Source organism: Chenopodium album, chromosome 7 (assembly GCF_948465745.1).
Source record: "Chenopodium album chromosome 7, dcCheAlbu1.1, whole genome shotgun sequence".
Classification (NCBI taxonomy): Eukaryota; Viridiplantae; Streptophyta; class Magnoliopsida; order Caryophyllales; family Amaranthaceae; genus Chenopodium; species Chenopodium album.
The window spans coordinates 12,715,531-12,787,619 of record NC_137840.1 but is presented as its reverse complement, the minus strand read 5'-3'; the positions used below and the strand labels follow the sequence as shown (position 1 = coordinate 12,787,619).

The window sequence follows — 72,089 nt, the reverse complement described above, 5'->3', positions numbered from 1 at the left end:
AAATATCTCTTCTTTTTGTTTTTGAAAACATTTCATTTCTTACCCTATTTTTTTAAAACATGCATTCCATTTTTTTTGGTCCATGATATGGGTCCAATAATGGTGTATTTGTATGGGGCTTGAAAAGACCTTTCCAACGATATATTATAAGCCCAATTCCGATGAATAATGAGGAAGTTATGGCCAAAATATTAAACTGGGCTCGAACCGGATTTTACCTACGACCCAATGATCATGTGGAGGGTCCAAAGGTTTAATCCTATTCCTAAAATAATTAGGATTAATTAGAAGCTTCTATAAGTTTCTAAAAGATCTTAATTATCCTTTTTGAAAAGATAAGATTAAAGAATTTGAGTTAAATAAAAACTTTCCTTTTTTTAAAACTTTCCTTTTTTTTAATCCTAATTCTATTCGAATTTAAAGATGTTCAAAGACAGTCAGATTTTATTTTCGTGCCTCATAATCTTTATCAAAATTTTATATGGTTGGATAGATATTGAAATTATCTTTCCAATGATATATTATAATATTAAATCCGAGTTATAACGAAAATATATGAATGAGATACAAAACTCTATCCAAAACTGACACCGTCCTACTATTTCGGCCATATCTTTTTATCTACAAAATATTTTAATCTTACTCTAATTGTCTTGGAAATTATACTTCAAGAGCTTTCCAACGACATATTATATGCCTTATTTGGACTTCTAGATCAAAAGATATGATAAAAACAAAATCCGCAAAAACTGTTGTCCATCGAGTTCTATTTCGATTCGAATTCGGATTCTCTTCTTATTCTTTGACCCTCTTTTTTCTCTATAAATAGAGGTCATATCTCCCCTTTTTCAATCATCAACTCTCATCAAGAATTTCTTGATTCTCTCTCCCTTTTTCTAGCCTAGCCTTTTATAAACAAAATTCATCATACATTAGCACTAGACACACCTAGCCAAGTTCGAAGTTGCCTTCGCCCTAGACGTGAAAGGTTTGATATTTCTGAGAGTTTGGTCCCAAATCTCTCTTTCAATTATATAATTTAATTATTGTTTGATTATTATTTTCCTTGAAGTTACTAACGCGTGTATTTTGTTATTAGAAAGAGGTACGAGGCATCCAAGTAAGTGCTTTAATTGTTTACATTGTTATTATGATATAGAAATCATGTCTAGGTTGTTATTATGGTTCCTAGTATCATGTTAGGATGCTTGATGTTTTGAATGACAACAATGATTCCTAGTATCATGTTTAGGGTAACAACTATAATTTCTATTATCAAATATGACAATTGTGTTTCCTGCGATGTTTCCTATTCTCTTCCTAATATTCTTGTTAGTATCATGTTAGGGTTAAATATTTGATCTTTGATGATTAGTGACATGCTAGGGTTTGTTATTAATCTTGTTAGTATCATGCTTAGGATCTTGCTAAAATTATGCTTTAACATGATTATTTTAATTATGATTATCATGATTGTTATTATAATTATGATTATTGTTTTGATTATTATTATGTTGCTTGATATTTATTGTTATTGCTTGATCACACTTTTTATGCATGTTTAAAGAGAATTTGTACTTGTAATCATGCTTAATAAGATACTCCCTCCGTCCCAAAAAGAACGGCCCATTTGGGAGGTTTACGCGGGTATTAAGAAACTTATTTGGAAGTACAAATGCATTGGAAAACATAAGTAGGCAATAATTTGCAATAAATACATAAGAGGGAGAAAAAATGAAGAGAGAGAAAGAGGGTAAAAAATATTAATTGTGGGAGGAGAGAGGAAAAAAGTGAAGAAATTTAGAAATGAGATGGCACAAATATCTCAAAAAATAGAAGGGTAGAATTGGAAGAAGGAGCTAGATGACAAAAATATTTGAGGCTATATTGGTAATTTTGTGAATTTAATAGATGTTGGAAAAAACAAATAGGTCATTCTTTTTGGGACAAAGATTTGGCCAAATGGGTCGTTCTTTTTTGGACGGATGGAGTAATTAGTAATCTTGTTTAGTGTTAATTTGATTATAATTCAAGTGATCGCCAATAATAGATTTGTTTGTGCATTAATATTCAACCAACATAGATAATATGGTTAAACCTATTGATTGCATGTTAGTCAGAAAGCGCACATGAATACGATCAGAATAAAGTAGAGGCCTATTATTAGGGCAGGTTCAATCTCTTTTAGGTTGGATTTGTACCTTCATCCCCGAACTACCAGTCATGGTTCCAGACCTATTGGAGTTGACGATCTCCTGGATCGTTAAGGGGTGTAACCTTCACCTTGTGAACGGTTTACAAGTTCCTAAAACTTGTTGGCGACTCTTTTGCTCTATCTTCTTTCCCTTTGGACGCCACCGTACTTTAGTGTATGATCACAGTGGGGTTCAAGTTTGGGGTAATGCTTGAAATATTCCCTACACCATATAATAAATCAACATACTTGTCTAAACTACTACATCGAATGTGCATAATAAAGTCAACGCATTTCCTAAAATATCTTATATATTTAATCATAATTAGTTATATCACATATCATTCATGACGATTTATAAAATATCATATATTTAATTTAGTCATGAGATAGAATCAAATCATATTTTATTCTACAAAGATAAATCAAATTTAATATTCTATGATTATCCTAATAACTTTAGGAGATTCCATCCTAATTATTAGCCAATCAAATAATTTTAAAATCAATTATATCCTAATCTAATTATAGGATAATCACATTATTTAAATCAATTATTATCCTTTTGGAATATGCTCAGAATATCCTAATCAATCTTATCCAAAATTAACCACTTTAATTATGGATAATTATCAATTTAGCAACTTTAAATATGGATAATATCAAATATAACAACTTTTGAATATTTGATTTTATCCTAAAATAAAAGATTTTATCCAAATAAAACCGATTTTATCTTTCAACATAATAGATCATATTTTCAAAATATTTTGTTTTATCCAAAATAAATAATATTTATCTTGAAATATTTTTAAAATAAAATAATAATAAATTTTTTTTTTGAAATTCGTGCACCACCACACCGGCCACCGTGGTTGGCTAGCCGAAGCTAGCCACGGTGGCTGGCTGCCAATAGCAGCCACTGCCGCAAGGGCAGCAGCACTGGCAGTCGTGGCAGCAGACGTGCAACGCTTGCGCGTTGCTGCCCACAGCCAACTTGGACCGCCGCCCTTCCCTCCTCTCCCTCTTGGACTGCCAACATGTCGGCAGTGCCATGGCTGCGCCAGCAGCCGCGGCTGCCAGCCTCAAAACTTTTTTTTTAATTTAATTAAAATAACATTTATTAAAATTAAATCAAATCAGTGCAAAAAGTAAAATTAAATCAACATTCAATCTTAAAATTAGGGTTCATCATAAAATTAATCCCAATTTAATTTTAACTCTTAACATTTAATCGATTCCAAGAGTTTAATAACATTTAATATAATAATTGAATCATAATTAAATTAATTTATCCCTCTTAATTGATTATAAAATTAACGTGGACATCAAATAATCGTATTATTATGATCAAGCACGTTCATGCAAGAGGCTAACTGATACCACTGTAGGAGTTTATAGGTACTACGCAGCGGAAATAATATGAATCATATTCAATTAAGCACTTAATCCCAAGAATCACATGCATAACACACAAGACACATAATCATACCTTTGAAGCGTGAATTCCACGTAGCTATTCGACAGGCAAATCAAGGAGAGAATAGAGCCTTAAATGTTGCTCCTCTACTTAGTCCGCGAGATTCGAACGAGCCGTCCACCAATACTAGATTGGTCGAGTGATTGAGGAAAACCGCGATCACCGCCTTTATGGACAACCGACCACCGCACGAACCACCACCATCACGAGACACCACCGGCGCCAAGGAGGAGGAGAGAGTCGTGAGAGAGAGAGGAATATGAGAGGGTTAGGTTTCGTGTTTGCTAATTAGGGTTTGATCAAATGATCAGTCAATTTGCCTATATCAAACCCTAGGCACCTAGTCTATTTATAATCCCATTATAATTAGACTAGGGCACGAGGCCCAAAACCCTCTTAATTCCCCACATAGCCGGCCACCTAGAGAGATGAGGCCCATGACGGGCCTCGTCCTCTAATGCTCGATCTAGCCCCTTTGTGTGACCTTATAAGATCCGTCCAATTGGGCTTTGGGCTATTTTACTAGCCCAAAGATCGTTAGTTCCTCTAGCTATGATAAAACGACGGCTCAAATGTACGAACTTAATTATCTCCATAATTTGATCCAATTATATATTTAGTAATTGCACACGACGAAGACATAAATCCTTTAGATATTTCACTAAATACAATAAAGACAAGCCATTATTAGCGAATAACTTCTTTCAGACATCACAATCATATAGAACTTTCTATATAAAAAAAATAAAAAATAAAATAACTCTGTATCTAGTGAGGAAGTAGTAATGGAGGAATGTTATGCATATAAAAATGCATAACAAAAAGCATTCATGTAATTACATATATGTACGAGAGTTGTATCATTGGATGATCAAATAATATCACTGAACATGCGATGATATTATACATACATATAGTGGTATTATGTATGCACTCTATTGTACCAAATTTATGCATAAATAGTATCACTGAAAATTCAATGGTACTATATAAGCTTAATGTGAAACACTTAGCATGTAATCCCTCATCACGTGAGACAATCTAACCAAAAGATAGATGGGGTCCACCTACAAAACTCCCTTTTCCTATCTCTCTCTTATTTTCTCTCTCTACCATGTGTTTTTAGAATATTTTATTATGTATTTATAAATACCCCCTCCGTCCCTAAATTACATTCCTCCTTTCTATTTTAGGTACTCCAAAATTACATTCCACCTTTTTATTTTTAGTAATTTTTTTTTTTTTCTAAATATCCCAAATATACTCTCTTTTTCAGTTTTTCAGTTGTACTTTTAATGTATAATTAATGTATTTACATTCCACTTTTAATGTTTGGTTGGCTAATGTACTTTTTCAACTTCTAATTTTTAAGAATCCTTGTGCCAAATTACAATGAATATGATCGGTTAAAGATTTTCAATTAGGATCATATGATTGGTCCTTTTTTTTTGCAAAGGTTTGATGACATGCATGAATAATCACTAATCTATCTTTGTTTTACTCAAAAGCATTATTTAATATTTTGTACTTCCCATTACATTATCTAATTATTGTTATTTATCTTATTTTTTTCTCCTTAATTCCCGTGAAAATTTTCAAACAAGAATGTAATTTAGGGACGAAGGGACAACATAACATTCCTCCCTTTAAAAATGCCTCATAATCTTACCTTGTTTATTCTTGCATTTACAAGAAGAGTTAGAAAGTGACATATTCCAAATGATTAGTTAATGTAAAAAATCACCAACCTCGTTAACCTTTTTTTTCTTTTTCTTTTTCTGTTTTTTTTTTTTTTTTTTTGAGGGAACATTAACCTTACATTTGTTTTCTTATAAAACACATTTTTAAGACAACCACCCGACAAAAAAAATAAAATAAAATAAAATAAAATAAAATAAATAATAATTAAAATTATAAAAAGGAAAAAAAAAAAAAAAAAAAAAAAAAGTTTAACTCTTATGACAATACTACGTGTCATTCTGCCATTGGTCCACCACTGCGTGTATCTCTCTTTTTTCTTTTCCTACCTGGCATAGTAAATGACTAAATGCACTCTTCCCCGCTCCAACAAAAAAAAAAAAAAAGACAGTAAAAAAAATAAAAACACAAATTTGTTTTTGGTTTCTCTAATCTCTCTCATTCTCTCTTCATCAGTCTCTAATTTTGTTGATTTCAATCCAAAATTCTTGAATTAGGTTTGAATTTCTATATTTGTTGGCTGAATTGCTGTCGAATTTTGCATTGAGTTGTAACTGATGATTTGAAAACTAGGGCAAAATTGGATACCAATTATGTGATCGGAGGTGTAAATTTCAAGCTTTTTTGCATTGATTTTAATGGCGTCGATTCGACGAACACTTTCACCGGCGAATCAAGATCGGAGTTATCAGAACGGATCAACTTCAACTCCATTTTCGTCGAATTCGTCATCTCACAAAGTGTCGAATTCGAGCATTTTCGTTAAACTTCGGCGAATTTTCGCCGGAATATTCCTGCTTCGGAGTTCCCGGCGAAATCAACAGCATTCATGGAGGAGACAATTTTATCGTTGTTTGCTTTGCTTCTTAATCGGAATTTTGTTAGGTATTTTTCCATTTGGTCACATTGAAGTAGAAGATGATGTTAGAATTCACGATTTCTCATTTGAGATCAAATCTCAAAGTGAAAATAATGTTCAGGAAAAGGAGATGTTGAGAAATGAAGATTCCGAAATTACGGCGAAAGTGAGTGAGATTGATGTTAAGCTTGATGTGGTGTTAGCAGAGAAATTTGATTATCAACCTAGGAAATTATTGATTGTTGTTACACCAACTTATAATAGGGCACTTCAAGCTTACTATATGAATAGAATGAGTCAAGTTTTGAAGCTTGTTAATCCTCCTGTGTTGTGGATTGTGGTGGAAATGAGTGCTCAGTCCCCGGAAACCGCCTCGATTTTAAGGAATACCGGAGTGATGTACCGCCATTTAGTGTGCCATAAGAATTTGACTGATATAAAAGATAGAGGTGTTGAACAAAGGAATGCTGCACTTGAGCATATTGAGAAACATAAACTTGATGGCATTGTTTACTTTGCTGATGATGATAATATCTATTCTTTGGAGCTTTTTGAAAGTATTAGAAAAGTCAGGTAGATTGTTCATTCTTCTAACCACTCATTTGAATTTAATTTATGTTGTTTTTTTTGCTTGTTTCGCGCTCTTATACACTGTTTCTGTTAGTGACTCTGAATGTGTTTGATACAGTCTGAGTTTTGACAACTTATTGTTGCATTTGCTTTGTTAGTTTGCTTGTTATGGACCATTTGGTTTAATGCTGTTTGAAATATGATGGATGTGGTTGTTTGTGCTCATTATTACATATTAGTTGATGCTAGTTAAAGAGATCAGGGTTGAGGAATTGGCTGTTTTATCATAAATGTTTTATCTGTTAAATTTGGCCAAGCTCTAAGGAGTTGGGTGTTGTATCATAAGAATTGTCCAGTTTCGAGGATTTGGGTATTTTGAAAATTGGGCGTTCTATATTGAGTACTTTGAATTAATTAGAGAAAATCCCAACTCTAAGGAATGTTATCATCTTAATGGTTGATTACTGCATAGTAATTACATAAATGGTTACCTTTTCAGAATGTTGTTCTCAGTAGTCATTGTTATTATTTACTGAAATTGAGACTGTGTCATGGATTCCTTGTCTTTTGATTGTTTCTTATCATTGGAGGCTTAGTTTTTGTCACAACATTATTGTGATTGGAATTATCTGCATGTTTATCTGTTCTTGTGACAATGAAATTCGTTATCAGGATAGCTTCATTCTTACCAGCTTAACTACTACACGTGTTTTTTCTCGGAATTCCAGGGTTGACTAGGAGAAAAAAGATGCTGGCCGGTTTTTGTCGCTAGCCTCATAATGTGCATCCCTTGGAAAATTTCCGTTAGTGTCCATAATTGGTGGCACTTTTGAGTGTATGTTTTCTTTGAGGATAAAGAGCCTTTTTTTACACCTTTGTCAGCATTCTGCTTCTATGTTAAGAATTGTGAAATTCTTTATTTCAAGTGTAGATTCTTCTGATGGAGTTTCTCCATTTAAAAAAATGTTTCCTAATGTATTTGAAGCTGTCGTGTTTTATACACTTATAATTGAGATGGGCTTGGCAGCGTGGATTATTTTTTTTCAGTCAGGTGCTGTAGTCTCCAATTCACCTGGGGCGTTGGAAGATATAAGTTCATTACATGTTCTTACATCAATCTACTTATTTTCTAAATAAAAACTAATAAGTAGTCAGCAGAGAGGGAAGAGACTGACTTCTTTTGTGAAATAAAGCTAGAGTATCAGTATGTAAATTTTGCCATCCCGATGTTGTGGTTCTTTCTATATTACTATCTTGCTTTATACTGATCAGTGATAACGATCATTTTTCCCCCAAAAAAAGGAAAAAAAAATTTGATGGTTAACCTTTTGCACTCTTACAGCCGTTTTGGCACGTGGCCTGTTGCAATGCTGGCACAAAGCAAAAATAAGGCTATACTTGAAGGTCCAGTATGCAGTGGAAGTAAAGTGATTGGGTGGCACACAAATGAGAAAAGCAAGGCACTCCGTAGATTTCATGTTGATATGTCTGGTTTTGCATTTAATAGTACTATCTTGTGGGATCCAAAGAGGTGGAGACGTCCCTTTTTGAATCCAGTACGGCAGCTGGATACCGTGAAGGAGGGTTTCCAGGTATTTACCTCACGAATATGACAGTCACAACTCTACATTCTTTCACCTTTATCATGTTGCAATATCTCGTTGTTGCTATGAGGGTATAAAAAGGAAAATTGAAATCAAATGCAGTTGCTATGTATATATTATTTTTCTCTTTGTTTATTATAGGAGACAACATTTATCGAGCAAGTGGTCGCAGATGAAAGTCAAATGGAAGGTATGCCTAATGACTGTGGAAAGATTCTGAACTGGCATCTTCACTTGGATGCTCGTGGGGTTGCATATCCAAGAGGCTGGCTTCTTCAGAATAACTTGGATGCTGTTCTGTCCATCGATTAAATTGACAGCTCTCTTATTGATCTCAAGCTAATTAAGGTCTGACATCAGATTTCTGTTCTTCAAGCATTTGAAATTCTATCCTATGTTTAGATATATTGTGTACTCCCTTATAGTGAAAAATGTGGGTGGTTTGGAAAAGAATATACTGTCTAAATGGTGGTTTAGAAAAAGAATGTAGTCATAAATTTTATCTATGATGGAAATAGAAATTTAATACTACGTATTATGAGCATGTGAGGATTCTATTTTGTGTTGACTCAAACTTGGAGATGAAAGACACACTGCAAGTTTCTTAAGATTCATTAGATCTCTCTGATTGAGTAACATCTGAAAATATAGCCCCTTCCTATTCGCTTTTCTCAAACTCTTTTTTTTTTTTTTTTTTTTTTTTTTATTTATAATTATTGTTTCTGTCACGAATTTGCAAACAATATTGACATAAATAATAGAAATGCTTTATTTTGCTTATTTGGTTCGATACCATTTTCCTTGCCACGGGATTGCTACATGCGGTCAAGAGTGCAAGAAACAAACTTCCTCCTTATTTCTCCCCTCTTATGTATGCTTGGTGGTACTGTGGATCTGGATGATTATTTAAGTTGGTGCATATTTGCTAATTCCACTGCAGTTTAATTTGCATCATTTACTGTGTTGATATTTGTTTGACGGCTGACATGTTCTAAATTTAACAGTCTTATGGTATGGACTTTGGAGTTGCAGCTTGCAGTGGTTGCTTCATCCTGCATGCTAATCATCAATTCCGTTTGTCTCCAGAAGCGCATGCAGCAGCATACAAATTAAAGTTGGGGCTGAGTGAGGATTGATGTTCATTGACTATGCTATTCAGCTTTCTCAAAGGGGAAAATTGGATGTCATTTGGAAAAAGAAGGGAGAATATAGTTTAGCCATAGAAATTCAATTAAATTCTTGGGCACTGGTAGCCCTCCATTTTTTCTTTAAACTTGGTGGTTTTGTTATGCCTTGCGAATCAGGTTTTGAAGTGTATACAGTGTGACTTGTGTACAAAAAGTTGTGCCTCAATATTTTCATTGTGAGTAAAAATTACAGAATATATTGTCGAATTAAAAGACAGTGAAGTATTATGACAAAAGATAGCAATGTTATTAGCCTTCTGAACTTGACAATAGTCTTGCCATTATGATACACCACTCAAAGTTGCTTAGTTATGAACTTGACAACGGTCCCCCTTTGGTATGTAAATATCACCACTCGATGTTACTTATAAGCTTTGGATATTTTCCATCATCCATCGTAGTCGAATATCTGCATTCATTTTGCTGAAGACCAACCTGATAAGATTGTCACTATTATCTTGAATACCAGTGTATCATTCATGCAGGCCGCCCGTTAATGACTCTGCAACTCTGCAAGCAAGCTATAGCCTCTCCTGTAATGCAGTGTAAGCAAGATTTGGAGATTTGTCTATATACTACCTCCGTTACAGGTTATGTGCAACGATTAGACATTTTCCCTCTCTGCTTTATGTGAAATCGTTGCACATAACCTGTAACAGAGGTAGTAAATTCAGAATCATAATTAGTGCACCCTTTATCCTGGAGCCATCAATTAGTAATGTGATTGGTTATATCTTTTTAAAGAATTTGAATTCCTCCATTAATATAAAAGTCATTGCTTTTCAAATGTTCAAAATTTAATTATGCAATAAGGCCAATAACGCACGAAATCGTAACGGGATCATTCATAATTGTACAAAATTGGAATAGAATTTTTTAGGTTTTACAATCCTACTTTCACCTAATAAAGAGTCCCAAGTCTGCTAGTCTGCTACAAACCCTTCTCCAAAGCCCGCGAACAACCACCCCCCCACCAAAGAAAAAAAAAAAAAAAAAAAAAAAAAACTATAGATGTGTAAAAATTCATCTAAACCATTTAAAGTTTGTTATTACACTTTTTTTTTTTTTTGGCATAGTTTCCTATGCAATATGTAGCCCTTAAGACTTTAGGGGATGTTTGGTTCAAGCATATTAGGTATAAGGTATGAGTTTGGAATGACCAAAACCCATACCTTGTGTTTGTTTCTAGAAATTTCATTTTTCAAACCCATACCTCAAACCCCCAAGGTATGGGTTTTTGAAACCCAAGGGGGGAGGTGGGTGTGACTCATACCCATACCTTTAGTTTAAAATTAAAAGGAAAACTATCATTCCTAGATAAAAACCAAACACATGAAATCAAGTATCAAGTTCCAATCTTATACCACCCAGGTTTCATTCCTCATTCCAAACCTATACCATTGTTTGAACCAAACGCCCCCGGTTCACCTTGTTTTTGCTTATCTGATCTTATCTGATACGAATGTCATATTTGACTAAACTTTGACATTATATATACGATAATATATACAAAAAAATATACCAAGTGAGGTCTTGTTAGATTCGTAATAATATGTGATTTTCATAAAAAAATTTCATTACGAAATTAAAGATAATCAGCGATAAAAAAAACTGCACATAAAACGATGATCTGATCTGAACTTATTTCTTCTGATGCAGATCGGTGTAATTAATGTTGAATTTATTCTTAATATTTCCTTTTTTAGCTTCTTATACATAGCCATTAGGACTTTGTTCAGTGGCGCATCTTGAAACTTTATCTATTAGGGGCCAAATTTTTGTAATATAAATTTAACTATGTAAATCCATAAGAAGAGTGAAACAAATAACAAAATTACACTAATTGACTCAAAATATGACTTAACTTAAACTATTGACACAAAATTGTCGTATTTTTAAATTGACTAGTTGTGGACCTGCGCGTGCATCGCGCGCGGTTCCCCAAGTTATCAATGTATATTCTTGACTGACTTTGTTATCGGTATTGTTTCTCGAGTGATTTTTTTACTTTTTATCATCCATTAAGATTTGTGGTTCGCCAAGTTATCAATGTATTTTCTCGACTGAATTTAAGTACCTTGATTATAGTTAGACAAGTTTAAGACTAATTTTTAATAACAACATATGTATGTGTTACAATATTTTCTCGTGACTGCCACTTGCTAGTGACATTGAATTTTCATAAAAGAAACTGCACTCTAATAATCGCTATGACTCTGTTTTTATGATTTTGCTAATATTATGAAGTAAATTTATGATAACTCCCCCCTCATCCTTTTATCACTTGTCTTAAAGTTTATTCATCTCTTTTTCCTTAATCATTATTGTATACACTCTCTTTTATATTGCTCCTTCTCCCTATCTCACTTGCCTTTTCTATCCATCCCTTACTTTCTCCCACCTTATTGTTCCTTCTTCTCCATCTCATCCATTCGAAGGAATTGTAATTGTTGCTGTCTTTCTTAACGTATTAGTAACATACTAACATTGCATTCCTTGATGAAATAATTAAAATAGTGGTATCTCACGCAGCCAAAGGTCGAGGCTTCTTGCGTATAAGGGGAATTTACAACTTGTTGACTTGTCAAAAAATGATTTAGAAGAATTAACAAAATGTAACCTCTTCTCATGACTCACTTTTCTCATAAGATTGTCAACAAAGGACAAAGGGCAATCTAGTATTCTGGTAAGATAAACAAAAGGCGCCCATATATAAGATGTTCTCCTCACATCCATCAGCTACAATAGATACAAATCATTAAAAAAAATTAAAAAAGAAGGTATTTACAAAGCTTGTAGGATTATTCTCCTCAGCCTTCCCAGTGTGGCCATGAGATTCCCCCCTCCCTCCCCCTGTCAATATTACTTTTGCTAGTTGTCTCTTCATGGCAACCTCTTCATTTTCCTATACCACCTTGGTAACTGCCAAAATAAACAATGCAAAATATCAACTACATAACAAAAGAGTGAATTAAGAATAATCTTTGAAATTTAAAACCACAAATATGTCCTGAGTATGTATTATGAAACATTACAACAAGAATTCCCTATTCAAACTAAACCAATATAAGCAACCGACAATAAACAACTAAATAGCTAAATAAATGCACAAGATACAATTGCAATACACAAAAATGACAAAAAAAAGTAGTACCTTTGCTCTGACGTCCACCAATGTGTCCTCAATAAATTTCTTTTTTTAATTGAGCTTAGAACAACCTCACTGATTTTTATTTTTATTTTTCTTTTCTGAAAGCTTGTTTTTTAGTTTATTGGAAGCAATTAAGCTAATGTTGTGTATACTTAATATGCTACATACTGTTAATGAATATGAATAATAAAGTGGTTAGTGTTTCGAAAAATTGAATGTAATATCTAATGTAACAATAAACCAAGCTCATGCATAAAACTATAAAAGAATATGTAACAGTTTAAATCATCATTAATCATGTAAATAATTAGACCAATTAGAATTACAGGACTTGAATAAAACCATATTACCCAAATTTTATGCCCTTGGAAAAAATACCAGTCATATACTTTGAGTCTCTTATTAGATATATGTCATTCTTGCATATACATATCATTATAATTGAATGAATCGATGAACTCTAAACTAAACAAACCACTCCTCCTAAGATACCCATTGCATCATCTCCTGGCCTCACGATCAGCAGCATTAAGTAATATTGTTGAGGACAGAAACTCCCAGAAAGTGTTGACATTTTAAGTGTCTTTAGAGGTTTGAAATAACTTTACAAAGACGAAAACAACTGAAACAATATTTAAAGACTAATTTATATTTCAAAGACCAGAAGTGCTTCCCATTCAAATTGTTTTGCACTTAAATCTAAAACTCCATTTGCAGGTGTTCAATTCATAACTACAAGCCTACAATATAAACAAAGCCTACAAGCCTACAATATAAACAAAGCCTAGTGATTCAGCACTCATTTTTCAGGTGTTCAATTCTTAGCTACAATCCTACAATATAAACAAAGCCTAGCAATTCATTACTCAAACTCAAGCTTCCCCACATGAACCTTTACTCATTTCACCGTCCCATACAAAAACTCTGGTATTCCCAACTTCACTGCCATGTCAAGTAACACATAAATCACTGGATTAAAAGTGTAACCCAAACTAACAAAGGGAAATCTCTAATAGGTTTTGCACCAAATCCAATTGCATTTCAACAATTACGCGTTATGGCGGTACATTTCATTTGAGATTTGGATAAAGCCAAAACCAATTTGAATTGGGTTGATAACTTGACAATTGGGTTGAAATGCATTTCATCATAACAGGTTGGATTACAATTCTTCTAACCAATATTAGCTTGATATTACCTTAGCTTGATATTGAAATACCTGGTATAAATTATGTTGCATAACAGTTTGAATAAGTCATTATTCATTACTCCACTAACCTATATTATAAAATCCGAGTAAGAAAAGGAAGGCAATTGACACATAACTACTATTGCACCCTAACACCAAAGATTACCATCATCGAGGAGTTGTTCTAAGTTCTCTTCTTTTAGATGTGTTGGTAAGCCTTCTGCAAAAGCTAGCTCAAAAGACTCCAACCCTCTGATCCATATATGAGGTTAGGTGCTCATATTCTGGGAGCCTATTTGCCGCCTAACTCCACCAATTCTGACCATCAACCTATTCCCAGACCAAAAACTAAGTATGATGTGTGCTAAGACCCACATTTGTAACAATCATTCTCACATAAAACAATTGAGAGAATAATTGTAGCAAATACTATTTAGTATAAGGTCCTGATTAATAATTAACACGATTCAACATTAACCTTTGGGATACAGAAAGTATGGAACACAGAGCAATTCAGATATATATGTCAGTCTTACAATAGCAACCAACTTTCATATATGTTGGAAGAACATGAGTGACTTGTCATGGTCACAAGATTTACAGTGATGATTTTGCTAATTGTTACTTTAATCCTTTTTTTTAAGATCACATGGAGGATAGTTTATTTGACATGTCAAACCAGGAAGGAACCTAATCAGTTTTCATCTCATTCATAATACACCTAATCAGTATATTCATATGAAAACTTAGCTACTGTTAAATAATCCCTGACCTAGAAAAAAAAAAAAAAAAAAGACACCCACCCATTTGAACAATAACAAAAGCAAAAATTCTATACAAAATGCTGAGTTTAACATCACACCCACAAAAAAATTGCAACGAGCTACTAATCAAAAAAAAAATTAAAATAAATAAATGAATGAAAGAGGATCAAAGTCATCAATAAACCAATGAAAAGCAACCTATCAAAACAATAATTAAAATAAATAAGAGAAAGGAAAGGGGAAAAAAAAAAAAAGCTAACCTGGAATTTATCAGTTCAAATTAATTGAACACCAAACCTTGGAAAAAAAAAAAAACAAAATTTTAAATTTAATTGTTCAATCAGAACCCTAACAGAATCAAAAAGGAAAAAAAAAAATTGAATTACCTTTGGAAGACTAAAGGCTACTCGTAAGGTCGAGTCTAAGACCAACAATAGAACAAAGATTTGGCAGCAAATATAGCTAAATTTACAAGTAGCTTTGTCTCCGACAACAACGATTCCGATTTCATTTTTGCTACCAGTTGAAGATTTGTTATATACTCAAAATCTGTAACAAAGCCCAGAAAAAATTAAAACCTAGAAGGTTTTTTTCGACTGTTTCCCAATATTTTTATTAAAAACTAATAACAAATTTATCGTAGGATACAAAATACTGGGAAAGGGGACTCAATCTAATCATATAATAATAATAACTAATATATAAAGCTAAACTTTTAGCCAGGTCACGAGGTAGCGACAATTGGCGTTTTAACTTTTCGCCAACTGTCGTGCCACGTTGGATAGATTTAAATAGACTTCACAACATTAAAAAAAAAAGTTAGTTTAGAAATCTATTTGGATATAACTTTAGGATAAAATTGTTGGTTTAGAATTTTATTTTCGATAAAATACCAATCTTTCAAATGTAGCAATTGAATTATAATTCTATTCAAAAAAATTATTAGATTATAATTCTACAAAATTATCATATAAATATATCTTTTATATCATAATATATTTTGGAGCTAAGGGAGTAGTTCAAAGTGTAAAAGTCTATAATCTAATATAATTTTATTACTATGTAGACCTGTCAATTAGGGTCAGGTCATGAGTCATCTCAGATTGGGTCACTTCGAGTTACGAGTGAAGAAATGTTCAACCCTTGCCCAAAGTTTTGGATTCGTGTCAACCCAACGGGTTTTAAACATTTATTTAATTTATTTTATTTTTGCTATTTTTTTTTACTTTCTAATGTAATTAAATCTAATATTTCCACCAACATTATTATTAGTCATTATATGCCTACTAGATAACAAATCGTCACAAAAGCACGTCAATTACTAACTAATTTTGTATCAATGATCATTTTTAAAATTAGACATCTTTAAATTCAATAAAAAAAAACCCGGGCATCGCACGGGCACAAAACTATCTATTTGGATATAACTTTCAGATAAAATTGTTGGTTTAGAATTTTATTTTCAATAAAATACCAATCTTTCAAATGTAGAAATTGAATTATAATTCTATTCAAAAAAATTATTAGATTATAATTCTACAAAATTATCATATAAATATATCTTTTATATCATAATATAATTTGGAGCTAAGGGAGTAGTTCAAAGTGTAAAAGTCTATAATCTAATAGAATTTTATTACTATGTAGACCTGTCAATTAGGGTCAGGTCATGAGTCATCTCAGATTGGGTCACTTCAAGTTACGAGTGAAGAAATATTCAACCCTTACCCAAAGTTTTGGATTCGTGTCAACCCAACGGGTTTTAAACATTTATTTAATTTAATTTATTTTTACTATTTTTTTTATTTTTTAATGTAATTAAATCGAATATTTCCACCAACATTATTATTAGTCATTATATGCCTACTAGATAACAAATCGTCACAAAAGCACGTCAATTACTAACTAATTTTGTATCAATGATCATTTTTAAAATTAGACATTTTAAATTCAATAAAAAAAACCCGGGCATCGCACGGGCACAAAACTAGTATATATATATAAAGGGGAGTTTTTTCCCGAGATTTTAGAGCGCCATGTAGGATTTTTATTTTTAAAAAATTATTAGAGCGCCACATATGATTAATATTTTTAAAACGCTACAATAGGATTATGCCACCTAAAATTAGTTAACGTGCCACGTAAGATTATAAATTATAGTTATATCCAATAAATAATTCAAGTGCCACATAAGCATAATTGACCAATGAGATTTTAATGGTTACATTAATTAAATACAAAGGGGAGTTTTTTCCCGAGATTTTAGAGCGCCATGTAGGATTTTTATTTTTAAAAAATTATTAGAGCACCACATATGATTAATATTTTTAAAACGCTACAATAGGATTATGCCACCTAAAATTAGTTAACGTGCCACGTAAGATTATAAATTATAGTTATATCCAATAAATAATTCAAGTGCCACATAAGCATAATTGACCAATGAGATTTTAATGGTTACATTAATTAAATACGAAATATTATCTTTTGATATTAGGAATTTTATCTAATATTTTAAAACAAATACGGAGAAAATGATATATTACGTACAACTAATAAAATTACAAATGTAATCACATAAATATAAAAAATATTTTTTAGAAAAAAATAGATCGACCCGTGCATCGCACGGGCTTCATCTAGTTTATTTTATAGAGGAAAAGAGGATTGGGGTTAAATTTCCGATTAAAGGGGGTGTTTTCAGGTGACTAAACTCACCTTTAACTCAAGAAGAATTAAGTCCCTTGTAAAGAATTAAGTCCCCTCATTATTGCCTTGATTAAACCAAATGAATTTAATCCCTTCATTAATCATTCTTGCTGATTGTCTCAAAAGTATAATTGTTTGAAATTAAGAGAGTGCAACAACAAAACAACAAAAGCTTTGTTTGTTTGTTTGTTTGTTTGTTTTTTTTTTTTTTAATATTTGTTATCCAAAAAAATAATTCTTTCAATAATAATTAAAAAAAAAAAAAAAAAGCAAAGCATGTTCTTCATCTTCATGGTCTGTAGCTTATTTGTCTTTCATTTGTAGCAGAAGCACACATCAGTACTATCAATGAAGGCTTGCAGAGCCCTGAAATTATATATAAAAAAAAATTAAAAAAAAAAAAGTTATGAACTGTAATCTTATAGCTTATATATTTTTATCTTAAGATTTCTAATTGTGTTTAAGTGATGTACCTGAGTAGAGGTTTCCGTTGTGTTGTGATGAAGCTAATGATTGATTTCCTCTTGTGTTAATTTGCTAAGAAATATTATGAATAAAAGGGAGTTAGTTTAATATTATATAAATGTAGTACTCGATCTAATTGTATAAATGTACATACCACTGCCTGTCTTTGATAGCCATTAGGATAAGTATAGACCCCGAATCCTCGGTTGTGCATGGGTATCGATGTCTGAGATTGTTGAGTGGCAACTTCAGGTTGATTTTGCTGGGTAGGAAGCATGGGGCAGGTAGTCTTTTTATGGCCTACTTGTTTACAATTGCTGCACTTATGTTGCATCCCCTTCTTTGACATCTTGATCCCCCCTGTGAGCTCGCTAGCAGAAGCCTTCCTCTTATAAGTTCTCCTGTGCTTGACAATTTTACAGGAGGGGCAAATATTTGTAGGTTATGGGAGCATTCTGGCCATTCATTAGGGCCATTTAACGACTCTAATGGAAATTGATATGCTTGTAAGTACTTATCCTTGGTGAGCCACTCATGAACATAGTGTTCGGGGTGTTCCATAGCCTTCCATATTGCTGTCACTGCATGTCTACATGGATAACCCCTCAATTGCCACACATTGCAGCTACATGTCCTATCTAGTAGGCTCACAACATACCTGACTTGTGTTCCCCCTTCCCTTACACCATACTTGAAGGTCCCATCCCAATATGCAATCCATCCCCGGGCAGCAACCTTTGAATATTCAAGTCCCTTTTGTATTCTAGGACATAGTAAGACCTCTTGTTTAGCAATGTAGTCTATTTTCTTCTGCATTTTCACCATCAATCCTTCCCTTATATCCTCAAGTGTTTATGCCTTGATGAAAGGATGTAGGCATTGAAAACCTCATTCATATTATTGTCAATGCAATCACATTTTGACTGAGGGCTTTGGAATACCCTCACCCATTTCTTGTAATTCCTATTTAGCAAATCAGCAGCAGCTTCATCATTAATGGAAGAGAAGAGCTCCATGTTGGCATTAAACTCATTCTCTGTGGAATTCTTTGCCACTTTCCAGAATGCCCTTCTATACTGTAGTCCACCCCCAAACTTGGTCCTGAAATTACAGTACACATGTCTTGCACAAACTCTAGTTTCCGCTTGTGGTAATACATTAGATATTGCCTTTAATAGGCCCTTTTGTTGATCAGACATCACTGTATAACCATACCCATCCATTGTCCCTAGGTCCACTACAAGAAGCTCTAAAAACCACTCCCACGTGTCTGTGTCCTCAACCTCCACACATGCCCAAGCTAGGGGAAACATTTGGTTGTTTCCATCCCTTCCTACGGCTACAAGAAGTTGACCACCAAATGGTTCTTTTAGAAAGCACCCATCCACACCAACGAAAGGTCTACAACCAGCAAGAAAGCCTTTTTTTATAGAGTCAAAACAGATGTACATCCTTTTGAATTGTCCTTGATTCAGCCCAAACTTGACAGTGTTGTTTGGGTTAGATTTCATTATTTCAGCAGCATACCTATATAACATGGAGTACTGATGTTTTTACTCACCAATAATAAGTTCTTTGGCTATGTTTCTAGCTCTCATGGCAATGTAAAGACTAATCTGAATTCCATACTCAGACCATATCGTGTCTACTATCTCCTGACATTTTACATATGGGTTGATTCTAAACTTCTTATGGTAGTGTTCTGCAATCCATTTAGACCTCAGTTTGCGTACATTAGGCACTCTCCCACAAGTGTGCTTTGGTATTAATGTCTTGAAAATCATCTTGCCCTTGCCTTTGCAAACAGATGCCCAAATATACCAAGGACATGCTCTATCAAAAGCTTTGCATTTGGCCCCAATCCTCTGCTTAGAGTTTTTTGTGAAAATCAAATCCCTTCCCTGAGTTACACAGTAATGAGTAAGTCCTTTTCTGAACTCTACTGCATCCTCAAACTGCTGTCCAATAAAGAAATGTTTTCCATCATCAATCCTAAGGGTTTGCATGTGAGATGAGTGTGTCAAAGGCTTCTTACTTTTTTTTTGGAGGGGTGTCTGCTATTAAATTCCAAAATCCGCCTCATCTTCAGACTTTGTTGGACTGTCCGGGCAGTCATCACTTTCACCAGATGTGTCTTCAAATGGATTTGCATCATCTCCTGTCATGCCCTAAGAGTTTCTTATACTTTCTAGCTCAATCTGAACCTCTCTCTCTTTTTTATTATGCTTTCTGAGTTCCTCCCTTGCCTCCCTAAACTCTTCATCATCGGCATCACTACCCTCTTCATCATAGTCAGCTTCATCTTCACTACTAACATGCACTGTAGCCTCGGCCCCCGCACTACAATTAGTACCATCAACCTGTCCAGAACCCTCACCCTCATCGGTCTCACTATTGTCTTCATGCTCTGTGTACACGTCCATTATCCTATAATGTATCAACAAACTAACAAACTTTGTGAAGTTTGCATCATCATAACTCATAAATCTCACTCCTGTGCTCATTGGTTTACTTGGATCACTGTAATGCACCTTAATTATGTCATCATAACCTAAGCTATCTATTATTTTTCTCATTTCATTTGCATTGAAACCAATAGGTATTTCATCAAATATTCTAAATTTTCCCCCAACATATTCCAATCCTTGATTATGCTTCCAATCACCACCATAGTGAACTACAATTGTCATAGGGATGACTTCCATTATCTATAAGATCAGACAAGAAAAATACAATCAATAATAAAACACATCCAACTCAAAACAAATTTCCAATGAATATCATTAAGTCATTCCATTAATAATCAATAAATAATTACATTATATTGGCATGTCAAAGCAATGGCAGAGTGTTACAAATACTTCAAAACCACTTTGTCATTATAAACATTGACATTATAAGTACAAAATAAGTTGATATATACAGCAGCAAACATTAGCATATTAGCCCATTATAGCAAAAAAAAAAAAAAAAAAAAAATAATCATGAGCATCCTACTTGCATCCATTTCCATCCCCAAACATTATCACTCAATGATTCTGCTTATTTTTTTTTTCGGAAAGATACCCAATATTTCTGATAACAATGATAAAAAAATAAAATTAAAAAATTTAAAACCCCAAAACAAGCAAAAGATACATCACCAAATCGTACATAACAAGAATTACAAAACAAAAACCATAAATCATCCCCATTTAAGGCATAATCAAAGTTTTAAAGAGTACTAATGCATGAATTTCACTAAGTACATAAACCCTACCAATTATGCTGGCAAACGAACAACCTAAAAATATACCTCAATTATGTAAATCCAAACAAATAAAACAATTAATTAGAAGAAATACGTACCTTTTGATGCTCTTTGCCGTAATTTCGTTGCAAAATTTCCAAATTTGGCTTTCATCCAAACCATTAAGGACAAAAGGAGAGCAATGAAAGTGGCGATGCTCTGCTTGTTCCCAAAAAGAGGCAGGGACTCAATTCTTTGCAAAGTAAAATATTATAAAAATAAATAAAAATATACTTTTTTTATTATTGGTTAACTAAGGGGACTCAATTATTTAACCAAGGGGACTCAATTCTTTCCCTTAATTAATTAAAACCCACCGATAACCCAAGCCCGTTCTAGCCCAGTCCTCTTTTCCTTTATAAAATAAATTGAGTCCCCTTTCCCCATATTTTGCAACAATTGAGTCCCCTGTTTTATACTTAACTCAAAATATATTAGATAAGATCAATTTCCGCCAAAGTCAATAAACTTTGAGGAAAAGGACCCAAGGATACAAATTCGTCACAATCACTAGTCTCCCATCTAGCGACATTATGAGCTAGAGTACTAAGTAACCTAACAACAGTAACTTTGTTGCTAATATTTATTGAAAGGGGTCAATATTTGAGAATGGACACTAAGTACACCCGGTGACATGAATTTAATAAAAAAAAATGAAATTAATATCGTCATTAGAAATATCAATGAGTATAAGTAATGTTTTTAATTACCTACTAAATTAATGTCAATCTATTTATGATCAAATTTCATGTTAACAGTTATAGTTGGATCTTAGTTCATATTAATAAGTGTTATTAACCAATTTCATATCAAAAATGAAAACACAAATTTAAATATACATATTCATATTGATTTATAAAAAAAAAATACTTCTCCGTTTCAATATGATAGTCCTATATAGAATCAATCACATAAAATAAGAAAAGAATAATACTTGGAATCTAACATTAAAGTACAAAAACTGTTCATAATTAATTGGAAAAATTAGAAATAATAATCCCAACTTTCATCAATTTTGCTACAATAATCCCAACTTTCATCAATTTTGCTACAATAATCCCAACTTTGGTTTATTCTGAAATAATCCGAACTTTGCGGGTTGTTCTTTTTCTTCAATCCCAAAAACCGGTGACCGGTTTAATGGGTTAATATTTTTTTAAAGTGACACGTGTCACAAGTGAATTGGCTTAAACAAAAAAAAAAAAAAACCCAGAATCCCGACCACCAGTCAAATCCCAAAAACCCACCAGCCTAACACCAAAGGGCGGTGGTTGTTGCCCTTACCCCTCCCCTTGCGCCGCTTGTTCTCCTCCCCCTACGCAAGTTTCCCCCCTCCCCACTCGTCGGTCCTCCTTTCCCGTTTTCGGACTACCCTTAATCGAAACCCCCCCATCTCCCTCCACTCGAAAATCGCTTAAAACCACTTGCCCTACTGCCAAAAACCACCCAAAACTCCTCGCCACCGTCGAAAACCCCAACCGCTTAGGGTTTCGAGGTGGTGGGAGGAACTATTTGGGGATTTTGGCAGTGGGAAGGGTTTTCATTGGTGGATTCGGGGGTTTGACGTGGTGGTTTTCGTGGTTTTGGAGTGGTGGTTTTGTGGGGAATGGGGGGTGTTACGGGGATGGAGGAAGATGGAAACGCGGTGGGTTGTTTCATGCGGCTGGCTAGTGAGAAAGTGGCGGCATGCTGGCAATGGGGTGGTGGTTAGGGTGGTGGGGGAAGGGGAGGTGACTAGTGGTTTGGTGATTTTTGTGTTTTTTTTTTTAATTTTTTGGACCAATCAGGGCTTGACACGTGTCAAGTGACCTGATATAATAGATCATTGACTTTTGTTGACCGGTTAGGGATTGAAGAAAAAGAGGAACCCCTAAAGTTCGGATTATTCCAGAATAAACCAAAGTTGTGAATATTATAGCAAAATTGATGAAAGTTGAGATTATTATTTCTAATTTTTCCTAATTAATTTTATCTTTTTAAAATTTTTTGATTTTTTTACTTGGCAAACAGGTCAGGTCATGTTCGGGTTAGCAAATGTTCGGGTCGGGTTCGGGTCAAGTTGGGTTGATTCGGGTTTCGGGTTAAAATCGGGTCAGCACTTCGGGTCAAGTTCGGGTCGGGTCAAGTTAGGGTCAGGTCAAGTTCGGGTCGGGTCAATTTTTAAGATCAATTTTCGGGTCAATTTCGGGTCGGGTCAAATTCGGATCGAGTTAATTCGGGCCGGGTCTATTCGGGTCAAGTTTGTGTCGGTTCACCAAAATAAATTCACTTAAAAAAAATAGTTGGAAAAATAAAGTAAAATCGTTAAAAAAAAAATCATGAGTACCTATTACGTAGGAAATAAAGAAGCCCTAAACTAAGTAATTCACTATTTCACCCTATTCACTTAGGATTCGGGTCAATTTGGGTCGGGTCACTATGGGTTGGGTCGATTCGGGTCAATCAATTTAGGTTAAAATTGGGTCGGGTCATTTTGGGTCGGGTCAAGTTCGGGTTTCGGGTCAATTTCGGGTCATCGGATCATGTTCGGATCAACTCTATTTCGAGTCGGGTTCGAGTCATTTTCGGGTCAATGATTTCGGGTCAATGATTTCTGGTTAACTTTCGGGTTACGGGTCGGGTCAATTAGTTCGGGTCAAGATTGCTAGGTCTTGCATAAGTCAAGGGTGGGATTTCTTTACTTAGAGTCATGACATCAATCAGCAATTAAATAATTTAACCAATTATAATTTAATAGGCATAAAATAGGAAATAAAAACTAAGTTTAATATGAAATATATTCAATATGGGTAGATTTTTTTGAAACGCCTAAAATAGTATATGGGACTAACATAATGAAACGGAGGGAATATATATACTATTAAAAATTATTTCTTCATTAGAGCATTAAAGTTTTGTCACATATCCTCTTATCTCCTCTTTATTGGGCTTAGTTAAAGTTTAACAAGTATTTTACAATATTATAGACTTATAGTTTAACAAATTTTTTACACAAAAGTTTTGGGGAGCCAAGCCTCTGTGAGCCTAACAAAAGATCCGTATCTGACCATGTTTATCATTTTCCTTATAATTAAAATATGAGAGTTTTTCTAAGTTATGCCCTCAAATTTCTTCAGTTTCTAAGCTGTGTCTATGCCTTTTCAAACGTCTAAGCTGTGCCCTCAAACTCACTAATTTTTATTAACAATAACCTTTGACGTTAACAATAACCTTTTTTATATATTATTTTCTGATTTTTAAATTTTTGTAAAGTGTTAAACCAATTAGAATGGGATATGTGTCAAATTAATAACGCCACGATATCATTGTTGATAAAATAACTTAACTTTCGTTAACGGATATGACTGTCAAAGGGTATTGTTTATAAAATATCGTGAGGTGGAGGGCGCAGCTTATAACTCTGAAAATGCATGGGTACAACTTAGAAATTCAATAACTTGGGGGCATAGCTTAGAAAAACCCAAAATATTTGAAGTTACGTACTACCAAAAAAAAATCTATAATTTTGTAAACTAAAAATCAAGATAATTTTAACAAGATCCTACGGAGTACATAGCTATGATTTGAAACAAATAAAGAGTGGAAAAACCATTAAAGTTTAATTGGAATTTATCAAGGTTCCAAGTTGGACAAGTAAAAGAAAACGAATGAAGTTTTATATCCATTGTTTTAGACTAACTTCCTCTGTTATCGTGCTTGTTTGGTTAGCTTTCAAAAGCGTAGAAAATAAAACTTCATGGGAGTTAGAATGCCCACAAACATGGGAAATAAATCACCATATCACTCTTAGACAATTTAAAAAAATATAAATTTCAATTTTCTTTGAATTAAACTATACAAGCTTTCCTTAATAATAAATAAATAAATAAATAAAATTAAAAAATAATTCAAACAAGCTCACAAAATTTCTAGGAATTGTAAGTAGGAAGTATGCAATGTAATCTCCCAAGAAATTTACACAAGTACACATTCAACTTTTGCACACTTAATTGTGCACCACTTTGGCCATTGATTTACTTCCTCTATTTTTTCAGTTGCATCATTTTGTTTTTTGTTTTTTGTTTTTTTTTTTTTTTTACAGACTCTTAGACAATTTTTGGAGTAGAGATAGGTAAAGATGGCTCTAGATTGTGCCTCATGTCAAGCCCACGTGCTTTGGGGTTAGTTAGTCCAGGCCTATACCTTGACCCACAAATTTCGTGTCGTGTCATGCAAGGCCAAAGTTTTCAAAATGTTGGCCCGTGCACGGCCCAACCCAGACCCACGTGCCATTGTGCCGCTAAAATTGCATTCATTTTAGCGTGCTTTGTCATGTCGGGCCCGGTCGTACCATGCCTTATCATGCTTCTCTCAAATAAAGGCGGCCCACACCCGATCTAGTGCTTTTTTTGTGCAGGCCTTCGGGCCAACCCGGCTCAATGCCATCTTTAGAGATAGGTAGATAGAAAAAGATAAATGGGGCTTATGTGATAGGAAAGAGATAAAGAGAATTAACTAGTTATAAAAGAAATTGATTTATCTAAATTGAAACTTCCTTATTTAGAAAATGATGCATCTTAAAAGAAACAGAGGAATTAAATGATTACATATGGATGAAAATATTATAATATTTTAATAATATGGAACTTTTTATTAACCTGGTACTTTTAGCAACATTATCCATGATTCAACAACATTTTACATGTCTCTCAGTTTTTGGAAAATTTGCCATTTATTGCCCCATATTAAAAACTATTTGAGAATCACTACTGCAATTTTTTTTTAATAAAAAAATGGGAGTGATTACCTTGTGTGGGGAATAATTTCAAGCCTCCAAAATCCCACTAGCTTGAACCCCACTGTGATCATACACTAAAGTACGGTGGCGTCCAAAAGGGAAGAAGATAGAGCAAAAGAGTCGCCAACAAGTTTTTAAGGAACTTGTAAACCGTTCACGAGATGAAGGTTACACCCCTTAACGATCCAAGAGATCGTCAACTCCATAAGGTCATGAACCAAAATAGGGTTCGGGGATGAAGGTACAAATCCAACCTAAAAGAGATTGAACATGCCCTAATAATAGGCCTCTACTTTATTCTGCTCGTATTCATGTGCGCTTTCTGACTAACATACAATCAATAGAATTAACCCTAAACATGTTTAATCTATGTTGGTTGAATTTAATGCACAAATAAACTATTATTGGCGATCACTTGAATTATAATCACAATTAACCCTAAACAAGATTATTAATTATCTTATTAAATGTGATTACAAGTACCAATTCCCTTTAAACATGCAATAAAGGTGATCAAGCAATAAATAATAAAATATAATACATATCAAGCAACATAATAAATAATCAACATCATTAATAATAATAATATCAATCATAATCATGTTAAAGCATAGCAAGATCCTAGGCATGATACTAACAAGATTAATAACAAACCCTAGCATGTCACTAAGCATTAAAAATCAAATCTTTAGCCCTAACATGATACTAACATGAATAAATATTAGGAAGAGAATAAAAGGCATCATAGCAATCATATTTAATATTAAAATTAACCTAGACATGATACTAGGAATATCATAATAACAATATAAACATGATTTCTACATCATAATATCAATAAAATCAATTAAAGTACTTACTTGGATGCCTCGTATCTCTTTCTAATAAAAAAATACGCACGTTAGTAACTTCAAGGAAAATAATAATCAAAACAATTAAATTAAATAATTGAAAGAGAGATTTGGGACCAAACCCTCAGAAATTAAAACCTTTCACGTCTAGGGCGAAGGCAACTTCGAATATGGCTAGGTGTTTCTAGATCTAATGAATGCGGAATTTTGTATTTAAAAACAAGGTTTTGAAAAGGAAAGAGAGAGAGAATAATCAAGAAAATCTTGATGAGAGTTTGTTAATGAATGAAGAAAGTTGATGATTGAAAACGGAGTTTATTAAAACTTAAGAATAAAGAGAATTGGTGAATCGATAGATGTAGATGAATGAATGGTGAATGAATATTGACAATCCGTGAATGAAAACAGAGTTTTTGATACGATATTTATAGAGAAAATCATCCAAAAAAGATAATTTATCAAAACAGAGTCTGAAGACCACAAAAACACCTTGGCGCCAGCCCTGGCTCATTGGCGCCAGGACCAGTGGCTAGCGCCAGGCGCCAATGCTGGCGTCTGGCGCCAATCCCGATTCCAGGCGCCAAGGCCTGGGATTGGACGCCAAATCGGCTTTCAACGCGTTTTCGAAAAACTGATAAACTTACCGTACTGGAAGATATAATTTCAATCGAAAATGCTATTTGATCTAATTAAAACTCTGAAGAGTCCTAATTGAATTAAGAATGATAAGAACCTTCTAGAATGTTCTAGAAGACCAAAACCATTCCTAATTGCATTAGGAATGATAAATCATATTAGGCCCTCCCCTAGATCATTGGGCCGTACATAAAGCTCAAACCGGGCCCAGTTTAGTAAATTGGCCATAAATTCCTCAATATTCATCGGAATTGGGCTTATAATATATCGTTGGAAAGGTCTTTGCAAGCCCCATCCAACTATACTACTATTGGACCCATATTATGGACCAACCAAACTGGATTGGCTGTTTCCTTAAAATAAAGTTTTCAAAAACAGGGAGAAGAGAAAAGAAATAAAACTTTCCGCAACACTAGACCTTTCCACACTTTCGTTTCATTCGATTACGATTCGACGTGAAAGACACTCATCACTGGGTTTGGTTTTGGGGAGACACAAATGGGTGTCTACACCTTGTAAATTTTTCAGCAAAACAATTATTACCAAACTCCATTTTTGACTTAAAAAATGATGTCATTAATCACCCTTAACTCTTATTTAACCACAATTAACCATCTTAACTACCCAATATAAATTGTTTTTTACCCTAGTTAATCCAAATATAAATTGTTTTTTACCCAATATAAATTGTTTTTGACCAAGGAGGGGATATCACGTCTTTGGAGCAGGGGAATAGCTATGTCACAGCGATTAATGGTACGATCAATCAGAGTAGCTTAGAATTTAAGTATTGGCAACAACGCATGAAGGATAGGTGGATTAAGGAGGGTGATATTTCTTCGAGAATGATGTATGGTAGAGTGAAACAAAGAAAGCAACGGTGAGAGATTGTCACTTTGAGGAAAGAGGGGGACGTTTGGGTGCATGGTCTGGAAAATTTGGAAATTCTGATAAGGGACACTTTGAGGGAGGTTTATAATCCACCGATGGAGCAGAGGGATATTGTCCAAGAAAAGGTTGATTTGGTACTGCGTGAACTAGAGCTTCCTTCTATAGCATCTGAGGATGCAACCTCTTTAATACGTCCGTTTTCGTATCAAGAAATACGAAAAGCGATGTTCTCTATTCACAATTTCAAGGCTCCAGGACCGGATGGCTATATTGCAGAATTTTTCCATCGCCACTGGGAGGAGGTCGGGCAATCAGTTGTGGAGTCGGTACAAGCTTTTTTTAGTACGGGGTTTCTTTTAAAGGAGCTTAACGCTTCACTTCTTGTTATGATCCCGAAAGTGGAGTGTCCGGAATTGGCTTAACAGTTTTGACCAATTAGCTTATGCAACACTATCTATAAATGCATAGCTAAGTGTATGGTCAACAGAATGAAATCGCTTTTGCCGGACCTAATTTCGGAATTTCAACATGCTTTTGTGCCGGGTAGATATATTGAGGATAATGTGATGCTGAGTCATGAGTTGTTGCATCTGGTCAATACAAGCAATGGGAGGCTTCCCTGAAATTTGGATTCAATGGATTTCGGAATGTATCTCCACGGTCTCGTACAAGACACTCTTTAAAGGTCAAGTTTCAGAGATGTTTAAACCGGATTGTGGTTTGAGGCAGGGGGACCCCCTATCTCCGTATCTTTTCTTATTCTGCATGGATGTTCTGTCTCGAATGTTTTCAATGGCAGAAGATATCAACATGATTAAAGGGCTTCGGGTAACACGGCGGTCGCCTTCTATTTCACATTTTTTTTGCAGATGATGCAATGCTGTTTTTTCATGCAAACACAGACTCATGCACAAATGTGGTGAATATTCTTGAGAGGTTTGGGGATATTTCGGGCCAACAATTGAATTTAAATAAATCTTTTGTTAAAGTTAGCAAACTAGCAAAGGTAGAAGAAGTGGAGGAGCTAAAGGCAATTTTGGGTGTCGGGCAAGTCCAAGCTTTGGATAGACACTTGGGGGCGCCAATTTATTTCACAACAAGGAAGATGGATGCGTTTAAGTACTTAGTGGACAAGGTAGCGGCTCGAATTCTATCTTGGGCGGGTCTCAACTTGTCACAATCGGTTAAACTGATCTTGATTAACACGGTTTTGATTAGTATTTCTTCACATGTGATGAAATGCTTCAAGTTGCCAACCTCGATTACGAATAGGATTGATTCCTTAATTGCTAAGTTTTGGTGGGGATCAAGGGGAGAAAAGGGAATGCACTGGGTTAAAAGAGAGATTATTCAAAGACCAAAGGGTATGAGCGGCCTAGGTATAAGATCTATGGTGTCTCTAAACGATGCTCTTTTGTTTAAGCAGGTGACACATATGCATTGTAACCCTCAGTTGTTAGTGGCTCGTTGTTTTGATCCAATTCATGAATGCTCTCTTTGTTTGGGGGAGCCGAGTACTTGTCTTCGTGGTAATACTTCTTGGGGTAGACGGGGTTTATTCAATGTGGCGAATAAAATGGTCAAAGGCTTTCATTGGAATATAGGTAATGGTGAAAGGGTGAAGGTTGGAAATATGAGATGGGTACAGGGCTCAACACCGGTCTTTAGATCAAATCAGTTGCTTCGGGGGATCGGGTCAGGGCGGGTGAAGGACTTGATCTTCCCAGATACGAGATTGTGGAATGCGGCAATCATAAGGGAAAGGTTTGAGTGGAATACTGCACAGGACATTTTGGAAATGGAGCTGCCTTCGACTAAGGAGAAGGATGTGCTTTATTGGGGGGGGGGGGCATCCCTCTGGCAACTACACTGTTAAAACGAGATATGCTTTCCTAATGAATATTTTTTCTTTGCAACAGGATGTGATAGCTGACAATGTATTCTGCAGGATAATCTGGAAGCTTAATATTCCGCCCAAATAGAGCTTATTTTTGTGGAAACTTGTGATGAATGCGTTGGCAGACAAGTCGAACCTAGTCAAAAGAGGAATAACAATTGAGGATTATTGCAATTCTTGTGGTACAGAGGGGGAAGACCTACAACATCTTTTTAGGATGTGTTCTTTTGCGAGATATGCTTGGAAGAATTGTTCCCTGAATATCTTGTCTGAAAATGATGAATCTACTCCGTTTGGACAATGGATTCAGAATTATATCCTGCTTTATCATAGCGAGGATGGAAAGAACAGTGAACGAATAGGAATGTTCATAGGCGTTCTTTGGAGTCTTTGGCTGACTAGAAATGGGAGGGTCTTTAGTAATCAGGGAGGTTATCTTGCAGACCTGTTTAGGAACTATAATACAGCGATGCATAATTTCACGGTTTGGAAAATGAGGGAGGAAGGGGAGGATGTCAGGGCAAAGAATAAAAATAACAACGGTGCGCCTCCGGGTTTTCAACGAATAAACATTGGGTCCGAAAAGGAAGACATAACATACCCAACATATGCTAGATTGGAAGTGACTATAATGGTTGATGGCTCTTGGCAAAAGCGGACTAGAATGGCAGGAACGGGATGGGCTTTCTCGGAAGACCATATAACTTTTATGGAAGGGGGGGAAGCTATGGCAAAGCATACTCTTCTCTACAGGCAGAAGTTATGGCATGTGTGCATGCTTTAAAGTGGGCGGAGGCGAAAGGGTACCAAAGGATTCTTTTATTCACTGACTCATTGGCACTGATCAACCTAGTCAACAACCGAAGAGAAGGGAAATGCGGATGATGTGGACGATCCAAGATCTTTTACATGTGGGACGAAGGCTTAGAACTTGCATCATTCGGAAAGTTGGGAGGGATCAGGTTGCTAAGGCACATAACATAGCGAATGGGTGTAGAGTCAACTTACATAGATTTATTGTTTAGTTTTTTGGTTATTTAATTTGCCGTTGTCAAAAAAAAAAAAAAAAAAAGCTAATCCAAATATTAACGCATTAAGGACATGTTCTCTTCAGCTTATTTTTAGTTCAGTTCAGTTCACTTCTTAATTTCCTTTTCTCATAAAATATTTAGTTTAGTTCAATTCAGTCCAACTCCAATAAGTTCAGTTCAGTTCAGCTCAGTTAAGTCAATCAGAACATGCCCTAAGTTAACCTCCCTCATTCTTTCATTCACTTTGTTATATCTTCTCCTTCACCATTTTAAAATAGAGCTTCAAGGCTTCCTCCTCTGTCTCTCTTCCAATTGTTCAAGGTAAACTTCTAATTCACCTCCAATAATTTCACATTTTAGGGCTTATGGTTTTTGAATTTCATTGATTAAAACTAGGACTTCTATTTATATATTTTCAATTAAGCTAGATAACTAGTAATTGTGCATAATTTGTAAATGGATATGTTAAATTGATTCGGAATTTTCTTTTTGTGTCATATTTTGGTCGTCCTCCATCACAAGAAGTCTCTTTCTTAAAAATCTTGGTCAAGATTTTATGAAGAATCTTCAAGTGACGCAAATTTGACGAGTCTTCTTCAATTTGATGAATAGTACTCCCTCCATCCCTTAATTAGGGGAAATGATTTTGGCACACCAAAATTCATTTTGGCATACCTCTATGTGAGAGCACAATTTTCTATGTTTTTCTCATATAAGGGTGTGCCAAAATCAATTTCCCTTATTGGGGTTTTCAAATTTAGATGTCTATTTACCTTATGGTGTTTTCAAAATTAGATGTCTACTTTCCTTATTGTGGTTTTCAAAATTAGATGTCTATTTCTATTTTAAGAATGTATTGTTTAGCAATATTCCCTCTTTTTGATGAGTTGTCATCAATTTTGTTTTGCTCCCTCTGTTTTTATATATTTGCTCCATTTCTACTTTCAGTACTATTCATTTTCTCTACTTTGACTAATGTTTGTGATTTATAGTCTTGTGGGTATTTGTTGGAATCTTTTTAATTGATAGATTATTAATTTTCAATTGTTAGAATTTATATTTATTGATAATTAAAGATATTATTGCTCAAAGATTAGCATCGACATATGTGTCCAAGAGAAATGGAGTAAGTATTTAAAAACAGAGGGAGTATTTATTTTGCACTTTTGACATCATTTTCCAGCCCTTTCTCTCTCTATCTTATTCAATAATTACCAACTACCTTTTGTTTTTTCTCTCTCTATCTCTCTCTAACCCCACATACTTTGTACTTTCCAATCATGGGTTTTAAGAAATCTCTAAGTTCCTTAATTCTCATGTAATTTTAGAAGTATGTTTCTAATTAAAAGGAGGGAGTATAAAGGTAAGAGGTCAAAGAGAAAGGAGAAGAGAGAGACAAAGGGGGTTAACTAGGGTTAAAAGAAATAAAAATTGATTTTCTATAGATGATTAAATAATGAGATTTTAGGTAGCATTATGACATTATTTACGGTTAAAAATTGATTTTCTTTAGATGGTTGGAACTATATTCCGACTCGATATCACCTTCTTACGGAAAGAAAACTTGAATGATATACGCATCTCTTAGACTATGCGGGAAATAAAGAAACTAGGTATGGGTTTCCAATGCTGTAATATTCTCAAGGTAGACAGAGAACATGTACAAAGGGCACATTTGCTAGCAAATGACAGCCGTAATAATTTAATTATAATTTCTTTTACTTTCTAATTTGTTTGGTTATGCTAACGTCAAAAAAATGTAATCATAAATATTGAATAATATAATGTTTGTGGTAATAATTTACAAGTTTTTATTGATTTATGAAAGTGATTCCCAAATAGCCGTTAATACACAATAATAAGTACATAAAAAGTGTAAAAAGTTAAATCGTGTCAAATATATTCATATACAAAAGTTAAATCGCGTCAATTATATATATATTCGTATACAAACGACAACAAAAATCTCAAAAACCTTGATGAGATCTAGATACCCCCTTAAACGAAACCCTATCCATGAGAAAGGAGAAGGAAACAAGGAAACATGTAGTGAGCTTTAAAGGATAGAGGCAACAAAAGCAAGGTAAAACCTTTTATTAATTTCATAATTATGCATCTATAACTAACCACTATAAAATTAAGAGCATTTACCAATGGTCAAGTTTAAGCGTTAGTAATGATAGGTTGTCTTACACCTGCCAAAAAAAAATCCTAACAAAACCAACTAACAATGTATTAAGGTAAGTGAAGTCGAATCCACAGAGAGATGGTTATTTAATCTAACCTCTAAGAATTTGGCGAAACTAAACAAGTTACGAAATTGGGATAAAAAGACAGTCTAAATTGAAATAAGAATAAAAATTAATAAAAAGACCTAGGGTTATGGTTCACCATGTTTAAAGTTCTAAATCTATCAAATATCAATAGCAATTCAATTAATCAATTATCTAGAGCAATTGCTAAGCCTATGATTGGCTCTTAACGCTCTCAATTCAACATATGTAGTTCGATCGCTAGCATAAACAGAATTGCTAATTGTAGGTAAATCTCTAAAAGTAAGATTTTTTCGATTCAAACTCTTGTTAACAATAATTAATCAAACAATTGATCAGGTTGCAAGATTAACTATCAATTAGAGAAATCAATAGTCAAAGTATCACTAGGTGAAAAAAGGCATTTGGCAGCGGTTCAAACCCGGTCTAAGGCACCGGTTTGAACCGCTGCCTATGTGAGGGGTGCCAAAAGTGGTTTAATAAGGCACCGGTTCAAACTGGTGCCAAAAATTGGAAATGGCACCGGTTAACCGGTGCCAAAAATGCCAAAATATATATATATATATATATATATATATATATATATATATATATATATATATATATATATATATATATATATATATATATATATATATATATATATATATATATATATATATATATATATATATATATATATATATATATATATATATATATATATATATATATATATATTTTTGTTTTTTCCAGCCAATTTGCGACATATCAACAAGAATCGAAAATTTGCAATATATAACTTTGATTACAGCATATAAAAAAAAATTACAATATAAATTTTAAAAAAAAATTACAATATAAATTCAAAAAAAAAAAAAAAACTCATTCATTCTTGCTTGTATCTTGCTTCTTCGATTTCAGATCTAAATAACATACCTGCACCAATTAAAACAAAAAAAAAATCGATTAATATAATTAAACTTCGAAAGAAAAAGCCCAGAAATTTAATCCCAAAAATTGAAAAAAAAAATTCAAACCCAGAAACCCAGAAAACGAAAAAAAATTGAAATCGGTGTTACCCAGAAAAAAAAATTAAAAAAAAAAAAAACCAATGCAAAAATTAAAATTAGAATAAACCCAGAAATTGGAAAAAATTAAAATAAAAAAAACCAATGCAAAAAAATTAGAATTCGAAAAAAATTAAAATCGGTGTTCGAAAAACCTAGAAACAAAAAATAATTGAAATCGAAAATAAATCCGATTTAAATCTGAAAAAAAAAATCAAAATCGAAATTGATTAAAAAAAAAAGATTAAAAATTCGATTCAAATTAAAATCGATTAAAATTTAAAAAAAAAACCCAAAAATTCGATTAAAATCAAAACAATAACCCAGAAATTTGATTGAAATCGATCTAACCAATAACCCAGAAAAAAAAAAAAAATTTAAATCGATTAAAATTTTAAAAAAATCGATTAAAAAATAAATTAAAACAAAAACCCAGAAAATTAAAACAAAACCCATAAATTCCCTCACAAATCGGTGTTGCATGTGGTCTTCAAAAACCCAGAAAATCGAGATGTTGCATGTGTTCTTCGTGATTGTGAGGGAGAAGAAGATCGAAAAATTAAAGAGAATTAGAAGGAGAAGAAGGAGATCGAGAAAGATAAATAGAAATAAAATTGGTTCAGTTTGAGGAGAAGGAGATCGAGAATGGAGAAAGAGGAGGAGATGAGAGGAGAGGGAAAGAGGATGAGAGGAGAGAGAAAGAGAAAGAGGATGAGAGTTGGGGTGGGTTTATAAAAGGACCGTGTTTTAGGGTTGGGGTGGGTTTATAAAAGGACCGTGTTTTTTTTTTGTTTTTTTTTTTTAATGGCTCCGGTTCAAAAGGCACCGGTTCAAACCGGTGGCCTATTTGTTTTTGGCACCGGTTTGAAGTGAACCGGTGCCTTTTACTCTTGTTCAGTTTCCCACCAATTTTGTAGGCCATTTTTGGCACCGGTTTGGACTGAACCGGTGCCAATTAGGGGGTGCCTTTTTGATATTTTCTACTAGTGTATCAATAAAATCAATCAAGATTCATTATATAAACATGGATTCCCAAACCCTAGAAATAAACCTACTCAAACATGAAATAAATAATTAAAACTAGATCTAAGAAATAAAAAATAATTTAAAAAGGAATAAAACTAACTTAATGAATTAAAGTAACAAACTCAAGAAGAATCCACGGAGAATCCATAGAGTTGGTCTTGAGAAAACTAGGGCTGAGAAAATGAACGTAAAAACGGCCTCAAAGGCATAAGGTAAAAATAAAATCCCTATATTATCCTAAAACTAATCTAATTAAAAGTAAAATAAATAAATAAAAACATAACTCGAATGTTATTGGATGATATATAAGCGATGACGTATCACAAGACTTGCTGCGATCGTGGAAGGACAAGGCTAATCGGTGCTTCAAGGATACTCGGCCAAACCTATGGGCACAGGCCTAGCTGTGGCCTGGCAGTAGCATCAAGTGGCCTCGAGTGGGTGTGGGGCAGAGGCGCAACCTGCGGTTTTACACCTTGTCGCTAATTGCATTGCTCAGATTAAAACGACCATGTCTTCTGTTATAGGAGGATTCTTGGGGTTTGTGACCTATCATTGGAAAGCTTCTCAAGTCTAGTATCCAAAGTAATTTGAATCGTTTCAATCTGATTTGTAGAACTCAAGTTATGATCAAAAGAGTGGACAAATGTCAGTTTTGCCACTTTGTAAAATATTGTTTTTCTTCATTTCTATCTCAAATTCAATTCCAAAAAGTGCATAACGACCCTTGTGGATGTTATATTCATTACTAATTCATATAAATCTCAACCTACGCTTCCACAAACACATATCCTTCATTGAGGGACCTCGATTCATCGACTTTTCATCCTTTCACTGTCCAATTCTTTCAAAACCACTCCGAAAGCGTCCAAATAGTTATAGAAACTACCTAAAACATCAAGAAAACACAAAAGAAGCGAAGCACAAAATGAACAACTTATGCAATTGCGACATAAAAACTACTAAAAAACAACTATAAAACTAGCATGAACGTGCCTATTAAACCTATATAAATGTGATTCATCAGGTAATTTTAGATTTATTAGTTGCTTGGACAACCTTCACATTTTAACAACGACCTAAAACTATACCGAGTAATTAATATAGTATCGAATGTAAAATTTTATTATTATATATTTTAAAAATATTAGAGTTTATCGACGACTTAATTTTGACTTTTATATATACTCCCTCCGTTTTTAAATACTTGCTTCACTTTCCTTTTTCGGCCATTTTTAAATACTTGCTCCATTTCCTTATTTGGAAAGCATTTAAAATATTTAATTCATTTCTCTCACCGAGTGACCCAACAAATATCATATTTTATTAATTTCATATTCTCTCTCCTCCAATTTCTCCACTACTTTTGCTTTTTACAATTTTTTTTTTCACCAACCCCACTACCTTCATATTTTATTACTTTCTCCAATTTCTCCTAAAACTCAGCGCATGGAGAAATGAAGCAAGTATTTAAAAACGGAGGGAGTATTAAAGATTATTACCGATGAGACGACGACTTAAAGATGCAGGAAATATTTTTTAAACCCGTTTCAACTCCATAAAAATAAAGGTATCTACAGCTAAGTCATCAATAATGTTGATTTTTTTTTCTATTTTTTAAAAAAACTTAGCCCATACCTCTCTTTCTCTTTCTCCCCATTTCTAACCATAATACCACCCCTAACAGTTGTCACTCATTCTTTCTCTATCTCTTTCATTTTTCTGTCATCAAATCCCGCTTTTTCTCTTTGCACTTTATCCGATCACCCCAATTTCCTTGCTTTCTCTTTTCCTTCCTATTTCTTCTCTTTTGCTCTTTTCTCCTTTCTTCACCTTCTCTTCCGTCTCCTCCTCTTTCTTTCCCCGCTTATTGTTCACTTCCAACCTTTTCTCCTCCCATCGTTTGTCGCTGCAAATAACATCGTGAATCACTACCACATAGCCGGTGAATTATCAAGGCAAAGAGCACCCTTTAATTTCTCCTTTGTTTTGTTGAAACATTCAGCGTTGCTGCCTGGCCACCAAATCATTATCAACTATATAAGGTTGTTTATGTTGTTGCAAGCTATTTTTGCCTTTATATTTTAAATCTACTTATTTAATTTTATATAATTCATATTGATGTAATCCTATAGGGATATTTATAAAACTCTTATTGTAAATTTTTTTAGAAACTTTTGGTCATTTAATTTATATAATTAATTTTTACTACCTTTGTTTCAATTTATTTACAACATTTACCATAAATAATCACTTCATTTGTAACAAATATATTCTTTCGTTTTTTATGTGTTACTTCTTTCTATCTCTCTCCTTATTAAATCAACTTTAATTTTCTCCTCTCTTCATTTAGCAGTCACCAACAAATTTTACCATTGTAAATTTTATGTTGTTTGTTGTATTGTGAATGTATTAGGTTATATAAAATGGTTTCCATTTCATCTTTTTAATTTCAAATATTTAGATTTGGGTGAGTTTTGTGGGTTATTTAGGCCTTTAGGATGGTAGATGTTGGGAGAAATCGAAACCCAAATCTAGGTTCGCCTTTTGTTTTATTTTATTGATTTTTATAATTTGATGTTGTGGGTTTATAGATGACCAAGGTCGTTAATGAAATTAAAAAAAAAAGGTCGGTAAACAATTACCAACAACTTTAACTATTAGTAACTTGAAAAATTACTAACAAATATAGTAACGATGACTGGTCAAATACCGTTATTACATCGATAAAGGCATTACCAACAGTTTTTTCATCACCGACGGTTTTGAGCTATCAAATTCGTTAGTAAAAGTGTATTTTCTTGTATTGTTGTGACCACATTCCAAAACAAGGAAGGAGGTACCCGAGAGAAAGGCAAAAGAAGGGCTTAAGGAAGATGGTGAAAGGCTAATTATTAGCTTATAAGATTACTAGAGAAAGGGAAGAGCCTCTGTCTCTAGAACCTACCACGTCGTCACCTCTTATACTACGTCATAATATAAAATTTATGCATATATATAGAAAAAACATATCTTGCCAAATTTATAACTAGCCTTCTCTTTTTTATATTGTAACACCCCAAAATCTCTCTCTACGGAAATGTTAGTATAATATATTATAATTATACGTACTTTAGAGATAGGCTTGGCGTATTACCGCCACATGATAATATAAGGCTATTTAAAAACTCAACTCAACAATAACTTGCAGTGAAAATCAATCAACTCTTTCTTTATTAAATATACTTTAAAAATAATCAAACCATTGTTATGACTTATGAGTACTCAAAAACCAAATTAAAAAACAACATCCCTAATCTAGGTGAAGTAATATACTGGGACTCCCATATACCCATTAAAGACTCCACTTGAAAGTTCATTGTTGCTTACCAATAAGGCAAATAGGATGAATTAAAACAAAATAGGAAATACGAATTAGAAAAATATGCTAAATTATTTAAGTACAAGAGAAGTAAATTTAATTTGCAAATAACAAACATGCTTTCAAAATCCTATCATAGAAAATCCAATATTAATTCCAAACCAATTTCTCAAATACTCAAATACTACTTGTACAATGAAAATCAATTCCTTTAACCAAATTCTCTCTTAAGTGTGCACAGTGACGGATTTATGTTTTTGTCAAGTGCAATTACTAGATATATAAAGAATCAAATTATATGGAGATAATTAAGTTCTTTCTTTTGCGTCGTCATTGTTTGTTGCTAGATATAATAATCTTTGAACTGGTCAAATAGTTTTAAGCCCAATAGAATGGATCCTATAAGGTCACACATAGGGGTCATGGATTGAACAAAGTATGAATCCCATTTATGGGCATCATAAGATAATGACAAGCAACATAAGAAGTAAGGCTATAGTAGTTTGGGTTAGATTAGCTAGGAGTTTGGGCTTCATATAGACTCTAAATTATATTTGAGATATATAAATATAGGCCTTCTATAGGTTAAGAGATAAGTCACAATTAGCCTAAGTAGTATAGTGTGAAGCATGCAACCAATCTCTCTCGTCCTCTCTCTCTCTCTCTCTCTCTCTCTCTCTCTCTCCCCCCTCGTCCATACAACCGTACATACCACCCAAGCAAGATGGTTGCTCGCGGTGGTGGTGGTTTGTGACTTGATCATTTCCTCTCCTCTCGGTAGAAGGTGGATCGAAGGGTTCATTCTCAACTAACTAGCATTAGTGGAGGTTCAATTCTATCCAGTTGACTAAGTAGAGAAGCAACGCTTGGGGATCTATTCTCTCCCTAGTTATCAATCAACTTGCTACGTGGAGATCACGCTTTAAAAGTTTAATTATGTTTTTCTTGTGTTTTTGCATGCGATCTTGTTTTAGGTGTGTATGAATATGATTTATGAAATTCCGTTTAGAGTACCTAAAGCCCTACACACCCCCCAAGTTAGTATCTTTATGTAGAAGCCTAAGGCTTGTGTACAACGGGTGTACATTAAATTTATTGTAAAATAATCAGTTTCAGCGTAACTTTAATTATTTTATGGTAACTTTAACCACTTAAAGAGTAACTTTTAATTTATCGTTGGTTTGAATTTAATTTTAATGTGTAATTTCTTATAGATACGTGATTACATACTATAAATATTAATAAGATTAATCTAATGCATTATAATTTTTTTGTAAGATAAAATTTATTAATCGAAAAATAATAATTTTTGCAGTATAAAGAGTAAATTTAAGTACTTAAACATAATTTTAACCTGTTTTACAATAAATTAATGCACACCCGCCTTTTTGGAGAATTTGTGTATGTAGAAAGGTTATTCTTGAGGAAAGACTAGGTCATATAAAGTCAATAATCTTTATCAACCAAATCCGCATAGTGAGATTAAAACAAACATCCTTGTAAAGCTGTAAATAATAATTCAGTAATTCCTCATGTAATAATTCTTATAAATTAAATCCTTGAAATTCCAGTAATAATAACAATTCCAATTCAACCGTTTTATAAATCAATAATCCTTCAAACTGATTCTTTTATTAGTTCAATAAATTCAATTTTATTTAAACATGATATTAAAAATCAATCCTTTAAACATATTTATTAAATCATAAATTAAAAAAATTCCTCAAATATATATTATTTCACAAATCATAATGTGCAATTTAATTCAAACACCATTAAATTCACTTAAAACATATTGTTCAACTCAATCACTTTAATAGAGTATCTATCCACCTAAATGTATCTTTCCTCCTTGCTTAGCAAAAACAATAAGAGAACTCAAGCAATCTCACCAAGAACACCCTACAAATAAATATAACCATATTATAAGGTCATCAAATAATCAGAAACAACTAAAATAAATTCCAAATTCTATGTACATCAATCTAAAATTCTTTTCAATAATTCTTAAATAATTTTTCTGATTTTATTCAATTAAAACATTAAGAATAATTATTTATGAAATAATGATATTAATAATTAAAATAATTCGAGAAAATAAGAAGAAGAAGAAACTGAAAGAAAGAAGGAAGAAGAAGAAGAGACAACAGTAGCTCCGACTGGTGGCTAGTGTCGTGCAGTGGAAGCAGGAAGTGTTGGTGGTGGTTGGAGCAAAACTGAAAGGAGATGAGGAGAGAAGACCGTGAGAATTAGAGGGGGGAAAACAGAATTTGTGAGGTTTTTTGTGTGAGTTTTCATTAGCAGGGGGTTATATATAAACTTATGAATAGAGCTGTCAATTAAAGTATTCAAGTTAGGTTGGGGTTGGATCAAATTAAGTTTTGGGGAAAATCAGGATCAGGTTATGTCGGGTGATTTTAGCCTCAGATCAGATTAAGGTTTGGGTCGGGTTCAAGTTATTCCCGGTAGTTCACCCTTTCGGGTGTAGGTCGGGTTCGATTCGAGTCAAATTTAGATCAGGTTCAATTTCATGTTCGGGTTGTGTTGAGTCGGATTAGGGCAAGTTAATAGATGGTACATTCGGGTTTGGGTTAGTGTTGGGTCGGATAATCTTAAAGTTGGATCATTTTTTTATTTTGGTTCAAGTTCATTTCGAATGAATATCGATGTGGTCAAGTTGAATCTATATAGTTACACCCTGCATAATTTGATCAAGCAATATAAAGATTTTATTAAACCTATTTATGAAGTAATAGAGAACAAAAGGTATATAAGCTAAACAAATTGTACCAGAGTATCTTATTAAGGATTGAGGGTTCACATTAATTGTACCAATATATAACCTAAACAAAAGGTATATAAAAATTTGTTAAACCTTCCATGACTCGGGTCAATAACAGATTGTGTTGGGTTATAACCGTTTTCAGGTTCTAATTGGGTTGGGTACTAGTTTGGGTTCAGATAATGTTGGGTCGGATTAAATCAGTTGACGATTACTATCAGGTTGGGTGCAAGTTCGGGTTCAGGTCATAAAGTATTAGATCAAATTGGTTGTCGGTTAACATCAAGTTGGGTTCAAGTTGGGTCACAGGTTACTAGTTTCACCCCATTGTTCCGGCATAAGTCAGGTTCAGATCATTGACAATTCAGGTCGGGTTCGCTGGTCGGGTTAATTTTTTACAGCTCTACTTATGAATGCAAGAATTAAGGCAATTTATTGTAGGAAGAATTAAGGTAATTTTGGTTTATGAAATTAATTAAAGATATAGGCTTGAATTTAATGTAAGTGTGAGATTGATGACTTAAGCAACTAAAGAAATATGACAATTTTTCATTTTATTAAAGAAGCAAGGTAAAAATGCTTCCTTGGAGAGTAATCAAGAGACATCTAACTATCTAAGACAAGATAATTTCAGGTCATATGTTTACTAGATTTGAATAGGAAAATTTAGTGACATACGAAGATTTAATTAAAATACTTGTCTACTAAAATCGAAACAATAATCTACTTAATTATTTCTAATTGGCAGAAATTTCTCAAGCAAACAATGCCTACTTATTTTCAGACCATTTAGCTAATTAATTAGATATTATTTATCTTTAGAATACAAAAAATTACCTAATAAAATTTTGGTTTTTAGTAAAATATTAAACAGGAATTTTTTTTTAATTATTCTAACCTAATTCACTTTAAAAAAAATTAGATTTTCTAATGCTTAAATATCCAAAAAAATTGAGTTAATTTGCTTAGGAATTTTGGACCTTACTTAATAAAACTAGTTTTATGTCCCGTGAAATGCTCGGGTTGTTTATTGAATTTTAAAATAAAACTTATTATCTGTTTTTTATTAATTGACACGTTTTGACTTTAGGACTATTCACACACTTCCCTTTGACCATGTTTTGTGATTTATACGTAATGAAAAATATAGTGATGTGAGATCTTGTTAGAATCGTCACGATATATATTTTTTAAATATCAAAATTTTAAAATTTTACTTATCGGAAATTAAAGATATTAGTGGTTAGATTTGTGCATTGGCAAACGTGACAAAAGAAACAAGTCAATTAAAAAGAAATGGAGGAAGTATATATTATTAGAATTTTCTACTCATGGATTAATAATCAATTGGCAATCATACTTGTCCATTTATGGGTTTTTTATGAATTAATAATCACTTGAAAATCTAAAAAAAAAAAAATAGAAGTAACAATATACAACTAAAAAGAATGGATGTCTAAAGCTGTGATATATTATTTTCAATTTCTCTGAGCATCTAGGGAAAAGCTAGTTGTATGTTAAGACTTCAGAGAACGGTTATATATAATAACAGGTCTCTTTGATTTTTATTTTTTCCTTTTGTACTTCTCTAGATCCGTCATTTTGTATAAAAAAAATATTGGTATTTTATTGAAAATAAACTCTAAAATAACTTTTTTTTTTTATCTTATAAAGCTATTCACATTTTATTGAAAATAAAACTCTAAGATTGTAACACCCCCAAATTACTCTTTAATAATAATGATAAAAAACCTGATTAAGAGAGTAGTTTAGGAGCATTACCGCCACGTGATTACGTAAGGCTTTTCAAAATACAAATACTTGCAGCGGAAAAATACATACTTAACTTTTATTAAATAATAATAGTTTTCAAAAGTGAACCACACGAGAATTCTTCATACAAATCGTTAACCAATAAATCTAGACTAAGTTATTATCGCACTTTGTTCCCAATATAATGCAACATTTAGATCACGTCGACTCATCATCGTCACCTATACTTATCATAAGTGATAAGTAGGGCCAAGCCAAAAACAAAACAGAAATACGTTAGCAAAAATGCTAAGTACATAACAATGCTAGATACGTAAATCATCAATTTATTTAATTAAACACTCTTTCGTAAGAATTCACATTTTGTAAATAATCGATCATTATTCAAACTTTTTATAAATATAAATTCCATATTGAGAAACATTCCAAAATCAACAACTTTCCAAAAGTAGATTCCAATAGAAATGGAAGATCAACATTTTCGTAAACCATTTTCCCAACCTAAGTGTGCACACCCCTCAAGCTAGTAACTCATTTGCATAGTCTATACTCGAGGAAAGACTAGATCATACAAAGCTCATAGTCTTATCATTTATCTCCGCATAGTGGGAGTCAAGAAAATCACATAAACATCTTTGATAAATCAATCTTCCAATTCCCATTTCTGGGATGATTAAAATGATAACATTTCCTATTTAAACAAGTTAGTAAACCAAGTAAGTTTACAACCAAGCTTATAAAGCATTTAAATATCAAACGATCGTTTTTATTGAAACAAGATTACACGATTTATTTTATAAACATTCATAAATCATTGTTCAACATTCAAACATAGTTCATCATTCAAAACATAAAACACATTTATGAATAAAATCACATAGTTAAAGATCTAGCCATGAATACGTACCTTAATCTTTCATACAATCATATGAAACCTCTAACAACGAAATTGACACTTCCCTTCAATAAACCAATAATCCTAATCAATACTCTTTGAACAAAAGATATAAAATATTGACTCAAACTAATTGTGCATGAAAAATTGCTTCAACCCTTTTATAAAATTAATACTTCCTCCGTTAACTATTATTTGCAACAAATGGGGTGTTTGCGGACTCCTAGGAAAAATTTGTTTGTGAGAGTAAAATGGAGAGAGAAAAAGTTGGGTGCATGTGATGAGGAGAGAGATAGAGAGAAATGATTACCTAAATAGAAAAAAAAAACATTTGTTGCACATAATAGTTAGCATCCATTTATAGTATATGTTGCAAATAACCGTTAACGGAGGTAGTACTTATTTTTGTAAACTAATATTTAAAATTTATCGTTGTTAGATAATAATAATAATAAATATGAAAGTACATAATTTAAACCAATAAAAGTAACATAAGTATAAGGATTGTGCTCACTTACTCTTAATGGGTCAAATATCATTAGAATGAATTTATATTGGTGGGATTTTAAGGATTTTAGTTTTGGTTTTTACAAAACACCAAAGACCAAACTTTGGTCTTGGTTTGGATGGGGACAAAAGAACAAAGGAGGAAAGAGGGGTGCAAGGAGGTGGTCCGACGGTGGCTGGGCAGCCGGCGTCGGCCAGGGGCGGGCGGCGACTGGGGTACGAGTCCCGGTGGTGGTGGTGCGTGGCCAATGCAAGGAGGCGCGGAGGAGAGAGAAAGGGGAAAATTTTGGGGTTTTATAATTGGGTTTAATTGCTGAAATTTTGTGGGTATTCTTACAATTAAAATTGAGATAAAATTAGCTTGGTTTCTTGATCTATTATGAAAATGGTGAAGAAATCAAATTAAGCTTCAATGTTGATTGGTTGATTTGGGTGGTGCATCTAATGGTTGAGAAGAACTTGATAGTGGTGATGGAGTGGATGAACTCCAAGTGTAAGAAAATATTTATACCATTATATTAATAGACTAGGGGAGGTAACATTTGGGGAGGTAAATTGAAAGAATCTTCCATAGTTATTATGGTGTATAAACATGATACGTTGATGTAGTTGATTGGGGAGGATGGGTGGGTTTCTATTTTCTTTTTCCTTTAATTTTGTGGCTACAAAAATCTGATTTGGGATATGTATAAAATGGACTTCAAAGAATTCTTATGGGCTAGAGAAAAATTATAGTAACTCATTGGCCCAATAACTATGGTCATGGTTTAGAAAAGGGTTTAGATTCATAGAAATTTTTATCACTTTAAAGTCTTAAAATAATAACTTTATAAATAAAGTTTAGCAAAATATTATTTTGCTTAATAAATCACTTTGAAATCACAATTGTTTAGAAACTATTTATAAATAAATAACTCAAAATATCTTAGGGAACACACCTTAAAATAAAGTGTATAATATAATTTGAATAAATAAAGGTGAAAATCTTTTAAGAAAATAACTTTTGTGTAAGGGAAGTTAATTAAACCCAAATTAAAACATATTTAAGTCTAATAAATATGATTAAAATTAATTAAATAGGCTTAAAAATATGGGGTATTACAAAGATATTATTTTATCCTATTATACAAAAAACTATATTCAAATAAATCCTACTTGGCATATTAATTATTAATTGTCGCCTACATGGCGCGACACTTGGTGAAAAGTTGGAATGTCAGGTTTCCATGTTTCGTGATCTGGCTAAAAGTTTAGCTTTATATATTAGTTGTATGATAAGAAATGTATTTTTGATGATTAAAATATCCAAAAATTATATAGGTAATTAGGTTATTATTAAAATATTAAATGAATAGTTAATCTTATTGAAAATCCAAAATAGTTATTGAGTTTGAAAATGTTTTTGGCACTAAAATTCAACTATTATTTTGGCTCCAAAATTTAAATAAATAAATAAATTACCAAAATACTTTTTTAGAAATTAATTAACAATTAATTAAATTATTAAGAATATGGTTCGGTTTTTTTCTTTAGTGGTTCGGTCTCGGTTTGCAAACTTAATAAGCTGAAATTATATAATTCAGTTTTGGTTTCGGAAAATAAAAAATCGAAAAATTGAAACCGAACCGAATTTTCGGCCCAGCCCCAATAAAACTCTAGCCCAACTCTACATAATTTATAAAGAAAAAAACCCTAATCACCTCTCTCTCCTCTTCTCAAGTTCCCAGTCTCTCTCTCTCCTTTTCTCTTCTCTACTCCGTCCTTTCTTTCTCCTCTTCGATCTCTTCTCCATTTTCACTCTTCTCTCCTCTTCGACCAGCAGTACTAAGGCAAACGACTAAGGATGACCACCAGTGTTCGTATTTTCTAAAGGTTTTTCATGTCAAATTTTACCATGAAAACACTAGATATAGAGTTTTCATGGTCAAATTTGACCTTTAAATAAAATCCAAATTCGAGGTTTTTCGGTGGAATGTGAGGTATGTCCTCTTTTTCTTTTCTTTTAATTTGGTTTGTTTTTTTTTTCTACTTTATTTTTATGGTGGCGTGTGATTAAATTGCGGCGTTGGTAGGTAGTTTTGGGTCGATCTAGGGTTAGGGTTTGGGTGGAAGAGAGGTGGTGTAATAACGTGGGTTGTGGGTCGTTGTGGGTATGGATCTGGGTTAGGGGTGGTGAAATAAGGTTAAAACTTGTATGATTATGTTTGTATGGATTGGTTTGGTTTTGATTGGTGTGGGTTGGTTCTTTTTTTTTTTTTTTTTTTTTTTTTTTCCAAAATTTGATGTTTATGATGCTTGATTGGAAAATTCGGTGCAGTTAAGGTTTTTTTTTTTTTTTTTTAAACCGAAATTTATGTGGTTTGGTTTGGTTCGATTTCAAAACTAAAATGGTGCGCTGTGGTTTGCAAAATCAAGAAACCGAAATATGGTGGTTTGGTTTCTGTTTGGGAAAAAATCCAAATTGAAAACCGAACTTTCACCCCTAGTTATGTTTGTATCATTTTAGGCTTCCTTATAGAGTCTATAGAAACTTTCTTAAAAGGTGGATTTGATAGTAAAGTGAGTGTCTCTAATTTTATCATGTATTAGGGGCCATTTGATTGGATCATTTATTTGGAATGGTTTGGAATGGCGTTAGACTCCAATTCATCTTTTTATTTATTTTTTTATTTTTTTTTGTTTGATTGAGCTTTTTAATTATGGAATATCATACCTAAGGGGTTGTAACTGTACCCCATACCTATGGAATTTCATACCCACCTTTCCCCCCTAAAATTCACAATTCATTATATTCATGAAGCATATAATACATTCCAACAGTAAAATTAAACAACTTTAGACTAGTATGAGTTTTAAATCCATACCTCTTTAGTATGAGATTTCATACCAATCCATTCCAATTTAATCATCCAAATACCCCCTTAGAGCCTTGGAATTCCATACTTTGCAATTGCTTATATTAGCCTTAGGGTGTAGGAAAATAACCTTGTGGTGCAGTGGCTCGGCCCTGGGGTCGCCAGGCATCCTTGGGGTGTGAGCTTCGAGTTTCACCGTGACCAAATCTCGTCCCCTTACCCCCTAGGCATTGCCAACTAGGGTTCATAGGGTTCTTAGGATAGAAGCCTTCGACTAGGCCCATTTAGTCTTACTATATGCAAAAAATATATGAGCCTTAAGGTTTATCTAAGTGCTTTATTGACGAGTACAATTTATGTTCAATCCAGCAAATCATTGTTCTCTCGATTTGTGATGTGTGTAGCTAGTGATGTTTTCCCCTATTTTTTTGGCGATGCTATTGTCCAATGCGACAATGCACAAGACTTTGAACTTAAATTGTTAATTTTACCTTAAATTGCAAATTATTTTACACGCTCTTAAGTATTAATATAATAATACAAAACATAGCTTGCAATTGTCAACCACAAAGCTCCAAAATTTCAACCCCCAATTAATGTGCAGTCACAATCCCCCCTCCCCTTTCTTTGAAAAATAATAAAATAAAAGATCAGTTTTAATTATCTTCCCATAACTTCTAGCATTATTTACCTTTACAAGTACATGAAATATCCCGTGCGTCAACACATATGCATTCTAGTACCTTTTTAATGCAATCACTATTGTGCTCATGGTTCGACTCTTTGCTTACCATAATATGATGATCGCATACGAAGATGCTTAGACTCCAACAAAAGATAATAAATGAACCATATATACATGCAGTTATGAGTTATGACACAAATGCAAGAAGTTCAGGTTGAATGTCATAAAATCCATTGATAAGAAATACGAGTAACAAATAACAATTATACTTACCTTTAGTGGATAATCACACCACTCTTGTAAAATCCATCATTAATCATTATTTAAAGGCGTGTTCTCATACGTTTATTTTCTATTCAGTTCAATTCAGTTCAGTTCAACTCTTAATTTCCTTCTCTTATAAAATATTCATTTCAGTTCAGCTCAGTTTAGTTCAGCTCAGTTCAATTAATGAGAACAGACCCTAAATGTCAACATAGAAACATAATGGTAAAACATATTTTTTTAGAATCGATTAAAGTTCCACTCTAGTAAAGTAATTAAAACAACATGACCTCAAAATTGTAATGACCATAGTGAGCTCGAATACCTCTATGAGTCACACTATTTCAAATCACCACCTCAACCCCTCAATTGCCAAATAAACTAGACTTGACTCGACTCGACACAAGTGGGAGGGTGTAATGAAAAGCGACAAAGGACTTGAACTATTTCAACAATACAAGTAGCAATAAATAGAGTAATTATAACGATTGTTGTTGATGTGGCTACAAAGTTTCAGTTACACGAGACACGCATTTCCCCACCCCTCCTCCTCAGCTCCTCTATTATGTACCATTGTATTTTGTATCGTCCTCATCTTTCACCAGCAAAACCCGTGTTCGTAGACCCAGTACCCACTTAATCATCCAACCCGCTTATCCGATTAATATATATTTTTTTAATAATGTTTAGAGAGTGACCAGAGTGAGATAAAAACCGAACCAAAATTCTCCTAAAATCGAGAAAAAAACTTTTTTTTTTTTTTTGGTGTTTCACCCGGTTCACCCTTTGGGCTAATCCGGATTCGGGGATCAGTTCTGGGTGGTTAGGTTCCAGTCCCCTTCCGATTGTTGTTGCGGGGGATCGAACACGAGTCCTTCCCACCAAGTGTAGTGTCAATCACCACTACACCAACAACCAATTGGTGAGATGAACTCTAACCGTTTGAGCGCTGCTTAAAGGACTCATATTATAAATATCATCCTTTTCAATTTTCCTAATTTTAGTTATGAAATTATGAATGACGTCTTTTCACGTCCTCTGTCAGCATTTTTCAAGAGAATAAAAAACGCTTCAACTTTCTCTCTCTTCACACACACTTTCTTTCTCTTTCTCTATTTCAGCTTCTTCTTCCTCTTATCCCACATAGTTATGATTTCTGGGTTTTTTTGATTGAATTTCTATTTTTCGTGAAGAACCCGATTCTCCTTAACACGAGAAACGATTTCCACTTTTTAATAGAGAGAAAATAAAAATTACGAAATATGGAGAGAAATCTAGTATTCATTCATTGATTGATACATTTCACCAGCTAGCTAAAACATTTTTGGAAATTTCATTTTTTTTTGGAATAATTGATTGGATTTGTTATTACTGAAAAAAAAAAACCAGTAAAAAAAAAAAAAAAATTAAATCCCACCATTTTCGCCTTTTCTTCAGTACCCATTTTCAGTTTATTTTAAGAGAGAGAAAGAAGAGGAGAGAGAAAGAAGAGATGGAGAAAAATGGAGAAGAAGACGAGAGGCGTGTAATTAGTCGGCAATCTGGCCCCAACAAGAAGAAGCCTCATCATCATCATCTGCCTGTTGTATCTGGTACCCCACAAATTAATATTATTAAAAAATTTATCTGTCATTTTCATTTTACCAAACAATTCCTTAATTTTTGTGTAGAAATAGACAATTTTGCTGTTTTTTTTGGATTTTTATTATGGATAAATTCTTCATTTTATCTTCTTATATCTCTGTTTTTTGGTGCCTCTGTTTCTCCATTTTTTTTGGATAATATTTTTTTTTGGGGTTAATTTTTCTGGGTGTTATGAAGGTAACGTGGAAAAGGAGAAATTGAGGAGAGAGAAAGTGAAACGATTGAGTGTTGTTGAGAGAGAAATGGGTTTTGATGGTGGAGATGAACAGCTTCTTCACTCCACTACTGTCAGTTCTATCAAATTCAAGCTTCCCAGAAAGGTAATTTGTATATTATTTTGTGGATTTTGTTGATTTTTTAAGATTGATATGATTCAATTTCTTCTTTAAACGATAATTGTTGATTAAATTTTCTGAGTTTTGTTGATTTGTTTATTATAATGTAATAAATAAGATGATTAGTGGTGTTTTGATTTTTTGGGTTTTGTAGATTTTGATGATTTATTTGAGTTAATGTCATTTCTGAAATATGAAATTACATATTTTCTGGGTTTTTTTCCCCCCAGATTTTCAGTGATTCCAATACCTCTGTTCCAAGGAAGCTTCGTTCAGGTATTTTGTCTTTTTATCTTTTTTTTTTTTTTGTGGGGTATTATTTTTGTAGAATAATTATTGAATAATTCTGGTTTTTTTTAAGGTGAAAATGAATTAATGTCTTTTTTTTATTTTATTTTTTTTATTTTTTTTATCAAAAAATAGTTTGGAGCTATAAATTCGGTTTTTTTTTTTTTTAAAAAAATAAATTAATAAAAGGAATTTTCTGGTGATTAAATCACGGATTTTATGATTATACAATAGCTAAGAATTTTGGGTTTTATTGTGGGAAGATAATGTTGTGTGTGTACAGTACATGGGAAGTGGTGGGTCAATATAAAAAGATTTCTGAAAATTCTGAAATTGTACTTTAAAGCTTTAATGAATCCTTTTTCTTTCTTTTTAAATTTTTTCTGATAAACAGATTCTGTATGTTCTTCCACTTTTTAACATGCTGGAAGCTGCATTTTTTATGTTCAGTGTATACCCTTTTTCTAATTCAGTAAAAAGAAGCAATATGTAATATAATATTCTCTCAGAAAGACTGAGGTTTTAATATATTTTCTGAAGATATGAGTACTACGTGACAGATTATTGTATTAGTTTGTATTTGGTTTATAAATTTATGTTTAAGATGGTTAGTTGGTTTGTCTCATGTGTATAAAATTTTGCTTTGGTTGTCAGCAATTCGAAAACGTAGCTGTGAATCAGCTTCAGTGGCCATGCCAAATGCGAATAGATCAAACAATAGTCTGAAGAAACCTAAGCTATGCATGGTTTGTTCCTTAATCTTGTTAGTTTCTAATCATGTAAATGAACTCTTATTTATATACTGAAGCAGAGCGGTTGAAGTGACATACTTAAATGTTGCACATTTGCTAATTGCTATGCAGCAGAATGGTTGGTCAGATCATTCTTCTGGAGGGACTGTTTCGGTGGAAATCTCCAAAGATGAGGCAGAGGTGGCGGAGACATTGTTCGCTTTGGCCGGATTGGTTCCTCACGATGGCGTGCATGCCAATGATAAAGACGAGGAGTGTCTTGATGGAAAAATGTCAGGCTTGTTGAAGAGACAAAACAATGATGCTATGCCTTCATCAGAAGGTTTTTTTTTTTGTTTTTTTTTTTAACCTCCAGTAATTAATCTTGCATTTTCTGGATGATTTATGCATGGTTATTATTTGTAATTTGACGTAAAGAACCTTTCATCTTATTAGATCCAATGGTCCTGACAGAGGAACCCAAAACAGCTAATCCTGCACCAACCACAAATGGCCCACCAAGGGACTCTTCGAAAAAGAGAACTGTGAATGAATCTACTCCTCTTTCTTGGTCTAAGCTAGCTGAAGGAAGACAGATGAATCCGAATTCGAAGGTTTCTGTCCCACCAGCACATTTTCAGATCCCTCCGCTGCTTAGGGCCTGTGATGACAGACGAATAACACATTCTACCCCCTTTTATTGTTCAACTGAACAAAACCTAGAGAGCAGGTGAGTATTGGACTGTGAAGCTCCTTAAAGTTTGTTCTTGCACAGATATTCATACTTGTGTGTTTTCTTTCTTGTTTTTCGGTTTTAAGACCTTTTTATTCTATATACAGGTTAAATGAGACCAATGGAGAGAAATTTCAATTTCGTAAGAGAGAATCCCACATTAACATAGGAGTAAGCTTCATTTGTTGACCTGTTGATTGTGATTGACTGGTTTTTTCTTTCTATTTTGTTATTCAATGAAATTGATCATTGTGCATTTCAGGCAGTAGACTTAGCTGCTAGTAAAGATAGAGAGAATGCTACCTCATCAAATTGTGGAGCTAATGGTACCACCATTATCATTTTCATCTCTATATTTTTTAATCTTAAATTATGTATTACTGTGTAATATTTTGGTTCTTTATCCAGCCTTGACTTTAAGACCTTCACTTGGACTTGGAGTTGATGGACTTCATTCACAGTAATCTTCTTTCTCTTTTAGATTTTGGACATGATAATAATTTACAATTTGACCTTTTCAATGGTCTAATGAAATCTCTCTTACAAATTACAGGTCAGCTACAACAATATTTCCATCTTCGCCTGATAAAGCCTCCTCATCCAAAATTGTTTCCTGCAAAGATACTCCATCAGCTGGAAAGGTGATTTGGAGAGGACCTTTTTTTCCAAATTTATATTTCAAATTATCAACTATTCGACAACAAAATCTCCAATGCCATTTTCTAGATTTGTGACTATTTACCCGTTGAATCCAGGTACCCTACTCGATAAATGGTGGAAGAAAGACGTGGAGAAGATCTGTTGCACATGTATACATTAGCCACCTGATCCAGGTACTGCAATCCTCAGAAAGAAGAGATACTCATCCTTTAGATACCAGCCAGCTGAGACCGTCACAATGTCAATCTACTGGACATGCTTCTGGCAACCGGGATGATCTAAGTACAGCTTTTACCGCTGGCCACATGTTTGTCTCTGCTGCTGACAAGATTTGTGAAACTGCAAATGATGTCTCTGTACTCCCCAAAAAGTGTCAGGTTGAAGATCAGGGGCGTTCACTCTCTGGAAAGTGTAACTCAAAGGAGGAGGTACATGTTGTTCTTGTCATTGTTATTGCTGTAGTTAATCTTGTATTGATCTGATACATTTTGATGTTGGCAGAGCTATAATTTCCTGTCTCTGTCAACTGGAGTTGGTACAGAAGTAAACAAAGGTGGAAGTGTAAATAGGTTGGGTATTACTACCGATGCTAATGATCATGTACTTCAACTACACTCAGTTGCACAGCATAATACCTACGTTCCTTGCTCTATGCCTCAAAATAGTTTTCCCCCCATTCGTTACGGGGATCATGCAGCAGCAGTATCAGCTGCACCACCATCTATGCCACCTCAGGTATCTTCTAATTTCATGTCTTTCCTCTGTAGGCCTCTACTTCTTTCATTTTGCATGTACCTTTTTACATTTTAACTGTTACTTTAATCTAAATAGAATGACATGATTAATGCCTGGGAAAACTACACAGAATTTCTTAATACAAAGTGCACTGGCTATCAGCTCTTCCTTCAATACATACCCCTGTATAAATTATTAACTTATTTCCTGATAAAAGGGACATAACTATCATTTGTATGCTCTCATGAATTTAGTACTGCCACAACGATGGTTTTCTTAGGAGTAAAATGTTAATAATAAAATTGTTCATTCTTTCTGCTCCATTTGCCTGTGGTTTACAGCTCATTGTGTCATCTGCAGCTCGTTTGGTAGGAAATTATAAATAGTGGTAATATGAGTGAATTTTAGTGTAATTTGATGAGCTAAGCAATATCTTCATGAGTAAAATTTGTCCGTCACCACCCAATACTATCTCTAAATGGTGATGGATGAGAATAAAACTGTGAAGAAAAAGAGATAATTTTGGGTAAACTATCATTACCATGGGAATGGACATTGATTTCTCGGTGCACATTTTCATTCTCATAACCACCATTTACTTACCAAAAGGCTGTTAGGGATCTGCATCCTAATTTATGGTTGCTTTTTCTAAATTTAGAATTTTTACTTTTCAATTCATAAATGGCACTATTCCTTTCTATATTTGTAGGCTGGCATTAGTTTGAGACTGGTTTTGGTGTTTTGGATTACTTGAGTCTGTCTTATGTTTTACTTGTATTGTTTAGTATGTAATCTTCCATATATTGATTTACTATCTGAAACTCTTGATAAAACTATGTGTATATTACAGGTTCACAGACAAGTACCTTCATATTACAGCAATCATTGTGGGCCTGTTCCTTTGGGCACAGCAAGATCAACACAACTGTCGCATCCTAAACAGCAGCAGCAGATTTGGACAGCCCAACTATCGGCACAGTTCAGGCCTAGTCCTCTCCTCTCATCCCATATTGCAAATTGGCAAAATAGTGCACGGGATCCACACACTATGATTCCCATGCAAGCGCACCTATCAGCTTCTAGACCATCTTTAGAAACTATGGGTTCCAAGTATCTTCACATCCCTCAACAGCCACAGCAGCAATACTTAGGGCTCAGTCCATCCTTGCCAATGTCCAATGTAAAGATTCAAAACAGTCAACTCCCTTCTATACGTGAAGATAAAGGAGGCCGATTTCATTCTGATGGCGTGCTGCCATTGCAACTACTTTGCAATGAGCGACTCTTGAGTTGAGAGGATAGCTTACATAAGAACAATTGGATGATGTTGGGTGGCATTAGATAAAAGTACGTTAAGCCTTCATAAGGGTTGTTAGCTGTTTATGGGTGATAAAATTTAGAGAGCTAGACAAGGCTAAGGATATATAAACTAGTGGGTAGCTTGGTTTGTTAAAAATGCACAAGAGCCATCATGAAAGCAGGAAGCCACGGTTTGGGATTTTTTTTTTTTTTGCAATTTTTCAGATTGTATATGTGGGACCTATACCACAAACACAGTAAATAACAGGTAGCTTCATTTTGAATGTTAGTTGATCATGTGTAAGTCGTACTGGCTGCTGCAGGATAGCAGATTTCTAGGTGGTAGAAACTAGAAGGGCAGTTCGAATGCTAGTTCTGCCGTGATGCTTCTTCTCAGATGGTGTAGGACCTCTTTGAGGATGAGTACTACATATGCTTCATTCTGTTACCTATCTGTATGTTATACTGAATCAGCAGTGATCGGTACTTGCAATTTTGGTTATTGGTGGAAAAGTAAAAGGTGAAGTAGCTAATTGTTCAAAACTTTAGATTTTTCATGAGCTGAAACTATTCAACTGTAAAAATATTTTTTTCATCAAAGATCATGATTCTATAGAAGTTCTTCTAAGAAATAGTAGACTTTTCCGTGCTAAATTAACGCACTGTGTTTTCCGTATTATATTTTCCATTGATATCATTGCATATATTTTCCCAGTTTGCCTTCACAAAGGATTTTTTATTTTTTAATTTTTATTTTTTAAAATCAGCCCTACACACAACACTTGACATTCGCACCATTACTTGATGATCTTCTGGCAGGTCGGAAAGTGAAGTATAAGAATTTTCTTTTTGTAGGGGGGTGGGGCTTTGTGTATTTGGGGGGTGAGGAATGATCAGTCAGGCTATCATTTGCTCTCTTCTGAACCAAGAAAAAGCTGCACGCAGTAAACATATGAAAGATCAGGAGATGATTTCAATAATTCAAGGCTTAATCCTTGTGTGGGCGCTATGTTGTGAGTTAGATTCATGGAAAGATCAGAATTCAGAAATTAGGAGTCACTGCTAAGTTTGCCTCTCTAAGAATGGTATTCAACCTTTGAACAGGTGCACATGCATAAAATTTGCAATGTCTGTCTGCTGTCAGTTGACATATAATATACAAATATGATATTTGATTGATGAGTGAAAGAGCAATGCACCCAGTGCTTGAGCTTGCACTTTTGCTCAAGATATCTAAGCATTTCAGAATCAAATGCCACATTCTAAATCCAGAAATCTTTTATAAATACAAATATTTTCACTATAAATGACTAGAATTACATGAAGAAGCTAGTGCAAAAAATGGCGCAGTCTCAATCTGGATCTCTGCTAGTAATTTCAATAGCATTGAGAAAGAAACAGAAAGGTAGGTGAGGATAAACATCTAGGAATCTTGGTGATCAAGATGCAAAATTTTTGAATCAGAAATCATGCTTATACTTAGAGTTTGCAGCAGCCAACAGAGCTGCTCCAATTCCAGAACCATCCTTTGAGTGTTCAATTACTATTTTCTCTGACAAGGCTGGTCCTAAAAGCTCAGTAACTGCATCCTGAAGATAATTTCTATACTGAGGGTAGTTTTCATACAAGCCTCCATCCATTGCCACAACAGTTCGCTTCCCAAAAATGACACCTTTCATGTCGTGCTCCATTTTCTGGAGAATCCCCACAATTCCTGCACCAGCTAATCGCCCCCCTCTCTTTGCTATTGTGTCACAAACCTCGAGAACTATTTGCCTTGCTCTTACATTTGATTCAATCTGGTGAATCTCAAAGAAGAAAATTAAGCTATGATATTCTCCAAAAAAATTCAGAATACTAGATACCTTAATCTGTGAAGGCTAAATTCTAAAACCATATTGATTTTGCTAAGACTTACCCCTGCCTCATTGAAGAGAATTGAGCCAACTGCATCCAAGTCGTTTGATGTGTCCTGCTGCATAGCGCATATATGCGGGGTTCTGCAGGGGCCAAATCATAGTGTATTAAGACGGTAATTAGGCAGTTCTTCCGGCAATGATTCTAGGGCAATCAAGATGAGGCACATATCCTGTTAACAACACATGAATGTGTGCCTGTGTGGTACTAAATAAGAATTTCAGTACCAAGCACCAAGTAATTGCTTATTGGGACTCTAATTCTGGAAAATAAAAATGGATCATCTAGGAGTGTAAATTTTCAAGGAATCTACTAGAAGTCTGGAACATTCAAAATTTTGGAATTCAATAATAAAGATTATGGAGAATACATCCCATAATAATCAAACTGATAATGAATACTAACTAATACGAGTGCCAAATGACTACTGCTTGATTGCCTGATGATAATGGTTTAACACAATGCACAAAACCATCCCAAAAAGAAATAAAAAAAAGTCACATTACCTGAGTGAGAAAGGGGTTTGCAGTTTTTCTGGGATGCTGTTGCCAAACAGAGATTCTGCTTCAGCCATTTTCAATACCACTCTCCTCACAATCTCACCAAGGTACATGCCTGATATTGTTTTCTCAAATATCTGTATCAACATTCAACAGCATACAAGGGTTAACAAGAAACAATAGAATAAAAGACCTATGTTCTGATGCTAGTACATGGTCTCGTGGGCAGGATTGTGTCGTACAACCTCAATCCTTGGGGCACTTTGGGGGTGGGGATCTCCACCCCCCCTCCTCCCCTGCTAACCTGGGATGGGTTGTGCAAAGTTCCGGCCTGTTAGGCCAGCTCTTCTTTATCTACCGTAAAAAAAAAAAAAGAAAAAAGAAAAAAAAATTTATAGATACCTGTTCGCCAGGATTGATGCTCTCAGCATCCATTCCCCTATCAAATTCAGTCAAGGGAAGTCCAGTTGAAAATGCTCCCCATTCAGTGTTAATTATCTAATATAGATATTAGAGAATGAAAAAACTTCAGTACATTATCCCAATAATGAAAATAAGGTTAGAAATCTTTGATTGAAGAGATTCTGGCATACTGTTGTTCCTGATTGAGATTTTTTGCCAGGCGACTTTGGAATGGCATCAGTCCTCTCCACATAACAAGCATTTGTTCCCGTTCCCAAGATTACAGCAACCATGACATCGTTGTCCCAGTATTTTGCGCCCGCTAAAGTTCCAACTGTATCATTAACCTAACTTGTTCCATCAGTAGCTAGAACGAATGCTATTTCCCAAAGTTTTGTTAAAGTATTAAAGTTTTTGAAAAACATTCAACACATACCAGAGCCGAGACTTGCATTGCTAGCCCTTGCCTCTTCATAGCTTCGTTTAAACAGGCTACTACATCTTTTTCTGCCTACATAGATTTCAAACACAATCCTATTAATTTCAAAGTTATAAAACATAAAGCATCCAACTAAACTTGAGGAACAAAGAGTTAAGCAAGCACGAACCGTTCCTGAAACTGCAAAGCCTTTTGTCCACTTGATCAGAATACCCGAGTCTATAGATGTTTGTTTTACTGGAAAAGAAAAAGTGAATCCAAGTTCTCTATTTCTTCCTTGTGAGAGTTGGAATTCTCCACTCTCTTTCTCAGCAAATTTTGCCAAACCAGAAGCAATGAAATCAAAGAGTTCCTGCAGACAAGCTCTAATAAACATCCTCAGGGTGCTAAGCAAGGGAAATAATTAACAGAATACTAGTAATTGATTCAACAAACCTCAGAGGTACCGGACATTAATTCCTGTGGTATTGAGACTTGCTCAGCCTCAGTAGCGATGACACGTTGATCCATTCCACCTAATTGAACTCTCAATACTCGGAAATTCGTTCCACCAAGATCTAATGCATAGAACAATCCTTTCTCATTCCTTTCACCATCACAAGTGTCACAAAACATCACAATCTAATTATTATACAACTCCAAAATTACATTCATCTACAATTAAACTTCAGCTGAATGTATAGCATGCTGATATATACTTGTATAAAAATCAATCCTTTTCAAAATATCCAAAGCATGAGGCCAAAAACAAACCTTAATCCCACCCAAAATTCAAATTTAATTCAATAGACAAATAAAAATTGGTAGCTTTGAATTGACAATGACACATACGAAAACTCCCACATTGAAGAGTGTATTCTTTAAATCTATGTTTAATGTTTTTTGTTGTTATGTTCACTTTAGATAGTGAGATACGCTCGTTTAATGTTGATTGAACTGTTGTTGTTTTAAAACGAGTGTACCGTGCACCAGGGTATATAGACACTGTTTTAAATACAAGTATCATGACTCACACTTACAGTCTAAGCTAACTTAAATTGTCTTCTACATAATGCATTAACTCAATTCAAACATTAATTCTCAGAATTAAAGCACACATCAATGATCAATTGTAAGGAATAATAGGAAAAAGAAAAATACCCAGTAGGGAGAGCATCAACATAGCTAAGAATCATCTTGAGATCACTGCCACCATCAACAGCAAGTCCAGCTCTCATATCATTAGCCATAGAATCAGCCACGTGGCGCAAAACAGGGAGTGGTGTAGCACACTCCTTTTGCAATTTAGTCAAGACATGATTAACCGTGTCGACACCGGCACCGGATCGGATGGCCGTCATCCTTGGGCGGAAGGAAGAGGGCCTGATCCTTGATATTGGAAAACATAGTGATCCAATGGCCGCTGCGGAGGCTGCTGGCATTGACATAACAACCTAACTTGAGTTGCAGCAAGACGAAGGAGATGGTGGTAGTGGTGGTGGGAGAGAGAAAGGGAGGAGAGAAATTGGGTTGGAAATAATGTGAGAATGAAGTGGTGGGTCGGAGAGATCCATGGTGGTTGTTACTTGTTAGACTTATAGTTAAACTTTATTTGTTCTACTCTGGGAACTTTCAGCACTTTGGTTTACACCAGGATTCTATTATTCTAATTTCTATCATTAACAATTTACTTGGATTCTATTATTCTAATTTCTATCATTTTATGTTTCAAAAAAAAAAAAAAAAAATTCTATCTTTTTATTATGGAATAATAAGATAAAAGATACATAAAAAAAATACATAAAAAAATGCAGTTCTTACTTCTTAGGGTTGCATATAAGAAGCTAAAAATGAAAAGAATTGACAATAAACAAACAATTATTACACCGATTTACAAATGAATTGTCGATAAATTCTCAAATTAATACTAAAAAAGGAAGTATATTGAATGCTTAGGTTGCATATAGCATTACCCTTCTATTATTCTAATTTCTATCATTAACAACCCGTCAAAAAAAATAAAAAAAACTATCATTAATGCCCTGCTCACTTCACCTATTTTTTGCTGAAAATTATTTTTACTGAATTGAAATTATTTTTGTTGAACTTAAATAATTTTTACTAAATTGAAATTAATTTTGCTGAATTGAAATTATTTTTGCTGAACTGAAATTATTTTACTGATGTTTTATTATATTTCTTCTTTAAGTTTACTGATTTTTACTGAACTGAAATTATTTTTACTGAATATAATTTGTTTAAGGTGAAGTGAACATGACCTAACAAGTACTACAATTTTATTTATTTTTTAGGGAAATTTGTTGACCACCTTATATATATATAAAGTTATAATGAGAGCCAAATCTATAATAAGAACTAGGAACTAATCTAGGCCCTTAGATCATGTTAATCGGACGGTCAGCATACTTCCCGTGTCATTAATGACATTTTTGTAAATATTTCAACTTTACAAAGTGATTTCTAGTTTCTTTTCTAAAAAGTAAATGAAAAGTTAGTAAAGTAAACGAAATCAGTCATAAAATGAATGAAATTGCCTTAAAAGTTAAAAAATAGGAAAATAGTTTAAAAATTCACGAAATTATAAAAATGCTATTATTGAATGCGGGTGAAATGTAAGCCGTCGGATGTAACATGATTAAAGACTGAGATTGGTTCATAGTTCCTATTATTCACCTTGGTTCTCACATGATAGAATTGGGATCATGTGAGAACCAAGGTGAATAATAAGAACTAGGAACTCATCAGGATAGTTGATCATGCTTAATCTAACGACCGAGATTCCACATGCTTCATTAATGGAAAATTAGTAAATTTGATATTTTGAGTGACTACCTCCTGCGTTTTTTTTTCACTTTCTCTCTCTTCTTCATGCTTTCTCTCTCTTCTCTTGAATTCTCTGCGCTGCGATTTTAGTACTTCTAATTTCGCGTCTCAAAACTTTGATTTGATGTATTAAGGGTTTAGATTGTTTTTGGAGAGGTAAGTGTTTTGATTTTGTAATTTTTGATTCTATCAAGTGTTTAAGTTGTTTTTTTTTTTTATTTTTTATTTTTTATTTTTTTATTATTATTATTTATTTTAAAATAAGTGTTTACGTTGTTGGTTGTATTCAAATAGGATTTGCCTTTTGTTTTTCTTTGTTGTTTTCTTATTCAATTAAGACTTGCATTTTAATTCAAATAGCATTTGTTGATTTTCATTTGAGTTTTCAATTAGCATGTGGATAGATTTGTAAGTTTATAATAATGAATTTTTACTTAATTTGCTTGATTTAGGTTTTTGTTTGGCAGTTTCTAGGACTAGGGTTTCTATTTTTATTTTTTGATTACTTCCAATTACTGTGTTGCGTAGTGAGTTATTGTTTGGTGGATGTGTATGGTTTAATTTTTCGTTTTGGGTTGTTGGGTTTTTTTTATTGCTTTAATATGTTGCACGCCAATTGTTTGATGAAATTCCTGACTTAATAGGATGAATGTAATGCTAGGTTGCTAGCTCAGGTGCGCTCGACATTACAAATAATTTGAACAACTGTGATTAGCCTAGTTGTCTACCCAAATTGTAAATAGTTTTGCACAGTTGTTTTGGTATTGTTTTAAAGATATTTTAATTTACTTTTGACTTTTTTTTTATTTACTTTTGAATCGAAAGTGCCATATTTGTAGGTGCGTGCTTTGCCCCGGAGTTCTTTGAGTTGAGCGAAATAGGACTGCTATGAGCAAGAGCTAGTGCAACCTTTGCACCTTGAAAGCATGCGAGGATTTAAATATATGAGGATTCACTTTGTAGTACAAAACCATGAACATTTTATAACTCTATGTGCATTAGGTGCCTTGTTAATTTGGTGGGTTATGGTATGAGGGTTCAATTATGCACAACTATATTAATTCAGATTTTCTTTTCTTTTGAACTATGGACTTTTCAGTACCTTGTGAGTTTTGAGTGACAAGCTAACGTCATATTACCTTATAAAAAATAATTCCTAAATCCTTTAACTAAAGCAGATAGGGAAGAAGGGTCGAACCACAGGGAAACGAGTTGATTTATTCGTAATTAAATTAATAATCTAAATTATTAGGTAACCAATTTATTAATATGAAAAGAACTAAACTACGGAGATGAAAGTTTTAGGAGAAAATCAAATAATAAAAGCCTAGGGTATAGGTTCACCAATAAATAATATTCCAGGGTAAAACATAATAATCAATCATCAATGTATTAATTACTCAGATCATAAAGGGCTTTCGCTATGTATTACAATCACATAATTAATCTCTCGGTATTAAATCGCATCTTTTGAATCTTGACTTAACCATTTATAAATTAACCTGCTTGAAACTAAGCCTAAACATCAATTCTCATATGTCGAATCTCGAATCAATATTTCAAAACTCATACAATTAAACTAGACCCAATCTAATTCCATAGCATTAGATCAATCAATAAGAAATTAATCAAGCATTGACAATCAACAATAATAAATTACCCCTTCATATTATTTATGGATCCCACAACCCTAGAAAATAATCTACTCACACATAATTAAATATAAACTAATCAAAGCAATTAAGCAAAACATGATGAACAAAAGCATAGTACTCGTAGCATCCAATTCATTGTGACGTTATGGATTTTATGGGAGACTAGGAACGAAAGATGTACTTGTAGCATCCAATTCATTGCGACGTTATGGAGTTTATGGAAGACTAGGAACGAAATATGTTTCAATGGTGCAAATGGGACTGCCAGTTTTGTTGCAGAAATCAAAAACTTGGAAATAAAGGAACATGAAGTTTTCAACCACCGGAGTAGCCAACATAATGTCGAAATGGGAATAACAGGGGACGACCCAATTATCCCGTTAGGTTTCAATCTTGTGCAACTTGGAGAAGTTAAGGTGGGCTATGGCTCTTTCGTTATAGAAGTGGATGGATCTTAGGATAAGAACTCTACTAGAGCAGGGGTCAGTTGGGCAGTTGCAAGAATAAATGATTAAGGCTACTTCATGGAGGAAGATTGAAAGCATGGTGCAGCTGCGTCAGCTATTCAATGTGAAGCCTGGGCTTGCCTGGAAGCCTTAAAATGGGCCAACGAAAAAGGGAAACAGGGGGTAATGACTCTTTCGGATTCTATCGTGCTTCTCAACAACCTACAGAGTGATATTGGTAAGGACGTGACAATAATTTGGATGTTAAAAGAGATAAAGGAGGAAGGGGCTAAATTTCTAAGATGCACATATTGCAAGAATGTTCCAGGTTTCCTCGTCTAATTATGTGTAGTTTTTGAGGTTTTCCTTTTTCTATTTTCCAAAAAAAAAAAAAAGATGAACAAAAGAAAATAAATTAATGAAATAAAAAAAGGAAGAAATTGTTACTAAAGTTAACGGAAATAATGAATTGAATTAAGCCAAGAGTTGTAGAGAGAAAAACAAGAGATAAGTTTAAGCTTATGAGAAGATTAAACTAATGAAAGAGAGATAATTGTATAAAACAACTAAAAACGTATTTATACAAACATAAAAAATCCTAATTAAAATCTAAGTAAAAAACGTCGAATTTCTTACTCCAAGACACGCGCCCGGTCAGGTGAAGCAACACCCGGTCGGGCCTGCCTTTTTGCTCCTGAGTGCATCTCTCGCGCCCGGCCGGGCGCGAGACAGGGCGAGGAGTCTCCTTTGTTCTTTCTCCCCGCCTGGCCGGGCGCGACTCAAGGCGAGGATGCCTGACCGAGCAAGGCCACTTGGGCACCATCTTAGGACTTTGATTGGGCTTCAATTCTAAGCCCAATCTGGATTTCCTCTTCGGTGCTTGATAACTTGGTCCAACGCCTCGACTTCTCCTATGTCGATCTGTAGACACCTAAAAATGTCTCCCCAAAACCAAACCCGATGATGAACAACCTTTCACCGCCACTATTGGTCGGGTTTAGTACTTAATCCCGAGAGTGCTTAAAAAATCGTATTTTATTAAATTCATATTTTTGAACAGTCCATGGATTAGTCTTGATGTTTGGTAAAAGCATAGTTTTAATTTCAGCCCAAACTTATTAATTAATTTTTAGCCCAAGCCTTTTTTATTTTATTGTTTTATTATTTATTTTTGGCCCAAACCCTTTATTTATTTTTATTTAATTATTTTCTTATTTTAGCCCGAATAATAAAAAGTCAGAAAAGGCCCGAAATTATCAATCGGTACTTAAAATGCCGAAGGAAATTAGGGTTAAAAATGTATTTAGACGGAAAAACAGGCTGGAATTTCCCGCGCCACGGCAGGTACCTACCGTGTCACGGGAATCCTTCCCGTCTGACGGTGGGATTTCCCGTGACGCGGGAGGTCTGCCGTGACACGGGACATTCCGTGTCGTTTCCGCGTAAACCCTTAACGCGTTTTTTATCCCGTTTTCTAAATATTTCCCGTGTCACGCAAATTTGTACCGTGTCACGGGAAAGTTTCCCGTCTGACGGTGGGATTTCCCGTGTCACGGTACAGTTTGACCGTGTCACGGGATACTTTTTTTAGGGTTTTTATCATTTTAGGGTTCCGTGTGCTCCCTCAGCACATTTTCCCTATAAATACCCCCTCATTTCTGATGAACGGGGCACCGAGTAATTCTCTAATTTTATTCTCCTCTCTTCTATGCTTTAGCCTAAACACTAGCCTACCCTTTTGTACTTTAAAGTTCCTTCTTCAAGTACTCAAAGGAGTCCATACTTCACTCGTGGTTCCATCCTTAAGCCTAGGCGTGAAAGGTAGAATTGTTTGAGGGTTTGGACCCAAAATCAACTATACTTTATTTAATTTAATTTAATTATTGCTTTATTATTTCCTTGAAGTTACTAACTCGTTTATTATTTTGTAGTTGCAAACAAACAGAATCAAAGTAAGGATCATGCTCCTTTTATTTTTATTATTTTTCTAACGATTTTATGTTGTTGGAATTGTGATTAAATTGGTTTTAATATTAATGTGGTTCTACTATTTTTATTATGATCACTATATTGCATGTTTAAAGGGAATATGTAATTGAAAATCACGCCTAATAAGATAATTTGGACAACCGATTTAGGATCCCTTTTAATCTTATTATTAATCAAGTGATCGCAATATTTTAGAATTATATGTTGCATTAATATTCAACCAATTTAGCTTAATAATAGATTGGAGCAAATTGAATCTTTGTTTGTATGCCTTTGAGATCGCAGGAATCACTTTTCACTATAAGAATCGAGTAGAGGCCAATATGGGCGAATGTGACTCCATGACTCACTTCGTACGATCATCCCCGATCCTCCTTTTGTGGTTCCGAACCATATGGAGTTAGTAATCTCATGGATTATGAATGAGGTGTAACCTTCACGAGTCAATCGTTGTTGCCTTCGTTGTCCCTTTATTCGTGGTTGCCTTTTATGATCCGTGAACGGTTTACAAGTTCCTTAAAAACTTGTTGGCGGCTCCCTACTTCCCTTGTCCCTAATCGTATTATGTCAATTCCCACTTCCTATGAGTGCCAAGCATATTCACACATGCTTTTAACGTAGGCGCACTTTAAACGACGCCTACAATTTGGCGACTCCACTGGGGAGGATTCTTGGTTATTTATCGATTTGAGTGATCAGTATTTAATTAAGATGAGTGGATGAGACTTGAAAGATTCTTGAATTGTATTCCTGCGATTTAATTGGCATTGTCACATATGTATATAATTTTGTTTAGCTTACCTATTTTGCCACAATAGTACGTGTTCTACGTATGTGGCTAGCCCGGGGGATTTATGCTCTATCAACCCGAAAACGCTCATGGCAATAAGGGTTCATCCGAGTTTTTAAATCCACCCAAACCATGGAGTCGAGTTCGATTTCATCACGAACTCGCGGAGCCGCCCGTTGGCATACACCCTCAAGGGAGGCTGCCTTGCTAACGCGTCCAAACTCTTAACCATGGTACCCTTTGACACCCAAAAGCTTGACCATAGTCGAACATAGAACTTGACTTTAGGTTGCGAACTTCATTGCATCATGCGTGACGATATGCTTATATGTGCATTTTTTTATTGACTTTTTTAATTATTTTTTTTTCTCTTATCAAACCCTTTTTTTTTTTATTATTATTATTAGAGTCGAGCCATAGAATTTTTTTTTTTAAATTTTTGAGTCACCCGGATTTTTATTCCCGTATACTGCACAATAGTCAACTTGTTTTGGTCATAGGCGGAGTTCTAGAAAGAGTTACGTGTCGTACCACCTATGGATCTGTATCCCCGAGTTTTATCTTTCATTTGGAATTGGTTTAGTCCCATTCAAAATCACAGATAAAAAGTTATAACTGATTTACTACAACCTGTCCAGTTTAGGTGTCTTTTTAGCGTCAACCTTTTTTTTAATTTTTTTTTTCGTGTCGAGCTAGTCTTAGCCAAGTCCTTTAATCCATGTCAACTCGTATAACATAGGATTATAGATTTTTATTTTTATTTTTTTATTTTTTTTATACCCATGAGTCATAACTCTTCTAGAATTCTAGTCCTCTTCCTAGTTTCTTGTAATCGATTTTTGTGTTAACCTTAACTTGTGTTCTTTGTCTTTGATTGTGGTTGATCTTATTTATGACTAACGATTGTCAATGGACCGTTTTCACCTAGTAAATAGCATAAACATTAAAATTGGACAAAATTAATCAAGTTAGTTTGTCTTTTAGTCTTCCATGCTATTTGGTCATTGGGTCATTTGTTTTTCACAACGTCCTCATGTCTAGCCATGGGATCATACCACGAGTCTTAATAAACTCACCTAATCACACATGTTGAGTCATTGCACACACTTTGTCTTTGAGTAATGCACTATATTGTTTATGATCCTATACTAGGACCATGCATGCATCTTTTCCGTCGTAATAGAAATGAGTGGAGTATTTCCCATCAGTTTTCAAAATCGTTTCATACACTCTTCCTTTTCAATCCGAGTATTGAGTAAATGCATTAAGTGAGTTCTTCCTTACACAGTACTTGTGTCTAAAATCACTATGCAATAGTTAGAAGAATAAGGGGAACGTCACTCCTTCCTTCTTTCCTTCCAATCAAAGCATCAACAACAAGAAACTTTTTTTTCTCACCAGGTGGCAAGAAGTTACTCAGAAACAACCATGAAGATAAAGCACAATGCAATCCTCTCAACAAGATTTCATGTTTTCTTCTTCTTTTGTTTCAAACCCTTCCCCCTAAAAAGTCTAGCATAGGTTCTCCTTATCCATGTGTCTATGTGTCACATTTCTTACCTTCTTCAGAAACGAGCATCTCTTTCTTACATTCGATCATGTGATTAGCACAAAAAAAAAAAAAAAGGGTTGAAAATAAACTTGCAAAATTCAAAATTTTCAAATTCAAAATTACACATCTTGGGGATTCTCTCGGGTCTTGAGCCTTTTACCCCTTTCTTCCTTAAACCATCAACTTAACCACATTACAACCCTTGAAAGACCTCTTTGAGGTGTACATACACTTGTGCAAAGTTGGGTTAGAGCTACGTTCGGCCTGATTCCTAACGGATACGTAGGCAACCTCACATCGAGGTGCAGCCACATTCACATTCATATCTGTGCATGATCGAGTCAAAGAATATCCAATGCTTACTTCTATATCCCTACCCATTTAGAGCTAGACTTGGGGGCTTGAACCCACATCACATTAGCTTACCCAGCCTATAGAGTCATCATCTTTGACTCTTCACACATATATTTCCATCACCATAACCTTTGCAGCCTCACCTTAGTATCACTTTCACACACTTCTTTCACATCCATATCCATATCAATCATCCTTCCCTTTAAGAGCCCTTTATCATGAAATCTTATTTCAACACTGTGCATGTTTCATCATATTTAAAGACAACATTCAGTAGAAGAAACATTGTATACTTGCTTAGCTTCCTGACCTGAGCAATGTTCATTGTTTCGCATAATGTGCTAAGAAACATTTATATATAAATGATTTTTAATCATACAAAGCATATCGTGCTTAGCTCCTTGACCTAGGCAACGTTCATTATGCAATAATCACTATACGTGCTTAGCTTCCAGACCTAAGTGACGTTCAAAATCGCTTCTTTACACCGTATATGATGCTTAGCTCCATGACTTAAGTTCATTCATCTATCGTGTCACATGATGTAATTGTCCTTAGCCTCCTGGCCTAAGAACATGCATCATGCATACATTACTTTCAAGAAAGCAATTCAATCCATGCGATTCATTTTGTCTTGCTCAACAAGGAAGTTCAAAACTTCTTTCCTTTTTTTCGCGTCTTTTCTTTTGGGGAAGTTTAAACAAACTTTTTCAAAATTTTCTCATCGAGGGAAGTTCAAAAATAAAAGTTCAGTTTTCACATCTTTCTTTTTCGGGAGAAAGTCGGTACCCTCCACTCATGACAAAAAATGACGGAAATTTTTTGCTTTTGCATCTTCGTTTGCTTGTGTCTGCACACACACACACACACACACACTCACAAGTCATACACATGTCATGTCACATCAAGTCAAACTTGGTCAAGTTAGTGGTCAAGTCAATCACAGTATATACGAGTCCATTGGCAAATTTATTTTTGCAGGTCTTATCTACAGCCCACGTCCGGGGACAAGCGGACCATCTACAGCCCACGTCCGAGGACAAGCGGACCATCTACAGCCCACGTCCGGGGACAAGCGAACCACCATCATTTCACGGCGCAAGGTTCTCGATACACAGAGACTTGCAATCTCATCATCTTTCGACTTTACTCAAGCATGGAAAGTATTATCCGGTGGATTTTTCTTCAAGTATAGAAAACTGCCAAATCGGCTTTCCTCAAGCATGGAAGGCATTATCGGTGGAATTCTTCAAGCATAGAATGACACCATATTCATCAGTCGGCTTTCCTCAGGCTTGGAAAGCGTTATCGGTGGATTTTTCTTCAAGTATAGAAAACCGCCAAGTCGGCTTTCCTCAAGCTTGGAAAGCGTTATCGGTGGATTTTTCTTCAAGTATAGAAAACCGCCAAGTCGGCTTTCCTCAAGCATGGAAAGCATCATCGGTGGATTTTTTCAAGCATAAAATGACACCAAATTCATACGTCGACTTTCCTCAAGCATGGAAAGTATTATCCGGTAGGTTTCTTCAGGCTTAGAAAACTACCAAACTCCTCAGTCGGCTTTCCTCAGGCATGGAAAGCGTTTCAACAGACGTCATCCGGTGGATTCCTTCAAGCATAGGAAGCTACCAAGCTCATTTTCCATCAATACACTGGTGTTAGATAAGCATTCTATCCCTTTACTCTTTTATCTGTAGAACTAACATTTTTCTGCAGGTATCGGCGTATACAGAATGATTTAGGATCACGGAACGTCTTTAATCATTCTCCGTCCCTATCGGCTACTTTGACTATCGTTTTCGAAACTGACGTTTCTACAAACTCAGTCAAAGTGGGGGCTTCTGTAGACACCTAAAAATGTCTCCCCAAAACCAAACCCGATGATGAACAACCTTTCACCGCCACTATTGGTCGGGTTTAGTATTTAATCCCGAGAGTGCTTAAAAAATCGTATTTTATTAAATTCATATTTTTGAACAGTCCATGGATTAGTCTTGATGTTTGGTAAAAGCATAGTTTTAATTTCAGCCCAAACTTATTAATTAATTTTTAGCCCAAGCCTTTTTTATTTTATTGTTTTATTATTTATTTTTGGCCAAACCCTTTATTTATTTTTATTTAATTATTTTCTTATTTTAGCCCGAATAATAAAAAGTCATAAAAGGCCCGAAATTATCAATCGGTACTTAAAATGCCGAAGGAAATTAGGGTTAAAAATGTATTTAGACGGAAAAACAGGCTGGAATTTCCCGCGCCACGGCAGGTACCTACCGTGTCACGGGAATCCTTCCCGTCTGACGGTGGGATTTCCCGTGACACGGGAGGTCTTCCGTGACACGGGACATTCCGTGTCTTTTCCACGTAAACCCTTAACGCGTTTTTTTTATCTCGTTTTCTAAATATTTCCCGTGTCACGCAAATTTGTACCGTGTCACGGGAAAGTTTCCCGTCTGACGGTGGGATTTCCCGTGTCAAGGTACAGTTTGACCGTGTCACAGGATACTTTTTTTTAGGGTTTTTATCATTTTAGGGTTCCGTGTGCTCCCTCAGCACATTTTCCCTATAAATACCCCCTCATTTCTGATGAACGGGGCACCGAGTAATTCTCTAATTTTATTCTCCTCTCTTCTATGCTTTAGCCTAAACACTAGCCTACCCTTTTCTACTTCAAAATTCCTTCTTCAAGTACTCAAAGGAGTCCATACTTCACTCGTGGTTCCATCCTTAAGCCTAGGCGTGAAAGGTAGAATTGTTTGAGGGTTTGGACCCAAAATCAACTATACTTTATTTAATTTAATTTAATTATTGCTTTATTATTTCCTTGAAGTTACTAACTCGTTTATTATTTTGTAGTTGCAAACAAACAGAATCAAAGTAAGGATCATGCTCCTTTTATTTTTATTATTTTTCTAACGATTTTATGTTGTTGGAATTGTGATTAAATTGGTTTTAATATTAATGTGGTTCTACTATTTTTATTATGATCACTATATTGCATGTTTAAAGGGAATATGTAATTGAAAATCACGCCTAATAAGATAATTTGGACAACCGATTTAGGATCCCTTTTAATCTTATTATTAATCAAGTGATCGCAATATTTTAGAATTATATGTTGCATTAATATTCAACCAATTTAGCTTAATAATAGATTGGAGCAAATTGAATCTTTGTTTGTATGCCTTTGAGATCGCAGGAATCACTTTTCACTATAAGAATCGAGTAGAGGCCAATACAGGCGAATGTGACTCCATGACTCACTTCATACCATCATCCCCGATCCTCCTTTCGTGGTTCCGAACCATATGGAGTTAGTAATCTCATGGATTATGAATGGGGTGTAACCTTCACGGGTCAATTGTTGTTGCCTTCGTTGTCCCTTTATTCGTGGTTGCCTTTTATGATCCGTGAACGGTTTACAAGTTCCTTAAAAACTTGTTGGCGGCTCTCTACTTTCCTTGTCCCTAATCGTATTATGTCAATTCCCACTTCCTATGAGGGCCAAGCATATTCACACATGCTATTAACGTAGGCGCACTTTAAACGACGCCTACACGATCCTTAATCACCGATTTGATAAATCTAATCGGCCTTGGGCTATGAAAGATGGTCGTGCTCCTTCAATGCTCGTAGTTGCTCCAAATAATCCCGAGAAAATGCTCCAAATATGTAATTTCCTATATAACATAACCAAAACTACGAAAACACTAGAAAACACAAATTAGTAATAAAAGTGGCTCTAAAGAGACAAAAATACTCCTAATTATGATCAAGGGACGGGGATAAATAACTATGTAAAATAGACTTATCACTAAGCAATAAAAGAAAACAGTTTAAAAGGGAGAAAGTTAGACAATATATGCATAGATGAAAGATAGATCAATGATTTTTTTTTTCCAAAAAGAGTTTCAATCTTTTTTTATAGGTTTTTACAAAAAGCAGATCTTTTGTCTACATAGTTATAGATTTCCCGTATTCCCTCTTTGGACCGCTATGATAAAAATGTGTGGAACTTAAAGCTAATTGGTAGCTCATGAGTTAAGACTTAGCTTGTATGTTAGTTGAGATGATTAATACAAGAGGGG

At 34.1% G+C, this 72,089-nt stretch overlaps 5 protein-coding genes and 1 long non-coding RNA gene across 8 annotated transcripts; 3 read left to right on the top strand and 3 right to left on the bottom strand.

Annotated features, from left to right (window-relative positions):
- Window positions 1-5,746: 5,746 nt before the first annotated feature.
- Window positions 5,747-9,957, top strand: LOC145640924 (putative beta-1,4-xylosyltransferase IRX9H). Of its 2 annotated transcripts, none has more exons than XM_081692158.1 (4): window positions 5,747-6,804; window positions 8,144-8,393; window positions 8,547-8,753; window positions 9,438-9,957. In XM_081692158.1, the coding sequence occupies exons 1-3, from the start codon at window positions 6,011-6,013 to the stop codon at window positions 8,715-8,717; spliced, it is 1,215 nt and encodes a 404-aa protein (XP_081548284.1). In that variant the 5' UTR covers window positions 5,747-6,010; the 3' UTR covers window positions 8,718-8,753; window positions 9,438-9,957. The 2 variants fall into 2 exon arrangements, with proteins under 2 accessions (XP_081548284.1, XP_081548283.1); XM_081692157.1 differs by having other exon boundaries at window positions 9,410-9,956.
- An 8,749-nt stretch (window positions 9,958-18,706) lies between these two features.
- On the bottom strand, window positions 18,707-19,876 carry LOC145640018 (uncharacterized). Its single transcript, XM_081691329.1, has 2 exons — window positions 19,432-19,876; window positions 18,707-19,290 (listed from the first exon to the last, which is right to left on the bottom strand). The coding sequence occupies exons 1-2, from the start codon at window positions 19,874-19,876 to the stop codon at window positions 18,707-18,709; spliced, it is 1,029 nt and encodes a 342-aa protein (XP_081547455.1).
- A 10,444-nt stretch (window positions 19,877-30,320) lies between these two features.
- Window positions 30,321-30,995, top strand: LOC145640017 (uncharacterized). Its single transcript, XM_081691328.1, has one exon. The coding sequence runs from the start codon at window positions 30,321-30,323 to the stop codon at window positions 30,993-30,995; it is 675 nt and encodes a 224-aa protein (XP_081547454.1).
- Window positions 30,996-43,567: 12,572 nt separating this feature from the next.
- On the bottom strand, window positions 43,568-45,328 carry LOC145640923 (uncharacterized). Its single transcript, XR_014115007.1, has 3 exons — window positions 44,920-45,328; window positions 44,414-44,466; window positions 43,568-43,727 (listed from the first exon to the last, which is right to left on the bottom strand). It is a non-coding gene; the product is annotated as an uncharacterized LOC145640923 (long non-coding RNA).
- A 4,312-nt stretch (window positions 45,329-49,640) lies between these two features.
- On the top strand, window positions 49,641-55,585 carry LOC145638920 (uncharacterized). Of its 2 annotated transcripts, none has more exons than XM_081689984.1 (13): window positions 49,641-50,304; window positions 50,534-50,676; window positions 50,922-50,967; window positions 51,634-51,725; window positions 51,846-52,053; window positions 52,167-52,440; window positions 52,551-52,614; window positions 52,706-52,769; window positions 52,852-52,903; window positions 52,997-53,084; window positions 53,199-53,531; window positions 53,605-53,838; window positions 54,689-55,585. In XM_081689984.1, the coding sequence occupies exons 1-13, from the start codon at window positions 50,205-50,207 to the stop codon at window positions 55,130-55,132; spliced, it is 2,142 nt and encodes a 713-aa protein (XP_081546110.1). In that variant the 5' UTR covers window positions 49,641-50,204; the 3' UTR covers window positions 55,133-55,585. The 2 variants fall into 2 exon arrangements, with proteins under 2 accessions (XP_081546110.1, XP_081546109.1); XM_081689983.1 differs by having other exon boundaries at window positions 49,646-50,304; window positions 51,843-52,053.
- Window positions 55,586-56,294: 709 nt separating this feature from the next.
- Window positions 56,295-59,922, bottom strand: LOC145640922 (hexokinase-2, chloroplastic-like). The gene is made up of 9 exons (XM_081692156.1): window positions 59,536-59,922; window positions 58,831-58,981; window positions 58,565-58,747; window positions 58,393-58,467; window positions 58,148-58,303; window positions 57,957-58,052; window positions 57,561-57,691; window positions 57,056-57,137; window positions 56,295-56,936 (listed from the first exon to the last, which is right to left on the bottom strand). The coding sequence occupies exons 1-9, from the start codon at window positions 59,820-59,822 to the stop codon at window positions 56,598-56,600; spliced, it is 1,500 nt and encodes a 499-aa protein (XP_081548282.1). The 5' UTR covers window positions 59,823-59,922; the 3' UTR covers window positions 56,295-56,597.
- Window positions 59,923-72,089: the final 12,167 nt, after the last annotated feature.

What these genes read in the sequence shown, in the direction of transcription:
- LOC145640924 (XM_081692158.1), top strand. Translation starts at nt 6,011, where the DNA reads ATGGCGTCGATTCGACGAACACTTTCACCGGCGAATCAAGATCGGAGT. An exon ending in GAAAGTATTAGAAAAGTCAG is followed by an intron (nt 6,805 to 8,143) that starts GTAGATTGTTCA and finishes GCACTCTTACAG; the next exon opens with CCGTTTTGGCACGTGGCCTG. An exon ending in CCGTGAAGGAGGGTTTCCAG is followed by an intron (nt 8,394 to 8,546) that starts GTATTTACCTCA and finishes TGTTTATTATAG; the next exon opens with GAGACAACATTTATCGAGCA.
- LOC145640018 (XM_081691329.1), bottom strand. Translation starts at nt 19,876, where the DNA reads ATGCAAACCCTTAGGATTGATGATGGAAAACATTTCTTTATTGGACAG. An exon ending in AGCCAAAGAACTTATTATTG is followed by an intron (nt 19,291 to 19,431) that starts GTGAGTAAAAAC and finishes CTATAAAAAAAG; the next exon opens with GCTTTCTTGCTGGTTGTAGA.
- LOC145640017 (XM_081691328.1), top strand. Translation starts at nt 30,321, where the DNA reads ATGAATGCGTTGGCAGACAAGTCGAACCTAGTCAAAAGAGGAATAACA.
- LOC145638920 (XM_081689983.1), top strand. Translation starts at nt 50,205, where the DNA reads ATGGAGAAAAATGGAGAAGAAGACGAGAGGCGTGTAATTAGTCGGCAA. An exon ending in TGCTATGCCTTCATCAGAAG is followed by an intron (nt 52,054 to 52,166) that starts GTTTTTTTTTTT and finishes TCATCTTATTAG; the next exon opens with ATCCAATGGTCCTGACAGAG. An exon ending in GAACAAAACCTAGAGAGCAG is followed by an intron (nt 52,441 to 52,550) that starts GTGAGTATTGGA and finishes TTCTATATACAG; the next exon opens with GTTAAATGAGACCAATGGAG.
- LOC145640922 (XM_081692156.1), bottom strand. Translation starts at nt 59,822, where the DNA reads ATGTCAATGCCAGCAGCCTCCGCAGCGGCCATTGGATCACTATGTTTT. An exon ending in GCTTTGCAGTTTCAGGAACG is followed by an intron (nt 58,468 to 58,564) that starts GTTCGTGCTTGC and finishes AAATCTATGTAG; the next exon opens with GCAGAAAAAGATGTAGTAGC. An exon ending in CAAACCCCTTTCTCACTCAG is followed by an intron (nt 57,138 to 57,560) that starts GTAATGTGACTT and finishes TGGCCCCTGCAG; the next exon opens with AACCCCGCATATATGCGCTA.